This window comes from Leptopilina heterotoma, unplaced genomic scaffold (assembly GCF_015476425.1).
Source record: "Leptopilina heterotoma isolate Lh14 unplaced genomic scaffold, ASM1547642v1 Lhet_707, whole genome shotgun sequence".
Classification (NCBI taxonomy): Eukaryota; Metazoa; Arthropoda; class Insecta; order Hymenoptera; family Figitidae; genus Leptopilina; species Leptopilina heterotoma.
The window spans coordinates 172,009-244,097 of record NW_025111163.1 but is presented as its reverse complement, the minus strand read 5'-3'; the positions used below and the strand labels follow the sequence as shown (position 1 = coordinate 244,097).

The 72,089-nt window shown below is 33.4% G+C and overlaps 3 protein-coding genes across 3 annotated transcripts; all 3 read left to right on the top strand.

The window, feature by feature from the left end:
- Nucleotides 1-42,115: 42,115 nt before the first annotated feature.
- LOC122510592 (probable basic-leucine zipper transcription factor F) lies at nucleotides 42,116-43,546 on the top strand. The gene is made up of 2 exons (XM_043625362.1): nucleotides 42,116-42,650; nucleotides 43,008-43,546. Exons 1-2 carry the CDS (start codon nucleotides 42,116-42,118, stop codon nucleotides 43,544-43,546), a joined length of 1,074 nt encoding a protein of 357 aa, XP_043481297.1.
- A 13,986-nt stretch (nucleotides 43,547-57,532) lies between these two features.
- Nucleotides 57,533-57,934, top strand: LOC122510591. Its single transcript, XM_043625361.1, has one exon. It carries the CDS (start codon nucleotides 57,533-57,535, stop codon nucleotides 57,932-57,934), a length of 402 nt encoding a protein of 133 aa, XP_043481296.1.
- A 14-nt stretch (nucleotides 57,935-57,948) lies between these two features.
- LOC122510590 lies at nucleotides 57,949-59,475 on the top strand. The gene has a single exon (XM_043625360.1). It carries the CDS (start codon nucleotides 57,949-57,951, stop codon nucleotides 59,473-59,475), a length of 1,527 nt encoding a protein of 508 aa, XP_043481295.1.
- Nucleotides 59,476-72,089: the final 12,614 nt, after the last annotated feature.

Below are 72,089 nucleotides of genomic sequence, written 5' to 3'. Positions count from 1 at the left end.
TTAAATCTGACTTCTGATTCGCAATCAGCGACCCCGAAAACCTCCAAGTAACAATATTAACGCAAATTCAAGCAATTTTTTAAAATCTTGTCCGACATATTGGATGTTGTAAAAGTTTTTGCAAATCGTGCTTTGATAATTCACACTCGAAATAAAATTAAAGATTTCAGCATTATTGAAAAATAATGTTATCTAAAAGATAACAAACATTTTCTTCATAGAAGATACAAAAAAAATTAATGTAAAAAAACAAAAAAAAATTTAAAAATTTAAAAAACTAAAAAAAATTTAAAAAACAAAATAAAAATCACAAAAAACAAAACAAAAAAAAAGATTCTCTAACAAACGTTTACCTCCCCGCGGTGAAAATCGGGCAACATTACAAATATGACAAATATTTTAATGGTATAAGAACGTTTAATATTAAAATACTTGTCGGTCACAGTCGATCAACCATTTTGAACTTTGAAAACCTGTTGCCAGATTCGTAATCAATGACCCCAAAAATTCCCAAGTAACAAAATTTAAGCAAATCCGAAATTTTTTTAAAAAAGTTTTCCGCTATCAAAAATTTGCTATTTTTTATTTAAAAAATTTTAAATATATCTGACATCATATTCGTATTCAGCGACCCCAAAAACCCCCGAGTAACAATTTGCAGGTGATTTCAATTGTTTTAAATTTTTTTTAAATACTTTGTCCGCCATATTTGAACCGCCATTTTGAATTTTGAAAATTTGACATCATATTCGTATTCAGAGACTCCAAAAACCCCCGAGTAATAAATTTCAAGCAAATCCGACGAATTCTTAATGTTTTCATTCGCCATATTGGATCCTCTATTTTGAATTTTTAAAAACTAACATCGGATTCGTAATCAGCGACCCACAAAACCCGTAAGTAACAAGTTTAAAGCGATTTTAATGACTTTTAAAAATTTCGTACACTTTGTTATTATATTGTTTAAAAAAATAACTTTAGTTGCTATTTTTTGGTAGCCATTTTGAAAATTAAATTTCTCGATAGCCCTATCTTGTAGTCCAAACATTTTTGACACGATATTTATAACATTTAAAGGTATTCTCATGCGATTAACTATAAAAAAATTTTAAACTGAAAAAAAATCTGAAAAAATCGTGTTTTTTTAAACAAATGTCGTGAAATTTGTTTATTAAAAAAATTACAGTTTTTGGGCTACGCCATTCGAAAGAGCGATTCTTGAGACAAAAGAATTGTTTCTTGTCAATTTTTTTCAGTATCGTTTAAATTTTAAAATATGGCCTTAAATTTTGTATAAAAATTTTGTACTTCCCGTCCTTAATGGGTTAAAAAATTATTTACTAAACAAATAATTTTTTAAGGTCTAATCCGGTAATTGAAAGTTTCATGTCCCTAAACTATATATCACGTATACGTCCTTCAAGTGTAAGGCTCTAACGCTGTTCTTGAATTTTTCTATAACCCTTCTGAAAACAATTCATTTAGTTTAAAATTATGTAGTTCGGACCAAAACTTTTTAAAATTTATTTATTTTTTATTTCTGGCAGAAATAGATTCTTTGGAGAATGTAATTTAGTTTTTGGCTTTAATTTTATTATTAATTTTTATGTTTGATACAAGAAAGCTCTGAATTGACATAATAGTGTTTTGGGCATTATAATTTAAAAATAAAAAAATTATTTACTAAACAAATAATTTTTTAAGTTCCAATCCGGTAATTTAAGTTTCATGTCCCCAAACTATATATAACGTATACGTCCTTCAAGTGTTAGGCTCTAACGCTGTTCTTGAATTTTTCTATAACCCTTCTGAAAACAATTTATTTAGTTTAAAATTTTGCAATTCGGAACAAAACTTTTTAAAATTTATAATTTTTATTTCTGGCAGAAATGGATTTTTTTAGACAATGTAATTTTAGTTTTTGGCTATAATTTTATCATTAATTTTGATGCTTTATGCAAGAAAGCTATAAATTGACATAATGTTTTTTTGTGCATTATAGTTTATAAATTGACAAAATTGTTTACTAAACAAATAATTTTTTAATCTAAAATCCGGTAATTTAAGTTACATGTCCCCAAACTATATATCAAGTATACGTCTTTCAAGTGTTAGGCTCTAACGCTTTTTTTTAATTTTTCTTTAACCCTTCTGAAAACAATTCATTTAGTTTATAATTTTGTAGTTCGGACTAAAACTTTATAAAATTTATAATTTTTATTTCTGGCAGAAATTGATTTATTAGAGAATGTAATTTTCACTGTTGGCTTTATTTTTATCATTAATTTTGATGTTTGATGCAAGACAACTTTAAATTGACATTGTTACAAACCAGAAATAAATTTATTAATTAGGCTTTTGAGATGGCCCTTTATCTCGATTTGGGGAGGCACCAAGCTGCCAGAATGTTTTATTATTCTGTTTAATTTGTGGGGACGTTATCCTACTTTTAAAAGTTACCTTCTGATTCGTTAAATGCACTATTTTTAAGATGATTTGAATTTAGGGTTTAGTTAGGTAAGTAAAGAAATTGATTCTATGAATACATGATTTATTTTAGAATAGAAAAATACCTTTTTAATACAGAATGATTATAGTGTGTTACAAATAGAAAATGTATGTGTGTTAGAATATGTAAATTGAAACGATACTTATTTACTTACAAACTACCGGCGGAGCTATTCCTCTTTTGAATCACAAAGCATCCGTCGGGCGAAAATTCTTTTGTTCTTGTTTTTACCGAAAATCGCGACGTAAGATTCGCGCAATTTTCTTTCGTTTGCGAGATTGCACCTGTGGTGAGTGGACGCGGGCAATATCTATGCAACCGGCCGTCTCACGCAACTGTGTAAAACTCACTGCGGATCTACCGTTTACCGAATTAGTCCGGGCAATATCTATGCAACCGATAATTCGATAATTGGTTATGATCGCGCTCGTGGGCCACAGATATTTGAGACGGACGCGGGCAATATCTATGCAACCGGCCGGTTATAAATAACAAGATTTTAGAACTGATAATTAGATTAACAATTCCGAAATCTCTCCAAAATCAGCCCGCACTGGACTCCACCGGCTCAGAGAATTTGAAAATTTTAACGTCTGCCCTAATTCATGCAAATCGGGTTCAGGGTCGCCGACGGGCTTTTTGTCGCGAAATTTCTCTGTCCCAAACCACTTTCTAGGTTAGACCCAGGAGAGGTGTCTTCGAGAAGAAGCGAGAATTCGTACTGCCATGATTGAAATTTTGCGACAAGCCTCTAACCCTTACTTTTAGTGCAAAGTGGGGAAAGATTTAGAAGTAGGAGTAAGTCATGGGCCCATTGGTCTATGCATTTTTGCTGACGTTTTGGATCTCACGGTAGGTCCGTGAGAACGGAAACAGTCTGTTAACATGATACTTTTTTTAAATATTATTTAAAATAACTTAGAATTTAAATAATAATTATATTGTTTAATTAATAAAATTATTATTTATCTTAGTTATAATAGTGTATATAATCTATTTCTTGTAATTATATTGTTCCTACTTTTTATAGGTTGCTTGTATATGCATTTTACATATCGAGTAACATATATATATATATGCATATACATATAACTTAATGTCCTCCGGCATTTTGTTGTAACAACAATGTTTACAACAAAATGTTTAACTATTGTTAAATTGTTTCTGTGTGCATCTGACTTGATTCATAAATTCAAGTGTCATAAGGCATGCCGCCTTGTGGTTTACGTCAGCTGTAACGCACGTGCGTTTGTTTTGAAGCTGTAGTCTACAGCTTATGGGCCCCGAGGGGGGAGGAAAGTTCTACGCACAACCAGGCAGCGATTAGAGGCAAGCATAGCGCACTTGTATTGGTGTCCGTGGCATAAAAGCCGTCAAGGTATTAGTTCTGTAGCCGGGGAAACCAGTGAGTGTGCTGGTGTTCACAACCGGCCGCTACACAGTTGTGTGTTGCCGCCGACCACCCTCGCATACGCGCAACCTCACAATGCAATTTCTTAATGGATGTTTTAACAATTTAAAATTGCACTCATACCTTCGATCGTTAATATAATATTTAAGCTTAATTATTTAGACTTGAATACATATCTTGGCTGCAACATTGCGCTTTCTTTTTGATGTAGGATGTAGCATGTGAGCGGCATTTATTGCTCCTGTATGATTGATTATAACTAATCTTGTATTAATTATTTTAGTAGAAAGAGAAAAGAAGTAATAATTTCTTTTGTACGCATTTCTTAGTTAAAGGCATTCCTTGTAAGATATTTGACGTTATCAAGGTATCAAATATCCTCAAGCATGACGTTGCTGCGTCGCGACGTTCCTATATGCTTGGACTAAATTTAAAATTAATATTTATTCCACATGGTTGCCAAATAACCTTTTTAAAGAACTAGTATTCTAACAATCCACCGTGAAAATTCCAGTTTTCGTCCCCGAAAACCTTGATGCCTTGAACTTAGAAATGCACGTAGTAGGACGATGTATGTATTAACAAAATTTCATCAATATTTCGAAAATAATTATACAATTTTATATATAATATGAGTAAAGAAGTAATGGCTTCGGTAATAGCCTTAATTCTTTTAAATGATTATCACTATTGTCAAATTGTTAATTAAAACTTCGATTATATAACTAAGATTAGGGTACAACAATAATATTTTGGGTATCAAACCCGATTGCTCACTAAATACAAAATGGTTTCGTAAAAAGAATCTTAAATGCAAAACATAAAACAGTTTTCAAAATTTAATTTTAAATGCAAAGCAGAAAACATACATTTTGAAAGCTGTTTTACAAATAACATGCCTTATTTATTAAATTATTGTTATTGTATATAAAAAAATTTAATTGAACGCAAAAAAAAAAATTTTAAATTGGGAAATTTTCAAAGAAATAATTTCTAGAGAATTCTCGAGTAATTGAGACAACAACTTTTGTGTTCTTAATTTTCTACTATTGTACAAAATTTTTTTAAAAAAACGCACAATGACTTTTGGTAATTGCAGCTGAAATGTGAACCCCCAAAAAAAAATCCTGTAATATTTCATTCTACCATTGAAACAATTTTCCTTGTCGCAGCATAGGACATTTCCAAACCGTCTCAGTGATGCTTAGCCTAGTCGGGTACTCTCATATATATAATTTTTACATTGCGCCCGCACATCTTTAAGTAGTATGAACACAATTGAGAACCGTCAATTTAGTGACGTAATGTCAGTGTTAATGAGTAGTGGTCCAGTACCTCACCCTAGTGGTTTAGTGCTCTCCCGGTCTTCGCGACGAACAGTACAGTGAACAGTTCTTAGATCGCAAGTGTGGTGTACAATCCGAGTGTCCGTTAAATTTTTATATATATTTTTAAAAAAAAATGGCTTCGAGTAATGTTGAGTTGGAGTTTAACGAGGAACTAGACTCCTCTTCTTGTTCTTATTCCTGGTCCTCTGAGGATACGAACGAAGAAGCTATAGACCTGGTCAGAAGGGGAAGGGAGATTTGTAGTTTGGTTCCGGGTGACAAGAATGTCACCTTACGGGGTCACCTTCTGACGAGATTATTTAATGGTGGAAAAGCGGAATATCCCAAAACCCTTGCGGAAAGAATCCAACGATATTTTAAGAATAAAAACGATTTTCTACGACGTACTTCAGAAAGAGGGTGAGTAGAACCAAGGTTCCTTATTTATTTTTAAATCAGTCTTTGTTTGAAAGTCTTAAAAGAATTCAAGCATTTAAGTAAAACAATTTGCCAAATAATTGAATGCTTGTTGAAATCGAATTCTCATTAAGAATTTCGCCCCCCCCCCCAAAAAAAACTTTTAAACAATTAAATGCCCTTGATAAACACAAAAAGAACTACGCTTTTCGAGAAATTGTACGAAATTACATGATAAATCCCCTCCTTCCTTTTTGTATTTTTGTTAAAATTCCCTGATTTTTTTCCTAATTTCCCTTTAGATTCTTGGTTAAATTCGGACCGTGGGTAGAGGCTTCCTTCAGGAAAGATCCAGAGGACGCGTGGTATTTCAGCAAGAGTATACAAAACACCCTCGAGGATAAACCCTATTCCCGGTGTTGCTGGCATCAGGAGTACTCCTGGGTTGCGCTCGAACAGAAATATTATGTTCGCGGATTTTGGGCCACTGTGAGTAGTATGATTTTATGGGGTGTCATTTTTAAAGTTTCTTACTTCTCGAAACTATTAGTCAAAATTCTATAAAAGTTAAATCTAATTGGGATTATAGAATACCTTCTCTTTTTTTTTAGAAATTCTTTGAACACCCCTTGCTGGTCGAGAATCCGTCCCTGGAATTGATTGAGCGGAACACCCACCAACCTTCTCAAGTCAACGATAATTGGTTGGTATTTCTTTGCAATTAATTTTATAAGGACTCTGTCCCCTTTTTTTTTATTTCCTCCTTTTGTTACCCCCTTTTTTTGACTTAGGATGTTCTTAGCTTGTTCCAGTCATTGCCGAGTGTTCCGCCCTACCAAGGCTTCACTTCCTCAACAGGGACCCTTAAGTTAACATATGTGCAAAGATTTTACAAAACCGCGGAAGGCAAACGCCTGCAGACAGGATCTTGGCAATTGGTAAAGGCTACCCCTTTTTTTTGTTCTTTTTTTCTTTTCTTCCTTCTTTTTTTAGTCAATTTTATGTTTTGAATTAGTTTAGAATTAATTTGGAATTAATTTAAAATTACAATTAATTTACAATTAATTTACAAAATTCGTTTTCATCAAAAAAAAGGAAAATCTAATAGAAATTAATAAATTGAATATGTAGAAAAGTTGAGTTAAATGTGAAGAAAACTTTCTTTTTTTCGAACAAATTAAAAATTACTTTAGTGTGGATTTACTCGTTTATTAATTCACACGCACGATACGCGCTTTCCTTGCTATATATGGGTACTATTACTTATTAATTTGAATAATTAAAACCATTTAGAAATTATTATATACAAAAAAAACTAGCCATGCGTCATTGCATAATTCCAATTTCATTGCATAATTTCTGCATAATATTTAGGTTTTGATTGCATAAATTTTCTTTTAACCCCCTCCCCCTTTTTTAGATTTACAACGTAGAGTTACCCGAAATGTGGGAATCCGTCGGGCCCGAGGGGCATTTATTTGATGAGAATGACTGCGAGCCTCCTACGGAAGCGGTTCAGACAGCTGTTACGGAGGAAAGCGAGGAAGATTGGTTTTAAGAGTTTCTTCGTTTGCGAAATTATATATGAATATTCCTTTCTTTCTCCTTTTTTTTTAATCTTTCTATCTTTTCTTAACTTCGAACAAGGTTGTATACATTAAATGTAATTAATAGATCATTCTGAATAGCTTTTCCGTTTCAAAAAAAAATTGTTTGGATCCAACGAAAATTCGTTATAATTTCTATGTGTCCCGTTATACACATTACTTTGTTATAATTAATAAAATGCGGAATGGTTACAATTTTCAAGTTATCAATTTCCCTGCCAATTTACTGACATTAAAATTACTTTCCTTACATTTTCCAACTAAACTTTATTTCTGAATCAGTTGATTTTAATAATTTTCAAAACTCTTCTAGAATTCAATATTTCATTACCTAAATAGGGTAAGTGTGCCAATCACTGCAAATGCTCCAACTATTGTCACTTTGAATAAAAATAATGATTTATAATATTTATTATCAGTATACTTTTTGATAAAAGGATAAACTTAATTTATAATACAAATTAAATGATTACAATGAAAATAACCATATAAAGAATATTATAATAATTTTTATATTAATTTCAAATATGCAAGTCACAAAAATTGCTAATTTCACTTCAAGTTTTGTAGACATGCCGTATGCGCGTTTTGAAAAAGCACACATATATTTTAGTCCTTCGAAAAAAAAAATATTTATCGTTTTAGAAATAAATAATTTTTTCTAAATATCTATTAAAAACATAAAAATGCAGTATTTTAAACTTTTTTTTTTATTGTAACAACATTTTGGTCATGATTTTTCTTTTCCCCAATTACTGTCATATGCGAAATGTGTGTGACATAACCAAGCAAACTTGACGTAAGCGTCAATGCAATGGATCTCATGCAAAGTCAAATTTTTTGCTGTGCTTAGTTTAGTTTTAGTTTATAATTTTAGGAATAATAAAGAAACACAATTATATGTGAGACATTTCAGGAATATGATATTATTTTGGAAATTCCAGAAAACAATTAAAGTTTACCTTTAAAAGTTTTTAATATTTCTACCAATTGACACACGTTTAAACTTCTTGAGGAGTAGCAAAATAATATTAAAAAAAATATAATAAAATTATAATAAATTATTACAAAATTATAATAAAAAGATGTTTAAAAAAACCTTCAAGAGAGACAAAAGGAATTGCCAGAATAAAAATAATTTTAAACGTTATTTAAAGTATTCTAAAAATATATGTTCTAACTTCTTATCTATTTTTGATAATAATTTAATTTCAATAATAACTTCTTTTTAATAAAATGTGTTCAAATTCCTTAATTCTTATTAATTATAACAATTTAATTAAATTACAATTGAATTGCAATTATTCATATAGAACATTTATATTAATTTGGTCATTTGCAGTAATTGGGGCATTTATTGACAGTAAGTCACACAAACTGACAGTAACACCAGCAATGACAATTTTTAAAAATGCGAATTTTTTTTTAGGATAAATGTTTTTTTTTTTTTAAACTACATTTATTTTTATTAGACCTCAATATTGTTAGAAATACCAGTTTTATACCATTATTTTACTTAATATAAATGTTTAATATCTTTAAAGTCGATGCTGGATTAGAAGTGACAGTAATTGGCGACTCACCCTACAACCAAAATATTAAAATAAAAATATATGGAACAGGATTTCTCGAAAATTTTATTATTTAACGAAAGTAAGTATTCATAGAATTTTATTATTATTATTATTTTATTATTTTATTTTATTTATTTATTTTTTTTACATTCTCCCGAATTTCAGACAAAACAATTTTTACTATAAATCAAATTTACAGAGTTTAATATTTAATTATTTTTATTATTTCAACTGAAATGCATATTTTAAATTAGTTCTTTCTTTTAGACGAATGTTAATAATATATTTCTTTTTAGAATAATTGAATTTCTTGCTAGTAAACGATTTCAGTATAAGGGAATCAGATTTTTAACAGAAACATCATTATGACTTTTAGAAAGTTTTGTCGCCCGACGCTCGTTATTTAGCCATTAAGTCTACGAGATCTTAGGCTCGATAAGTTTTACGACCGTCGAGAGATTAGATGGCACGACGGACGAGCCCGACACCGACCTGACGTGACAATTGCTCTTTTCGTTGGACATACTGGTTTTAGTTTATGTTCGCCTTTTCCGAAGTAAAGTTGTTTGGAACCAATGCGTGAATGTGTCTAATCGAAGTTTCTACTTATTGTTGAAATATTTGAACGTGAAGTAGTGATAAATTTGAAACCGGAATAAATTCATATTATATACATATAATAATGTGTGCTACAGTTGGGCAGCAAGCGAAGGATTTCATTATATCTCACTCTTATAAATCAAGGTACACAAAATTCAATATTCTGATTTCTAATGTCAAAATTAAAATAATTAAAATTACAAAAATAAATATATATATATATATATATATATATATATGTTTTTTTATGCATGAAAATGTTACTCACTAGAATCTGCAAAGTAAAATTATCACATTTAGGAAAATTGGTTTCAAATAAAATTTCATTTGGTTTTTAAGTAAAACTTTATTTATGTTGAATAAAACCAATTAAACACAAACAACTAACCAACTTGTCTCTGAGACAATATACGTCGATGTAACTCAGAATAAAAAATATATATAATAAAATTCTTCTCCGAGAATTAATTATTTTCAAAAACTCCCAAAAAAAAATCGAATCATTCAGAGAAACAACAAAACTCTTCAAAGGTATTCAATTACTTTTATAACTAGTAAAATTCTTTGCAAAACTTCAATTATTTCTAATACAACTTTAATAACTGAACTAAATACAACCTTCATATAAGAATTCAATTTTAAAGAAAACCCTTAATAACATTTTTCGAAAGAATCCAATTCTTTTCTAAAGCTTTAATAAATCTTTAGAAACAATTCAATTGTTTTTATACATATTAAAATTCATCGCAAGAATTTAATTATCTCTCATAAATAATAAAATCTTCTCAGGAATTCAATTATTGACAAATTCGATTGTATTTAATAAATTAAAGAAACTTTTCAAAAGAATTCAATTACCCTCTAAAAATTTTTAATAAAATTCAAAATTAAATGTTTAATTTCAATTATTAAGAAAGACGATTATTGTGGAAACTTGAAAGAAATTGTTCATACAAAATTCAATTATTTTGAAAATTTTAAATTAGAATTATTAAAGAAACTCCATTATTTTAAAGAAACTAAAAGAAATTCGTCAAGAGAATTGAGTTATTTACAAATTTTTTATAAAATTCTCTATGAGAATTCAGGTTAGTGAAACATTTAATTGTTCAATAAGTTATCAATTTTTGTATTTAAGCAATTAAATTCTACTTGAATCTTTCAATAAAAATTAATTTAAAAATAAATATCAGTTAAAACCTTATAGATAATAATTGAATATTAAAATCATTATAGCATGAAAAATTTTTTTTCTTGAAATAATTGAAGTCTAAAAGGTTTAAAATTAAAATCTTTGAAAATTAAAATTTTAACTAACAATTTTCTGAGAAAAAAAAATTTTTCTTTTAAAAGGTGTAATTGAGTTTATTTTTAAACTTTTTGAAATGTTATTTTCTAATGTATATTCAATTGAAAAATGTTCAAATAATTCAAATTTCGTAAAATTGAATTGTAAACAAATGGATCCGAAAATTGTCAAAGAACCTTTTCGAAAATTATCAGAAGTAATTGTTTAACGAAGAATTTTAGTTGAAAATTATAGAAAATAATAATTGAATTGAAATGTTAAAAAAATAATTTTGAAGAAATTGCAGTAATAAAATTCTTATTATATAAAATAATGATTTTATCAATTTGCCATCTTTAATTATTATAAAACATGAATAAAGTGATTACTCCGAATCGAAGACTTGGAGTGTTCGATATCTTCATGATTTATAGTTATGAAAAATTTGATATATATATATTATATATTTGATATATATATATATTTTTACAAGATTTCTCGAAACAATCCAACTGCCCTCACAGACAACAAGTTACCGCAGAAACCCGACCATCCCCGTTACAATCTTAACCGAATTTTTTTAAAAAATGTTATTATTCTCAAATCCTGCTGATTAAAATTCCTCAATGTGATAATCAAACTTCAAGATACACTCAAACGTTCAGTAAACTATTTATTTTTAAGGAAGCTAAAACTACTCTAAACATAACCTAATATTTTAAGCAGCCAAGGTATACCTTTCACCATGGAATGCCACATATTCATACATGGGCGATTCTCCCGAAAAGGGACCTTTTATTTAATTTCCAAAAAAAATTAAAATATTATTTATTCATTTATTTCTTTTTTTTTATTAAATAAATAATTTAATTTTGAGGGTTAGATATTTCGAAACATTGATTAAAAATTAAAAACAACACAAGAAGCCCATCAAATATAAAAGCTTGGAGATGAATTGAAAATTTAATGAGGAAATTCTCGTTTTTTTTTAATTTTAAAAATATTGCAACTTTTATAAACAATATTTTAGTTTTAATCTTCAAATATTTTTACATAGATTACATATTACGTTTAAAACGTCCAAAAAAATATTGTTGTTATTGAGAAAACGAGGCTTCGGAGATGAGTTTTAAAAAAAAATTTTTTTTTTACTCGCATTAAAATACTATTTCAATTAATGATTTCAATAATTTTTTTTTTACATCGTATTGTAAACAAATATGAGTGAAAAGTAAACTTTAGATTCTGATCTTTAATTTGCTATATATTCTAAATATGTTGAAATTATTTAATTGAGATAACCTTTTTTTTACAAACACAAATGAGAAATATTAACATTTATATTCTCAATTTACATTATTTTATAGTTTAAAATAATAAAAAAACTTATCTTTGTGCTAATTTTAGATTTTACATTAGATTTTCTAAATTTAAATAATTTAGACTTTCTTATCATAGGGAGGGGAATTTAGTTTTGCAATAACTGTTGATTAATGTTCGCGTTTTTTTTTAATTAAAATAATCTTCATTATGGAATTTTTTACGTAAAATTCCTTAAAGGAATTTAGATATTTTTTAATAGAATGTAAGGAATTTGAACCATTTAACAGGTTATCAGTTAATTGTTTATAAAGATTCAATCATCCCGAAGCAATGCAATTGAAAATCTCAAAAATACCATATATATATATAAAACTCTAATTATTAAAAAAAATAACTTCCTTTTTTTTTGGCAAAATAATTTAGAGAACGGTATAAAATTGAAAGAGAAAAAAAAATAAAACAAAAAAAAATTTTACAACAATTAATAATAATTAAAAATTTTTATTAAAACAAAATTAGAAAACGCTTAACACATAATTCCCTTGCACCGCACGGCAACTGTTCAACAGGCGGCAGCTACCCGTGGTCGGCGGCGGCTGCCGACGAGCACTTCGCGCGCTCGGCAACGACACTACTTGAGAGAATTGTTGCTAATTTCCTTAAAATTGACACAATTTTTATTTGATAAGTGGTGCATTATTTTCTGGAGTCAGAACTACAACCTTTAGGTCTACTCCGACACGTTACGAATTTTGACCGGAAGTGCCCCAAAATTGGCTTCAAAGTGGGCCTTTCTGGAATTAGCATTTCTAGACACCCTAATAGCAAAATTTTGCTTTTCGCGACCTTGTTATCCCTTGTTAACTTAACCAAGATTATTTTAGAAAAGTAAAAAAAAATTTTTTTTTTTTTTAAATTTTTTTTTATAAAAAATTTTTTTTTTTTACTCAACATTTTATTTGTATTTAGGAAGAAAACATTTATTTTTGGAAAGAAGAAGGAAAATGAACGGCAGAGCAACTCGATCTCAACAACTACCCTTGGAAGCAGGATTGACCTATTCCGAACGCAAACGCACTACCGATGGACGGCCTGATATAAAAGGGTGATACGATCGGTTCCAATTGCTCAGATGTTATGAGGCCGGGGTGCAGATGTCCTTTCCTAGCCTCGTGAACTGCTTCTAACATAGTGGTAGTGGCCTGCATGTTGTGGTCGAGGCCCAATCTTAACGCCTTGGCGATGGCATATGTTAGATTTCTTCTTTCCATTTCGGCCTTCGATTTAGTGCTCCCTACGGCAATCAGGACTTGGAGTTGTTCCTGTAGTTCTTTCAGCAAGGATCTATGTTGTTGTACCTGGGAATGCAACGAATCGAGTTGTGATCTCACTACGTGGGTTTGTTTTCCCACCAGGTGTGACAAGTTGGCCTGGGCTTCGTTGAGATCTTGGATGGCAGCACTATACTTTTCTCCGTCATCGTAGGTCAAAACGCCGACGATTGGTCCTGCAATCTTTCCCAGGAATCCCAGTAGTGGGACTGAACGCCTTGCTCGTAGTTGGGTGGTCATCTTTGTTGGTAAGGTCTTTTTAGTATTTTCCAATTCTTCGATCTGGACTCGAAACTGTTTTTGAAGTTCTGAGGCCATTTCCCATTTATCTTCCTAGTCATAGTATTCGACTAATTCGTTGCACCATTCCTCGTCAGGGTTACACTGCTGTTTTAGTCGCTGCAGCCTGCTCCTTAGGTCGTCAAAGAATCGAGTCTGCTTGCCCACGTCCAGGAATACGGCAATCCTCCAGTTGCTGACGGACCTCCTGACTTCTCCGATATATTCGAAATATATCCCGCTGCTGGACTTGAAAGGAGTGATCTGGTAACGATCACTGGAGGTAGTCATCTCCACATCGTAGGAATAGGTCTGCTTCGCTGTCATCACTAAGGTTAGGAAGAGGCATGTCAAAGTTAGATAATTGGTCATCATCGCTTGTTCGTCAATCTAGAATCAGAAAGAACAAGTTAATATGGGTTTAGAATTAAGTCAGGAATTTCACAATTGGGCAATCCTGACCTTATCCCTATTTTTTGCGAACCTTCCACCGTTTTTGGTTTCGAGGATCACATTGTTATTCTGTGTGAATCCTACAAGGGTATACGGTCCTTCTGCTCGCTTATCAAACTTATTTGACCGGACTTCTTTAAAAACATACACCTTGTCGCCTATTTTGGCATTCAAAGGTCGTGCTTTACGATCGTAGATCTCTTTTGATCGTCCTTTTGATCGAACTAGATATTTAGCAGCTAAATTTTGCAGTTTGTTCATCCGGGTAATTAAGTCTTTTAGATAGGATCCATATGTTTCGACTTCGGCCCTTGAGGTAACGAACTGGGTGCTTTAGCCAAATGTCCAAACACGAGTTCGTATGGGGTAAAATTGGTTGCCTCATGAACGGACGTATTATAATTAAACATCGCAAACGGAAGCAAACGATCTCAATCGTCAAAATCCTTCGCGTAATGTTTAATATAATCCGTCAGTTCGATGTGACTTCTCTCAAGTGCCCCGTTCGTTTGTGGGCGGTAACCAGATGTCGTAAGTTGTGTATCACCAAATATCTTTTCCAACTTACGCATCAAAGTGCTAACAAAACTTGCTCCTCTATCCGTTAGAATGCAACGGGGTGCTCCAAACACTGAGAATAAGTTCGTAGCTACCGCGTGGGCAATTGTTTTTGTCTCTATATTCGGAATGGGGACCGCGATACAGTATTTAGAGAAATTATCCTGCATTGTGAGGATGTGCCGATTTCCGTTTGGGATAGTTCGCAATTTCCCGACGGTGTCTAGAGACACCTTGTCAAAAGGCATTGCCGGAGTGTCGGTAATTATCATCGGTTCTCTTGTACGGGCCCTAGCGAGTTTGTTTTCGAAACAACTCTTACATCCTCGAATAAATTGGGTAACGTCGTCACGCATCCGGGGCCAGTAGTATCTTTCCCTAATTCGTCGGTAGGTCTTGCCTATACCTTTGTGTCCACCTATCAAACTGGAATGAAATTCGGAGACGATTTCATCGCGTAATTCAACAGGGGGTACTTCAATTTTTCCGTGGCACAGGGTGATGGTTGCGTCGCCACCGCGGAAAATTCCTGCGACAAGTTCCGACATTTTATTTTGAGGGAGTGTATCTAGCAGGTCTCCGGAATTTGCCATTCGACAAGAAATTTGATTGTTAGATGCTAAGGCTTTTCTTAAATTTTTTAGTCCGATTATAACATCTTTCCAACAAATTTCATCAAAATTACGTCTTTTAACAATGATAGAAAAGACCTTGTATTTACCGTTCGGGGAAATGAAAATTTGTCCTTTGACGGGTCTGGTGTCCCTAATATCCTGTAAGTCAATATTTTCTGTGGCGACTAATAATTTCGAGATTGGATCGACTGGTTCACAATCTTCAGAAAGGAAGTGGGCATAGTTGTCTCGTCTGTACGTCAAAGGTTCTGTCTATTGATTTGTTACACCACCAAGGGGCTTGCTGTTGTTCGGTTTTAATTTTTGGGATTCACTATCACTATCACGATCACTTTCACTGGATGTCCCGGAAGATGATGGAGGATCAAAACATGATCAGCAGGTCGCCCTCGACGAGGAGGTTCCTTTGCAGCCGTCTTGGTGGGATTTAACTTAGGTTTAATAGGAGGACCCTTTGAACTGCTTGGTTGTCCCGAGCTGGTACTTGGTTCCGGATCCTTTGGACGTTTTAAGATTGTTTTTCTTGGTTCCGTTACCCCTTTTGGTGCCGTGGTAACGAAGGGTCGACGAGGAGGTTCCTTTCCTGAATGTTTTCGGTTGAACAACTTTTGCGTAGTCCCAAGGTTGGAGGAAGATCCAGGTCGTGATCTTGTTTGTGTTGGTTTGAGTTTTTCTTGTAAACTACCAAATCGTTGTCGGGCTGTTGACGCGCTGGCTTTTTCAGTTCCTTCGGACTTTCTTTCCTTATCCTTCGGGTTCACTCGTGCACTTTCTTTCGCTTCGCTAGTTGAGGAACGCGTTATAGGTAATGCCCGACATGTCTTTACCTTTTCGCTGGGCTCGTCATCACTGGATTCCGTTTTACGAGTGATTGCCCTTTTCCGAGATTTGGGCTTTTCGAGATCCGAGGAGAATGATTCTGACCAACTGGAATCTGAATTCGACCTGTTTTCTTCGTCAACAGGATTTGTTAATAACGCTTCAACAATCCTATTGATTTTTCCGGGCTTATATTCGAACTTATATTGATAATTCTGAAGACGAATTCTCCATCTTTGAATTCGTGGTCCCGGATTATCGATATAGGTCATCCAGTGTACCGGCTCAAAATCACAGGCTAGAACGAACTCGCGACCATATAAATAGGGTTTGAAATGTTCGGTCGCGTACAGTATGGCTAAGCACTCCTTTTCAGCTTTAAGGTAAGATTGTTTCGCATTGTTCAGCACCTTAGAGTAATATGCCACAGGCAAATCAATTCCGTCCATTGCTTGCGTTAGAATTGCGCCTACAGCGTGTTCTGAAGCGTCGCACGTTAATTTAAAGGTTTCTCTAAAGTTCGGATACTGCAGAATAGGTTCACGGCACAAATATCGTCTTAGATAACAAAAACTTTTCTTTTGGGGTTTTTCCAATTTCCACTCGGTGTCCTTCTTTAAGAGTTCAGTCAAAGGTTTAGCCCACTTCACGTAGTTTTCGATAAACCGTCTATAGTATCCAGAAAGACCAAGAAAACTTTTAATGTCCCTAGGGGTTTTTGGGAGAGGGAATTTTCGAATTGCAGTGATTTTATTTGGATTCGGCTTTATTTCTTCTTCACTAATTATATGTCCAAGATACGCGACTTCGGTTTTTAAGAACTAGCATTTATCTGGCTGAAGTTTCAAATTAGCATTCCTAAGTCGATTGAAAAGTCTACGTGCTCGTCTGTCGTGTTCTTCAAGAGTGTCAGAGTAAATTATAATGTCATCTAAGTACACAAACGCTTTATCATCGAGCATAGTACTTAAAACATTATTTAACAGTCGTTGGAATGTAGGCGGGGCGTTCTTTATGCCCATGGGCATCCGCTTGTACTCATAGTGACCATTGCGAGACGAAAAGGCAGTTTTGTGCCTATCGTCTGGGTGAGTTTCCACCTGATGGAAACCACTGGCAAGGTCAAAAACGGTGAAGTAGCGTGCGGTGCCCAACCGGTCGAATATTGAGGTTATGTTGGGCAGTGGGAAACCGTCTCCTATGATGTTTTCGTTTAGGACTCTGTAGTCTACCACAACACGCTACTTTTTCTCACCGGACGCGTCAAGTTTCTTTGGGACGATCAGTAGTGGCGAGTTGAATGGAGAATTAGAATGTCCTATAATTCCGCTATTAAACTGTTTCAATAACTGAACGTCAATTTGTTCAAGGGCCTCGACAGGGGATATTGTTTCTTGTGAATGACTTTATCGTCGATGGTCGGAATTCTATGCTGGATAAGGTGAGTGCACGATAGTAGTTCACCATTTAAATGAAATATGTCAGCATAGTCTTCCGCCCATCCTAATACGATTTTTCGCTCGTCTGGAGCCAAATGAGCCAAGTATAACGCATTCTTGACCTTGATGGCTCTCTCAGAATAGGTTTCTTGCGAATCGAATTGAGTGCCTTCTGCCTCAGAATCTGTAAATTCTTTACCGGGGAATTTACAGAAATCGAACGGGATTAACTCCTGAGGCTTAAGGGTTATGTCAATGTCATTTTCGGTAGTGTTGATTGCCATGGCGTGGCATACACCATCCTTATTTGTGACAATGGCCTCACCCAGGTAAAGTCCTTCTGGGGTTTCGATTCGGGGAAGATATCCTTCCTTTAACCCTGTGTTAATTATATCTATCGCGACTGGGGTTTTTGTGCGGGATTTGATGCGTAGGACTCGAGCAAACGGTTTGATTTCAGACCTTAAGGCTTTTTTAGACTCCAGTGATTCCTTATCAACAAAATTGATAGGGGTCACTGGGGAAGATATGGTCACAAGGGTGTTATGCCTAAAAGAAATTTGGGCTTGGACCTGTCGTAGATATGGTCTTCCAAGGATACCATGGGTCGAAATGGGAAAACAGTTTTTGACAACGTGAAATTCTACCGGAACATTATCGATAGTTAACTGAATGGTTCCCATTGTTCTAACAGCGTAATTAGTTATTCCTGTAATCTCAAGACACTTGTCTGGGACAAGTGTGAGCACGGGATTTAATGCACACATCTTCACGAGGTTAGTGTCCGACCCAGGATCTACGAGGAACCTTATTTTATCATGTCTGAATTCAGGGGCGTTTAATTGGACTACTGGGGAGTCCTCGGCCTCTGATTTTGCTCTAAAGATCCTATTGAGTGTTCCGCAAAGTGCACGTTCTTCGGACGCTGCGGAAGGGGACTCGCTGGTGCGTCCGGACGTCGAGTCTGCTGGTAGTTTAAATTACTAGCAGGTGCTGGAGACACAGCCCGTAGTGGGGTTGTACTAGTCCGATAGTTCTGAGTCGATCTAGGATATTGGTTGTGCATAGGCGTGAGATTAGGAGGAGCCTGGGGCATCATTTGCGGATATGCAAAAGGTGTTGGATATTGCGGGTTTTGAGGTGGGATCATGTGAGATGGTGTAGGATATGTGAAGGGAGGAGGATACTGGGGCATGATTGATCGATAGAAATTCCCAAGCTGCTCTGGGGTGAGGTGCAACATGTCAGAGGAAGTAGGCTTAGAGGAATGGTTGGCATGATTTGGCTCTCTGTCAGAGTCTGTTCTACGTCTCGTCGCAATGTTGGGTTTCTCAATTTGTCGCGAGTACGGGCTTGGTGATCTTGTCCGTTCCTCGATCTTGGATATATGATAAGATGACGAACGCGATCTTTCACTGTAGCTTTCGCGATCTTCAGCATGTTTCGCAAATTCTAGGGCTTCGTCCAAGTCACGTGGATTCCTAGCATCCACGAATTTCGATACTTCCGTGGAAAGCCCTCTTACGAACGAGTCTAGGGCGCATTCGCGAATGGGTTGCAAAATAATATTGAACTCCGTGAGTTCTACAGCGTTGTTACCCTCTCTAACTTCCCTAAACGTCCTATTATATTTCGGTTCTAGGGCATGACGGGCGCCTGCGATTAGGCCCTGCAAACGATCATAATAATCAATCGCAGTTTCCGTCTGTTTCTGCCTGAGGGTTATTATACTCTCGAAATACCATTGATATTTTTTATTCGGGGCAAATCGCTTCCTTAAATGATCAAGCAGCTCGTCTAATTGATCAAAATCTTTGTTTTTACAGCTGTCCCATGCTGCTCCCTGCAATCTACTTAAAACGGCCCTAAGAAATTCGGGTTCGGCGGTATCTGTAACGAAAATTCCTGCACGTTGTACGGCTTGCAGGAATTCTTTTAGCGAGGGGTTTCGACCGTCGAACAGAGGGATGTCACTTGCGCTTGTTCGTAAATTTAATCGATCTAAAGCGTTTGCCACGCTAACGTCAAGGTTCGCCGGAGGTTGCTGACCGTTAGGATTTAGGATCGACATGTTTATGCGAGGATATTTAAGGTGCATAAAAGTGTTATAAGTAGATATATATATATATAAAATTTTTTTTTATACCTACGATTTTTATATTTATACGAAAAGTGTGAGTGGTTATATGTATGTATTAAAAGTGACTGTGATTGTAACTTTTAAAAGAGCAGAAGATTCGCCACCGCAGAAAATTCCTGCAACTTGAGCCTTTTAGGAATTAGATTTTTTTATTAAGGATGCGGTTTCTGACCAAGAAATGTACTTTGCTGAATTCGGGATTAACTTCCGTAAAATCGACAATCAGTCTACCGTTTTCTTTTTTAACAACTTTAACTAAGGGTATAGAGAAAGGGGAACGGCCTGTAATTCTTGTATTTAGATCCATATTCTAAGGTTCCAAATTTAAATTTTGCGTTAGTTGTTCTAATTCGCTTAAGGATTTACAAAAGTCTAATTGCCTACGTTTTGCTTCTATGATTTGGGATTTCAGAAGTACGATCCTAGTTTTGAGTGACTCTATCTTAGTTTTCAATTCAGAATTTGATCTTCTCAAATTTCTACTTTCACGAAAATGGAATGCTAAGAATCTGTTTACGCGTTGTACGTGTTCTTCGGAATTATCAAAAAGTATATTCTTCCATTCAGGCGTCATTGCTAAAACCTAATCGATTTTTAAATTCTCAAGTTTCTTAGTTAAGAGGTCGATGATAGGTTTCATTTTTTTTACTCTTTCTTCGAGACCAGAAACTAGTAAGGATTGTGCGAAGTTAGCCTGTGTACACGCGGCTAGGGAACTATTAAGGAATGTTACCTGAGTCTCTAACTCGGACGCTTGTTTGGACAATCTCGAATTTTCTAAAACAAGAAAGCTATATCTTTCTTCGATCAACTCAACTCCCTCGATTAACTCGGACCATTGGTCCTGGGAGAACCCAGTAACAATTGCGCTCCTTCGAGGAAACATGAGTTATTAAAAAAAAAGGTTACATTTACTTTAAAATTTATTAAATTGAATTTCGTTAATTTATTTAGCCAATAATCATGACGTCGCTGTCGTAATCGAGTGTGCTGTCAGAGTCGCTGTCAGGTTGATGGACGTTCTGTCGGTGTACGGGGGCTAGTCTTACAAAATTTTCTTGCGCGCGGGCTATTTGGCGCTGTGCTAACGCCTCCTCGATATCGAGGTCTATTTCGATAATTTGAATTTGTGCTACTTGCACCGGAGGTGGTTGGACCGGCTCTGGTTGTCTAGGGGTAGGTGCAACCTTGCACGTAGGTCTGAACTTCGTTAAAGGTTTCGTGAGACTGTAATAGATTTCAGATTCTGGTGCCCTAGTCGTTCCTTGTTCGATCAAAATGCGTCGCTTACCGGCACGTTTTCCTCTTTTTGTTTTCTTTGGATCGGAAGACATTTAGGACGTCATTTTGGTTAATTTTATTTGGATTATACTATAATAGTACGATAAGATACAAGTTCAGCCAGAGAAGCTCTCCTAGGCGGGACGATTAGTACTCACAACGGCGCTTCCTAGTGTAAGGGAAAGAAGAAAATAAATTTTCTGCTTTCCGAATTCCAATTGGAACTCACCAGGATTCGACCAGAAGTTTTTCCAATCCTGCGGCCTTGTACCCACAAAACGGCGAGGTTGTTTGACTAGTCGTTAGGATTAGTCGAAACTAGTTCCAACGATTACGCTTTTAAAGCACTATTGATAATTAATTTTGATGGATACTTAGGAATTCGGGTGTAGTAGGTGGTTAACTTTTCTTTTAGGGATTATTTTAGAAAAAACCTAAATCGACGCAACTAGTTCGCCCAAGGATAGCCGGGGCGATTATCCAGGTATCTGAATAGAATGAGTCCACGACAAAGAAACAAACTTCTTGATCTTCAATGTGAAGATATACCACGCCTAAAATGTCTACGTAGGTGTCGTTAACACAGTCTGCAGTCGGGTATCCTAAAATGGGGCAGTCTAGTTTTAAAACGGTTTGACAAATGTAGTTATGTTTGTAGAAATTGTTTAGTGATACATTTACTACTTCGTTTTGTAAAAACTCGGAATTAATAACAATGACTCCGAAGTCATTAGAATTTTGTAGGATTGTCATACGAATGTAAAGTAAACTAACAATACACAAACAAAATTTAATTATTTAATTCGCATGGTTCTGGGGCTAACTTAACTTTCTTCTCTTGTTCTCGCGGGGCTTGCCTCAACGTTACCTTTTCATTGTTAAAATTCTCAATACGTCTAACCCTCAGTTGTAAGGTGGGGGTATCCGTAAGGTCAGCAGATTGTACTAACGTTAAGGAGAGCCTTTTCAAGTCGTGATTATTCACAACTGAACCCTTATGAAACGGGAATTTTGGATTAAATACTACGAAATAATGTAATTTCTTTGGAAATTTTCCTTCAAAACTCGGGTTGTTCTGGTGGGAAGTATTTTTTCGAGCAAGGAGACGTCCAGATGAAATTGTCTGAGGAATTTCAAGGTTTAAAAATTCCGCTGTTTTTTGGGAAGGGAAAAATTCTCCCCTTCGTTCTTCTTTTCGAACCCTTTTTGGTCTATCCTTCCCACGATTTCGTTTCCCTCTCTGACGAAAATTAGCGGGCATAACTATTCATTGTTAGGTTTTGATTGAGGTTTAGGGTAACCAAGCAAATTCTCTTAAAGCATTAGATACACTTTTCGAATGTAGAACAAGGCTACACAGATTAATTAATTGTGAAATTTCGGAGACTTGTCATCCAGTGGGCGAACCACGGAGACCTGTCGTCACGGACTAATAACAGAAAATCGAAACCAATATAATCATTTATTGATTCCCTTTTTGTAACCTTGCCAATTGAAAACTGTAATTCTTTTAGAGAAATTATAGAGAGGAAAATTTGTTATCAGTCGAAAATAGTGCTGGTTATTAGTTAAGGAATTTCGGCGCCATGTCATCCAATGAGCGAATCACGGAGACTTGTCATCACGGACTATCCAGAACTAATATAATATAATTATTTATAATAAATATATATTTTTGCACGTTTTCCTGATATTAAATTTGTGGGAAGTAAAAAGAATTATTGATGCTTAATAAGGAAAGACAGGCAAGATATAAGAGAGGAAACGAAGACCCCTGATTTGGCGATTTTTGTTAAAATGTTAAATTTTGAAAAATTTGAAAATTGGTGCCACTGGTAACAAATGTTACCAGGTAACGGGGCAGGGCGGTAACGCGTAGGAAAATCCTAACGCTGCCACCATCAGCTTGTTACAAACCAGAAATAAATTTATTAATTAGGTTTTTGAGATGGCCCTTTATCTCGATTTGGGGAGGCACCAAGCTGCCAGAATGTTTTATTATTCTGTTTAATTTGTGGGGACGTTATCCTACTTTTAAAAGTTACCTTCTGATTCGTTAAATGCACTATTTTTAAGATGATTTGAATTTAGGGTTTAGTTAGGTAAGTAAAGAAATTGATTCTATGAATACATGATTTATTTTAGAATAGAAAAATACCTTTTGAATACAGAATGATTATAGTGTGTTACAAATAGAAAATGTATGTGTGTTAGAATATGTATATTGAAACGATACTTATTTACTTACAAACTACCGGCGGAGCTATTCCTCTTTTGAATCACAAAGCATCCGTCGGGCGAAAATTCTTTTGTTCTTATTTTTACCGAAAATCGCGACGTAAGATTCGCGCAATTTTCTTTCGTTTGCGAGATTGCACCTGTGGTGAGTGGACGCGGGCAATATCTATGCAACCGGCCGTCTCACGCAACTGTGTAAAACTCACTGCGGATCTACCGTTTACCGAATTAGTCCGGGCAATATCTATGCAACCGATAATTCGATAATTGGTTATGATCGCGCTCGTGGGCCACAGATATTTGAGACGGACGCGGGCAATATCTATGCAACCGGCCGGTTATAAATAACAAGATTTTAGAACTGATAATTAGATTAACAATTCCGAAATCTCTCCATAATCAGCCCGCACTGGACTTCACCGGCTCAGAGAATTTAAAAATTTTAACGTCTGCCCTAATTCATGCAAATCGGGTTCCGGGTCGCGGACGGGCTTTTTGTCGCGAAATTTCTCTGTCTCAAAACACTTTCTAGGTTAGACCCAGGAGAGGTGTCTTCGAGAAGAAGCGAGAATTCGTACTGCCATGTTTGAAATTTTGCGACAAGCCTCTAACCCTTACCTTTAGTGCAAAGTGGGGAAAGATTTAGAAGTAGGAGTAAGTCATGGGCCCATTGGTCTATGCATTTTTGCTGACGTTTTGGATCTCACGGTAGGTCCGTAAGAACGGAAACAGTCTGTTAACATGATACTTTTTTAAAATATTATTTAAAATAACTTAGAATTTAAATAATAATTATATTGTTTAATTAATAAAATTATTATTTATCTTAGTTATAATAGTGTATATAATCTATTTATTGTAATTATATTGTCCCTACCTTTTATAGGTTGCTTGTATATGCATTTTACATATTGAGTAACATATATATATATATGCATATACATACAACCTAATGTCCTCCGGCATTTTGTTGTAACAACAATGTTTACAACAAAATGTTTAACTATTGTTAAATTGTTTCTGTGTGCATCTGACTTGATTCATAAATTCAAGTGTCATAAGGCATGCCGCCTTGTGGTTTACGTCAGCTGTAACGCACGTGCGTTTGTTTTGATGCTGTAGTCTACAGCTTATAAGCCCCGAGGGGGGAGGAAAGATCTACGCACAACCAGGCAGCGATTAGAGGCAAGCATAGCGCACTTGTATTGGTGTCCGTGGCATAAAAGCCGTCAAGGTATTAGTTCTGTAGCCGGGGAAACCAGTGAGTGTGCTGGTGTTCACAACCGGCCGCTACACAGTTGTGTGTTGCCGCCGACCACCCTCGCATACGCGCAACCTCACAATGCAATTTCTTAATGGATGTTTTAACAATTTAAAATTGCACTCATACCTTCGATCGTTAATATAATATTTAAGCTTAATTATTTAGACTTGAATACATATCTTGGCTGCAACATTGCGCTTTCTTTTTGATGTAGGATGTAGCATGTGAGCGGCATTTATTGCTCCTGTATGATTGATTATAACTAATCTTGTATTAATTATTTTAGTAGAAAGAGAAAAGAAGTAATAATTTCTTTTGTCTTTACAACTATTTTGTACGCATTTCTTAGTTAAAGGCATTCCTTGTAAGATATTTGACGTTATCAAGGTATCAAATATCCTCAAGCATAGCGTTGCTGCGTCGCGACGTTTCTATATGCTTGGACTAAATTTAAAATTAATATTTATTCCACATGGTTGCCAAATAACCTTTTTAAAGAACTTGTATTCTAACAGACATAATGGTGTTTTGGACATTATACTTTACAAATTAAAAAATTATTTACTAAACAAATAGTTTATTAAGCTCTAATCCGGTAATTTAGGTTTCATGTCACCAAACTATATATCACATCCTTTAAGTATTTGGCTTTAACGCTGTTCTTGAATTTTTCTATAACCCTTCTAAATACAATTTATTTAGTTTTAACTTTTGCAGTTCAAACCAAAACTTTTTAAAATTTATTTATTTTTTATTTCTGTCAGTAATAGATTTTTTATAGAATTTAATTTAAGTTTTTGGCTTTAATTTTATCATTAATTTTTATGTTTAACGCAAGAAAGCTCTAAATTGACATAATGGTGTTTTGGGCATTATAGTTTATAAATTAAAAAATTATTTACTAAACAAATAATTTTCTAAGCTCAGATCCGGTAATTTAAGTTTCATGTCTCCAAACTATATATTACGTATACGTCCTTCAAGTTGTAGGCTCTAACGCTGTTCTTTATTTCTCCTATAACCCTTCTGAAAACAGTTTATGTAGTTTAAACTTTTGCAGTTCAGACCAAAACTATTTAAAAATTAAAATTTTTTTTTCTGTCAGAAATTGATTTATTAAAGAATGTAATTTTCACTTCTAAGTATATTTTTATAATTAATTTTGATGTTTGATGCAAGAAAGCTCTAAATTAACATAATGGTGTTTTGGGCATTATAGTTTATAAATTAAAAAATTATTTACTAAACAAATAATTTTTTAAGCTCTAATCCAGTAATTTAATTTTCATGTCCCCGAACTATATTTTACGTATACGTCCTTCAAGTGTTAGGCTCTAACGCTTTTCTTGAATTTTTCTATAACCCTTCTGAAAACAATTCGTATAGATTAAAATTTTGTAGTTCGGACCAAAACTTTTTAAAATTTATAATTTTTATTTCTGGCAGAAATGGATTTTTTTTGGACAATGTAATTTTAGTTTTTGGCTATAATTTTATCATTAATTTTGATGTTTTATGCAAGAAAGCTATAAATTAACATAAATTTTTTTTTGGGCATTATAGTTTATAAATTAAAAAATTATTGACTAAACAAATAATTTTCTAAGCTCAGATCCGGTAATTTAAGTTTTATGTCCCCAAACTATATATCAAGTATACGTCCTTCAAGTGTTAGGCTCTAACGCTGCTCTTGAATTTTTCTATAACCCTTCTGAATACAATTTATTTAGTTTAAACTTTTGCAGTTCGGACTAAAACTTTTTAAAATTTATAATTTTTATTTCTGGCAGAAATGGATTTTTTAGAGAATGTAATTTTAGTTTTTGGCTTTAATTTTATCATTAACCCTTTAACGCCCAGTGGTACATACGCTGTACCACAAATGCATTAAAGTCATCATAACTTTGAAACTAATACATATTACTAAAAATTTTAAATTCTTAGCTCTAGTAAAACTCTTCCAGCAGATAATTAAAAAAAACAAAAGTAAAAAAATAATAATAAATAAATAAAATAATAATAAATAAAAAAAGTGTCAAGATACATTTTCTCCTATGACGGACGAAAAAATTTAAAAAAATTAATCAGATTCGTTTAAAACTTGTTACTCGGGAATTCTTGGGGTCGCTGATTACGAATATGAAGTTTAAATTGCAAAATTCAAAATGGCGGATCCAATATGGCGGACGAAAAAATAAAATATAATGGGATTTATATGAAACTTGTCACTCGGGGGTTCTTGGGGTCGCTGATTACGAATATGAAGTTAAAATTGCAAAATTCACAATGACGGATCCAATATGGCGGACGAAAAAATAAAAAATAATAGGATTTATATGAAACTTGTCACTCGGGGGTTTTTAGGGCCGCTGATTTCGAAGATAAAGTCAAAATTGCAAAATTCAAAATGTCGGTTACAATATAAAAGACAAAAAAATAACAAATTAATGGGATTGACATTAAATTTGATGCTTTGGGTTTTTGGGTCTTCTAAAGTTAAAATGTTAAGAATCATATTGGTGGATCTAATAGGGCGAATTATGTTTAATAAAAGTAAGAAATTTAATCCATTTGTGAAAGGAAACCTGGAAAGCTTGACTCGATCGAAAAAGAACAAATGAAAATCAGCTGGCCTATCAATAAAAACAATAGACAACCCTGAAGCGCATGACTTGAATGAAAATGAACAAATGATAGTCAGCTGGTAACAATATTCAAGTAAATCCTATTTAATTTTTAATTCTCGTCCGCCATATTGGATCCGCCATTTTGAATTTTGCAATTTTGACTTCATATTCGCAATCAGCAACTCCAAAAACCCCTGAGTAACAAGTTTCATATAAATCCCATTATTTTTTATTTTTTTATCCGCCATATTGGATATATAAAATATAATGCCCAAAAAAACATTATGTAAAATTTATAGCTTCCTTGTTCAAAACATCAAAATTAATGATAAAATTATAGCCAAAAACTAAAATTACATTCTCCAAAAAATCCATTTCTGCCAGAAATAAAAAATAAATAAATTTTAAAAAGTTTTCGTCCGAATTACAAAATTTTAAGCTAAATAAACTTTTTTCAGAAGGGTTATAGGAAAATTCAAGAACAGCGTTAGAGCCTAACACTTGAAGGACTTATACGTAATATATAGTTTGGGGAAATGAAACTTAAATTACCGTATTAGAGCTTAAAAAATTATTTGTTTAGTAAATAATTTTTTCAATTTAAAAACTATAATGCCCAAAACAGCACTATGTCAATTAACCCATTAATGCCCATGGGCACAGAATCGCAGATATCGAAAAAACAACAAGTGGGATCCTGGCATGGGGTCTAGTAATAATTTTTGACGTTAAAAATTTTTTTAATCAATTTGTTTTAAACAAACTAAGAAAAATTGATTTTCATAAAAAACTGATAGCGACATTCGATTCTACGCGAAAAACTACTACGAGAACATAGGTTGCAAAATTATTTGAAAATGACCTACTGTTATAAAAATGTTATAAACAATTAGCCTGCATATATACTCGTTCCAGACCATGGGCACAGAAACGCAAATATAAAAAAAACAACAAATGGGATCCTGGCATGGGGTCTAGTAATAATTTTTGACGTTAAAAATTTTGTTTAAAAAAATTTTTTAAACAATTTGTTATAATCAAATTTTCATAATTTGTTTATAAAAAATTGTTTAAAATAAATTTTCAAACAAAATTTTTTATTTTAAAAATTATTATTTGACCCCATGCCAGGATCCCACTTGTTGTTTTTTCGATATCTGCGTTTCGATGCCCATTGGCTGGAACGAGTATATATGCAGGCTAATTGTTTATAACATTTTTATAACAATAGGTCTTTTTCAAAAAATTTTGCAACATATGTTCTCATAGTAGTTTTCCGCGTAGAATCGAATGACGCTATCAGTTTTTTATGAAAATCAATTTTTCTTAATTTGTTTATAACAAATTGTTTTAAAAAAAATTTTTAAACAATATTTTTAACGTCAAAAATTATTATTAGACCCCATGCCAGGATCCCACTTGTTGTTTTTTCGATATCTGCGTTTCTGTTCCCATGGGCATTAATGGGTTGACGCGACGTACAAGTGCACCATCTTGAATTTTTAAATAAGGCCACCATGCAAATAAAAGTAGGGGTTCCAAGCTTTAACTTAAGCCCTTTTTTGATTATTTTTGTTGAAATTAAAAATGGACTGATAGGTGGTAAAATTTTACAAAGAATGCCCCATTTCCAAAAAAAAACAATAATTTAACTTACATACATATAGCCTGTCTGATTTGAAATGGAATCAACCATTTATATTTCATCATTATTATATTTCATCATTTATATCTCAATGTGTACACTACATTGGTTCAGCCATTTTAAATTTTGAAAATCTGACTTCAGATTCGTGATCTTCGACCCCAAAATCACCCGAGTAACGAGTTTCAAGCAAATTCAGTCAACTTTTAGATTTTATGTCCATCATATTGGATCCGCCATTTTAAATTTTGAAAATCTGACTTTAGATTCGTAATCAGAGACCCCAAAAACCCCCGAATATTAAGTTTCAAGCGAATACGATGACGTGTTATCTTTTTCTTTCGCAATATTGGATCCGCCATTTTGAATTTTGAAAATCTGACTTAGGATTCGTAACCAGCAACCTCAAAAACCCCAGAGTAACAAGTTTTAAGCGAATTCAACAACTTTTAAAAATTTCATCCATCCTGTGTTAAATTTTGAAAAAAAATTATTTTCAGGCGCCATTTTGAATATAAAAAACACAAAATTTTAAAACTCGAAGCATATTTTTAAACTAGAACTATTGAAATCGAAAAATCAATACTCTCTAAATCTGAAACAGCGATAAGTCAACAACTGATTCCAATTAGCGTATATATGGATATGTGATTGCAGAATTTTTAACAATTTTCTTCTAATATTAAGAGCTAGAAATAGAAGTTAAAAATTAGCACATTTGGTCGTTAAAGGGTTAAGGATGGATTCGTAAGTGTGCGCTTTAAGGGAGGGTTAAAATGTCGAATTTGATCAAAACTCGTCACTCGACGGTTTTTGGGGTCACTGATTACAAATTCGGTGTTAGTTCTTCAAAATTTAAAATTACAGTTTCAATATGACAGAATTTTTTAAAAATTATCCCAATTGACCTTAAACTGTTTTCTTCTGGGTTTTCAAGATCACTGATTACAAATCTTATGTTAGTTTTTTAAAATTCCAGATAGCGGATCCAATATCGCTGATGACTTTTATAAATAATCTTATTAACCTGAAACTTCTTACTTAGAGGTTTTCGGGATCGCTGATTTGGAAACTGACATTATATTTGTAATCAGCGAGCTTCAAAACCTACAAGAAAAAAGTTTTAGGTTAATTGGAACACCGAAAACTGACATCATATTCGTAATCAGCGACCTCAAGAACCCCTGAGTAGAGAGTTTTAGGTGAATCCAATTATTTTTTACAAAACTCGTCCGCCATATTGGATCCGACATTTAAAATTTTTAAAAACTAGCCTCATATTCGTAAACAGCGACCCCAAGAACTTCCAAGTAACGATTTTCAGGCCATTTCAGTGACTTTAAAAAGTTAGAGAACTATGTTTCGTATGTGAGACATTTCTTTAGTTTTAGCCGCCATATCAGCGTCCGACATTTTGATAAAAAATTAGTCGCTTCAGGGTTTTGTAGCTGAGGGTCCATGGACCCGATATTTTGAGCTTTTGAGAGTATCTACCTCCTTTCATCGGGTGAAAATACGTCTTAAATGAAATTCTTTCTCGAAACTTGTTTCGTCTTCAAATTATGTACTTTGTTGCAAAACATAAAGTAACATAATTTTCATTTTTATGGTCCTCCGGTTTAACGCATACTTTGTGTTACGTATGACTTCGTAACATTTTTATATTTTTAGTAAAAAACATATTGTATTTAAATGAACTCAATAAGCATTTATTCATGTCGATTTATGAGGTAACAATCACACTTTTAACACATGATGACACTTTGTAACACACATATAACAACATTCAGTAAGGAATTTTGTATTAAGATCTAAATAATGAAATGAAGATTGTGATACTTTATAATGTGCAAAACTGTGTCAAATATTCTTTAAGAGTAAGTAGAATTTACTTACGATAATTCTCAATGTAAAAAGTGGTTCATCCAAGCAACAGAACTTGGGTAATGACATTCAAACAAATCTGCAAGGTAGCAGATAATCATTAAGTAATAACTTAATAATAAGTAGGTCTTTCCCACCAAAATGTCGTTCAATAAAAAGAATTGACAAAGGGAAATCATGGCAGTTGCCCGTGAATCTTGGCGAAACAAAGTATGTTTGGCCATAGTAGCCGAAGTTAGGCAAAAGTTGCCTTTAAGTCTCACGAAGGGACTCCAGAGATTTTCATTGAGTGATTTAAAAAGAGTAATTGACATAGTATTTTTATATGTGAAAAATATTTAAAAAAAGTTAAAAAGATAATAAAATAAATCTTGATATAAGGTTCCAGACACTACAACTCAGTTAAAGTGAGTATACTGAATACGCAAACACAAAAAGAACACATACACAATTCATTATCATAAACGATTGTTTTCAATATAAAATAAAAGTTTGTCATTTAATATTATTTTATTGCTGATTTTACTTAAAAATTAGATTATCCTATTAATAATTTCATTCCTTTCCAAAATACGGTCTCTCACCCGATTGGTTGAAATGATAACCAAGAATGAAAAGGAATCCACTACCTTTAAATAAAATTATTTGTTTCCTTAGAGCATTGACGTTCACTACGGGGTGAAATAATTTAAATATTTAATATTTATTAAATAATAAATAAATTCATTCTTAAGAAATTGGTGGCAGCGGTGGGATTTCTTTTCTTTATTTTGGAGGATTAAAATTTAAAGATAAAAATTGAATATAACAAACTAACTTACACTTTACACAAATACTAATTAATAGATCTGATTTTTCTCAATGATGTTGAATTTTTATATGTGAAGACTAATATAATTATTGTTTTCAGGAAATTACAATAAATATAGTGCGAGTTTTAAAATTTAAAAATAGTAACCACCCTTGCGACGGCAAGCTCTGGTTCCTTTAATAAATCGGTTGATTTCTCTGATTTAACCTTGCCGGAAGTGTGTAGCCACTTGGGCAAGTGAAGGGATTAACATTTTAAAAAATAAATTTTATTACGGATTCGAACAATTTAAAATATCTTGTTTAGCGATACAAGAATTTAAAAATAAAATAAAGTGTTTGTCAACACATTTATTTCCTTACGTTTTTTATATGCAGAAATTGGAGGTAGCACAGAAGATATTTAATAAGTTAACGGAAAATGTAGTGTAGAAATTATTTAAAATAAAAACAATATTTTTAACGCGTTAATATTGTGGGAATAAAATATTAGAATTGCGCAAAATAAAGCTGCAGATTTATAAAATAGAGATTCGCGGAAAATAAAAATCCTTATTAATAAAATCAGATGTCTGTCTGTACATTGCTTAAAACTTCAAAATGTTAACATGATTAGTTATTATGGACATCAGAGATTCCAAAAATGTTCTTAAAAAATTTAATGTATGTATGTATGTATGTATGTATGTATGTTTGTCTGTCACAAAAACTTTGTACCCCAATCACACAAAAACATGTGAATCGATTTAAGTCCAACTTGGTAGGTTATTAGGTATTGACCCAAGGAAGGTTTATAAATTTACAGATTTAAAAAATATTAATTAGAACGGGAGATATTCAATTTTTTCAAAAAATTCAAAAAATCGAAAATTTCAAAATTTTTTATTTTTCATGGATTGCTTTTGAAGTTTATATACTTGAGTATGATATGTTATTTAGTCACATTATAGCATAACTTTGCAAAAAATAAAGTCCTATAACTAATATGTAATGTGACGTATGATTTTAACTAAATTTTATTTTAAGTCAAAAAGTTCTGCTTACGTCAGGCAAAATCCGACGCTTTCAACAAAAATAATAATTTGAAATTTAAGTTAATAAATTTCGCCGTCAGGCGCCAATTAATTTTTAAGCTAAATTAATAAACTACTCGACTCTTTAACCACAACCCGACAAACAACAACACCTCTGAGACGCTCTCAATCGTCAGAGGAAATTCTGCCTGAACAAGTTGGCAAGCAGAAATGCCAACGACGAGACACGACTGGCACAACACTGGCTCGATACTGACTCACCCAAAGACGCTTCTCAATCCCTCCTCTCTGTTGGCTTCTCGACAACTATTTTCTTCGGGGATAACTAGGGAATAATCCAAAGAAAACAACGTCACTAATTTTACACTCTTTATTAATCCCTTTTCTCGGCTCGACACTCTAATTCTTCGACACACTCAAATTTTGACACAACTATTCTCAACTCTATCTACACAACTCTTGCAACACGACTCTCTCATAGAACAAAACTCCTACATATCTCGCAGGGCACTGATTACAAAAATGTCGGCGAAAAACTACCGGCACCTGTTTCTCTCTTTTCTCAACACGTGCTCGGCTTCTTCGTCTCTTCTTCTCTCTCGTTCCGATAGCCCTTCTCTCTCTATCTCTTTCTAATAGGCAGCGGCTCTGCCCTCTACCACTTTCTCTCCTACTAACTAGCCGCGCGACACACATTCACCACTGATAGTGGGTCACACGGCAGTTTCGACTTTCTAAATTACCATACCAATTAACGATCACGGTTCAGGGATAATTCCGACAGATGACATGACGATTCCGAATTTCGACAAAATAAAGAACGACAATTCACATCGTCACAATCCCCTCCCCATGACCGGTACTACTCCCAGTAGGACCGTCATTACCAATGACTAACTACTGTCCGATGTCAATGGCTGGCTCGCTTCACACGGCTCACGAACTCGGCTCTCCTCTCTCTCTTTACGGCACACGGCTCACGGCTTTCGGCTCTCCTCTCTACCTCACTCGGCTCACGTCATTCGGCTCTCCTCTCTACGACACTCGGCTCTTCTCTCTACTATACTCGGCTCACGTAATTCGGCTCTCCTCTCTACTATACTCGGCTTACAAAACTCGGCTCTCCTCTCAATTTTTCTGACTACAATGCTTTCTAACATCTCTGATCTCAAAAAAAATTTTTTTTTTCTTTGGGTTGGGTCAGCTGTGACTCTCACAGCCTCTCCCCTCCCCTGGACTATAGGTACTGGGATCACATCCGTACCTTTAGTCCCACACTCGTTAGCATTGTCTTCATCTACACTTTGACAGAGTAAGCTCTTTTTACTCGATCGTTTCTGTCACACTTCTCACACAGTTCTCTTTCTCGGCTCTTCTTCTCCCGCTGTCGTGGCCCAAGTGTACAAGGCATCTCTATGCCTTCCAGGTACCGCTTTCCAAGATTGTCCGTATTGCCACACAATTTTGGCAGCTCAAAAAGTTTATTCCGGGTGTTTTGCACACTAGGCATGACTCCACTTGTGCTTGCCTCAGGGGGCATTGTTTGGCATAATGTCCCTGTTGTTGACATTGAAAACAGATCCTCCTGGGACAATCTCTGGCCCGATGTCCTGTGGACTGACACTGAAAACAAACTCCCATAAATTGCTTTGTCGCCGCCTGTGAACAATTTTGTTCTACATTTGGCAAACCAACTGGTTTGGCTCCTCCTGACACGATTCCTGCATACATGGCTGGGTATGCAATTTTCATTGTTCCTGGCAAGATTTGTGGTGGGGGTGAACTGACTACTTGGCTCTGCTCTGCTGATTTTTGGGCTATTGTCATAAGTGTCATGGCGTCTACAAATACACTTTCTGGCTTCTCTTTTATCTTGGCCTCGTTCGTCTCTTTACTCTCCTTGGTAGAGTGGTCACTACCACTCGACTCTGACTCCTCCTCTGACGTCACTGCTTCTGATCTCGCCATTTTCTTGAATCGGCTTTCCTTCACGGCTGCTGCAGGAAAACGCATCTTCTCTTTAGGTGGAGGGGGGGTATACCTCTCGTCTAGGTCTTTGGCTCTTTCAAAGTTCCGTAGAATTTTCTCCATCTGGCTGAGAGAATCAAAATATAGGCGGTCCAACTGTCGTCTATATTCCGGCGTAAGTCCTTTGTAGGCGATTTTGACTTGTTGTTTCTTGCCAAGGGGGCGCTTCATGTGCCCTAAGATTAACCTGAAGCAGGTCAAGTATGGAGATATTTTCTCTCCTTTCCCTTGTGTCCTGGCCCTCAGCTCATCAATCACGTCGTCGTCGTCGTCTACTGTCACCATATATTCATTCTTGAACGCCCTCTTGAATGATTTCCACGACCTTATCTCTTGGCGGAGACATCTGAACCAACTACTGGCACTTTTCTGCAAGATGATTGGCAGTGCTTGCAATATTTCTTGATCAGAAAAATCTGACCAAGCCTTACAGTCTTCCAAGCGCTCCAAGAATTCTTCGGCCCTGTCGTCATCACCAAAGAATTTTAAGTCCCAGTCCTTCAGTGCTCTAATCACTTTGGACCTTCGGCCGGACTTAATTTCTTTGTTTTTCCCCCTACTACTCTGGCATTGACTCATATCACTCTCAGATTCTGACTCACTCGTAGAGTCATCTAAGATTGATCTCCGGCTTTCCCACTCATTTCTCTTCGATCTATCGCCCCTCTTGTTCTCTCTTTGGCACTCTCTACTCACTCTATCACTAACACTGAATCTCTCGCTGTCACTACTTCCTTCATTGCTCTCGTCCTCTCTTCCTCTATTCAGTCTGGTTTCTCTCTCCTCTTTTCTCTGGCCTTCTTCTCTAATCTTACCCAATTTCCTAACATGATCTCTTTTTCTTCCCCCTCTACTACACACACTTCTTTCAGTCTCTTTTCTCACTGGCTCTCCATTTCGTGACACTCTTTGTTGAGTTACCTTGTCTTCATTCCCACTACTTCGGCTTGACTGGCTTCTAGAGGCGGGTGTGGGCCTCACTCTATCATTAGTATGATGTGAGTGTGAGGTCTCGGCTACTGGAGTTTTGGCATGTGGGGACACTATACGCGATTGTTGGTGGTGGGTCAATTGGTACCCATCCGCAATCTCGGCCCTACATTGGCTTTGCTGTAACTCCCACCCCCCTCCAGCATACTGGTGGTCTATTTTCTCGGCGCACTCCATGAGTCTTCTTATTTCTGGCGACAAACCCAAACGCGCGACTGAATCTCGAAGGCTCTGGACATTCGGAGCCATTGTGGCTGAGGTGATGGTGTGAGGCGATGTCATGACAGTGCTCGTTGTCATACTAAATTGAGCACTGGTAGTGGTGGGAGAAACTGTCGTCATACTGGCTGTTGACATGACTGGTGGTGGGGGTGTGTAATTTGGTGTGGACATAACGTTGGTCGGACTAGGTCTACTGTACGGTGTTCCAATTTCCGATTTACTTCCCCCACTCCCGAGAGTTTTCCTGTCACAAATACGCTCAAAATTCTGGCTCGCCCCACTGTCCGATTCCTCGTCATCTGCCGATGACATCTGACCACCTCTACGATAATTGACAAATGGAAATTTATCAATTTCTGGCTCTGGGAAGGCTTCGACGAGAAAGATTTTATCGGAATTTCCGAGATCATATCTGTCACTAAATGGCACGTCGCCACCGTCGATTTGGGCTAATCTCAGCTCGGCTCTTAACAATCTCTCTCTCAAAACTTGTGGCGAACCACTGATACACAATTGGTGTCGCAATAAGTTCGTCACAACTTGACCAATTTGCATGACTTTAATTGTTTCCCATGCTCGGCTTACGCATGGTACTTCAATTAATTCGCTCATGCGTCTCTTGTAGTCCTGCATGTCGCTAATTGCCTTTGCCATTTCAAAGAATCAAAAAAAAAAATTTCTAAGTTCGAATAATTTTAAATTTTTAGGGGGGTGCACAATTAGTATACACGGCCCTGTGCTGTCTTGAAAGCAACGACGTACCTACTCAAGGAGGGCCCCCTTTTAAAATTTTTCTTTTTCTGGCAGACTGGTGACTCGACTCTCCCTCTATCTCTTCTTCTCGTTCTCTCTATGTAGCCGCTATTACTACTACTGGGCCACTTTTCCTGGCGCGCGCAAGCTTTCTCTTGACTGTTGAAATTTTAAATATCCCGGCGCGTCGTTTCTCTCGACCGTCCGGCGCACTATTTGCAGTCACGTGACTAACTCGAATTTTATTTCCGGTCTAACATGTGCTCGGCATATAATTTTTCAGAAAATTTTTGATTTTGCACAAGTTTGTTGGGAATTTTTCTCGGAATTTTCTCACGAAACTGGCTTTCGACCAAAAAAAAAATTTTTTTATTGTTGAATTTTTAATTTTTATCACGGCAGGAAATTTTTTACAGTCTCAAAAAAAAGAAAATTTCAATTCTACAATTTTAAATGGCAAAGGCACTCTACACTTTTATTTTACGCAATTTCTGGCCGTAATTTACTCATAATTTATGAATAAATAAAATTTGGCATTGGCAAAATAATCAACAAACAATCTGTCAAATACAATTTAAATTTTGAATTTTCTGGCAATCTGGCAATGAAAAATATGAAAAATTCAAAATTCTGGCAAACAATACAAATTTCTGGCAATGGCAAGCAATAAAATTTGAATCTTCTGGCTATTGACAAATAAACTTTGGCTCTGGCTAAATTAAAGATTCAAATTTCTGGCACACTTGCACTACAATCTGGCTCACAATTAAATTTCAGTCGTGTCTCGGTTCGATCCTGGCCCCACGTTGGGCGCCAAATTTTGTGACGTATGATTTTAACTAAATTTTATTTTAAGTCAAAAAGTTCTGCTTACGTCAGGCAAAATCCGACGCTTTCAACAAAAATAATAATTTGAAATTTAAGTTAATAAATTTCGCCGTCAGGCGCCAATTAATTTTTAAGCTAAATTAATAAACTACTCGACTCTTTAACCACAACCCGACAAACAACAACACCTCTGAGACGCTCTCAATCGTCAGAGGAAATTCTGCCTGAACAAGTTGGCAAGCAGAAATGCCAACGACGAGACACGACTGGCACAACACTGGCTCGATACTGACTCACCCAAAGACGCTTCTCAATCCCTCCTCTCTGTTGGCTTCTCGACAACTATTTTCTTCGGGGATAACTAGGGAATAATCCAAAGAAAACAACGTCACTAATTTTACACTCTTTATTAATCCCTTTTCTCGGCTCGACACTCTAATTCTTCGACACACTCAAATTTTGACACAACTATTCTCAACTCTATCTACACAACTCTTGCAACACGACTCTCTCATAGAACAAAACTCCTACATATCTCGCAGGGCACTGATTACAAAAATGTCGGCGAAAAACTACCGGCACCTGTTTCTCTCTTTTCTCAACACGTGCTCGGCTTCTTCGTCTCTTCTTCTCTCTCGTTCCGATGGCCCTTCTCTCTCTATCTCTTTCTAATAGGCAGCGGCTCTGCCCTCTACCACTTTCTCTCCTACTAACTAGCCGCGCGACACACATTCACCACTGATAGTGGGTCACACGGCAGTTTCGACTTTCTAAATTACCATACCAATTAACGATCACGGTTCAGGGATAATTCCGACAGATGACATGACGATTTCGAATTTCGACAAAATAAAGAACGACAATTCACATCGTCACAGTAAGTATAAAAATGTTTTCAAAAAATCGAAAATTTCAAAATTTTACATTTTTTTATGGATTGCTTTTAAACTTTCTATATTTGAGTATTACATGTTATTTGGTCACATTTTAGCATAATTTTTCAAAAAATACTATTCTACAACTAAGATGTAAATATAAAAATATTTTCAAAAACTTGAAAAATGGAAAATTTCCAAATTTCACAATTTTTAATGGATAGCTTTTAAACTTTCTAAAAATGAATATTATATGTTATTTAGTCAGATTTTATCATAATTTTGCAAAAAATACTATCCTACAAGAAATATAAAAAAATTTTCAATATATCAAAAAATCGATACTAATTACTATATGAAGTATAATTCAGTAGTATTTTTGGAGTCTCTGATTAATATTTTGATGTCAAAATAGTGCAATTCAAAATTATTTATCAAATCAATCTAATATTTTCAAGAAGTTCAGAAATATTGAAAATGGAAATTTTTTATGATTAAAATGATTTCGCAGGATGTCAAGAATTGTAAGTCACCTGTGATACAATACAAGCATATTATGCCACTAGGCAAAAACTTACATGTTAAAACGTTTTTTCATTTTAACTCTAGATTTAACTTTAAGAGATGTTTTGAGCAATGTAAAGACAAAAGTTAACACGGTGTCTATTTTTGTTTAACAAAATTCCCTGCTTTGTCCAAACTTTTCACGGTTTATCTCTTTTTTGTCAAATTTAAATTTACTTGATTTTATCCATAAATAAATCTACAAATGGCTATAAAAATTTACTTATTTTATGAAAATACTGTTTCTTAAGTTCATATAAATATAGATTGTATTACTTGCTGTCGTACAGTTTTCTGTTTATACTAATACATTTAACTGGGTATCTACCAAACGGGAAAAACTGTAAAAAGCTGGAAATATGCCGAACCGGGAATTTTCCTATCAAATTAAGAAAAAGTTTTATTATATTAATTCGCTTTTAAAAAATTGCTTTTTACTTCAATTTTTATTGATGTATAATATTTATGAAAACAGACCCGAGTCAAAATTTAAGCCCTACTTTCAGCCTAAAATTTAGGTATTATGTTAGGTTTTAGCAGTCGTAACGTAGGGTCTACTTGCGATACAATTAGTTCCAATTAGACTCTACTATAACTCCAAAAACTGTATGGAAAATTTAATTTTTTTAATACATTAATTAAAGTACTACAAATTGATAAATATTGTTCTCTGCATTTGAATTGGTTAAAATAACTAATTTGATAACAAAAAGTCAATCACTGATTCAAATAGTAATATTTTCCTACTAAAATAGCTATAATGGTAACTAATTATTATTTTTTTCCGGTCAAATTAAATTCCCTAGCTATTTCCTGATTTTCCAGATTGGTAGAAACTTAAATGTATTGGTAGAAACTAAAACCCGTCGAAGACGGGTACGACAGCTAGTTAGATATAATTTAAGAACAATATTTTCACAGATACAAGGAGTTGTATCTAACTTATAATACTTTGGGTTAAAATAAAAACAGAGCCTCTATTTTTTCTAAGTTAGACTGTTATCTATAAGATTTCAAGTTTTTATTATAATACAAATTAACTGAAATAAATTTGGTCAGTATTAAGAACTTTAAGCAAGGTGTCGAAATATGAAACGGGGTTAGGTTACAGCACAAAGCCGAGCGTACGCGAGTAGTAAGCATCAATGAAATTTCGCAAGACCGAATATTGTATGTAGTATTTTCTTTAAAAGAGAAATATCAGCTTGATATTGTTTTGTAAGAATTATAAATCGAAATTATACATGAAAACGATTTTAAAGGTAGCCTTGAAAAATAAATTCCGAGTTAACAAAATAAGAGAATAAGAAGTGACAGATTTAAAAAAAACAATATTTATCTAAATAAATTAGACTATCGATTTAATGACATTAAGAAATATTATTAAAAGTAAAATTTTCTTTTAAATCTTTGTTTGTTCCTCATGAAATATTATTTAAAAAGAAAATAATATTATTTTATTTGGTTAAAAAAAACCTCCCTAAAATGACAGAAGTGTGATTCAATATATTTTTAATTTATTAAAGATTTATTGTACCATTCATACGCTCAACTTTTAAGTACGCTTAGAATTTATTTCTTTAAGCGAAAATAAAAGTTTTTGTAGCATTGAATATTCTGTAATTTTGTATTTGAATGAATCTGTTCAATATTATTTAAATATAAAATTTTAATTAATATTGAATTAAATCATACATCTCACAACGGACCACAGTCTCCCCGTTCCGTTGTTTAGCAGAGTTTGATGTTTATTATACAGTACCGTCCGAAATTGTCAGTCCACCCATTTTTAAAGGAATGAAAAAAATTCTTTAACGTAAAATTCATGAAAACTAAAATTTTTTTTGGTTTATATTTTGTAAGAGGATAAAATTTTGAAAAGAATACGACCTCACAGAAGTCATTTGCCCAAAATTTGTAGAAAATATTCTTAATAATCGTCATTTTCAATGTTTTACAAAAATTTGAATAACTTCTAAAATAATGAACGCTTTTTAATAATCTTAGGCTTATTTTAAAGGTCATTTTCTACGGAATAAGAATTACTTATAGGCATTAACCTGTAATTTTTTACTTGGAATAAGCATGACGTCAAAGTTGGACAAAAAAATTCAAAAAATTTGAAATAATATTATTAAAAGAAAAATAATTTTTGAAATTCAAACATATTTTTTTATTAACTTTTCTTTAAAAATCTTCACCATATCATGTTTTATATATGTTCTAGAATAGTTTTTAGTACAAAAAATTTATTTCAAATTTTTCTAATTTTTTTGTCCAACTTTGACGTCATGCTTATTCCAAATAAAAAATTACAGGTTAATGCCTATAAGTAATGCTTATTCCGTAGAAAACGACCTTTAAAATAAGCCTAAGATTATTAAAAAGCGTTCATTATTTTAGAAGTTATTCAAATTTTTGTAAAACATTGAAAATGACGATTTTTAAGAATATCTTCTACAAATTTTGGTCAAATAACTTCTGTGAGGTCTTATTCTTTTCAAAATTTTATTGTCTTTCAAAATATAAACCAAAAAAATTTTGAGTTTTCATAAATTTTATGTTAAAAAATTTTTTTCATTCCTTCAAAAATGGGTGGACTGACAATTTTGGCCGGTACTGTACCTATACCTATACCTATACCTATACCTATACCTATACCTATACCTATACCTATACCTATACCTATACCTATACCTATACCTATACCTATACCAGAATTTGGTTTATCTACCTCCCCAAAATTACGGAAGTGAGAATCAATACATTTTTAAATTTTATTTAAAAACATATTGTGCCATTCATAAGCTCAGCTTTTACGTACGCTTAGAATTTTATTTTTTTAAGCGAAACTAAAAGTTTTTGTAGCATTGAGTATTCTATAATTTTGTTTAAAACGAATCAATTCAATATTAATTAAACATAAAAGTCCAATTAATATTGAAATAAGTCATACATCTCACAACGGACCATAGTCTCCCCGTACCGTTGTTAGTAGAGTTTGACATTCGTTCCCATATGCCTAAACAAGAAGCATTTATTACGTTTAAACAAAAAGTTGTTCAAGTAGAAGAAGTTTAGAAGTAAAATTAAATTAAAAAAAAATATTGTAAATTGAGGGATTTTATATCAATATTAATAGAAGAAATATGTCACTAAGGAAGTGGATTAAATTAAATATTTACAATATAAAAGATACCTAAGAATGTCGTAATACGGTACGGCATTCATCTATTATATTTAAATTATATAGAATGAACAATGTCATTGTACTCAAAATTGTTACTTAGTGGTGACATAGAAAGATGGAAATCGGAAGGATGCAATTTTAAAATAAGGGATCGTAAATATGTTTACAAAAATGGAGAGTATGAAAAGCAACATCAAGACAACCATAACCTGGGAAAAGAGGATCATACATAGAAAGAAAGAAAATTGTTATGAACAATATTTTGATGATTTTAAAGAGCAGGCTGATTACGAGAATCAATATTATTGCCAAAATGAAAACAAACAATTTAATGAGTATGAACAAGTTACACCCAATAGTTACAAACAACCATGGAACCACCAACGGCGAAAAAGAAATCAACGACAGAGTCAACGATTCAATAGCAGAATCTATAGTAATAACGGTATCAACAACCAAAATATAAACATGAATTTCAGAAAAAATTATCAAACTATGACATCACAGGGATACGAAAAAGGAAATTTCTATAACAGCGATAGGAATTTTGAAGAGTATAACATCGATTCAAGAAATATACAATATAGATTTGCGGAAGAAGAACAAGAATTTAATGTCAGAAATGAATACAGAAGATACAACGATATACAAGATGATTATAGAATAGAGCGGCAGAAGGATTATGAATATAGAAGGAGTTTACACCGTAAGCCTTAAATATAAGCCTCCGCGCGCATAAACGGATATACCTCCAGGAGCATATATTTGCGCCTGCGCGAACACGTTGTCAAGGCAAACTCTTTCACAACACAGCTGCAGGCAAACACTTTGCGCAGACGCAAGTATATCCTCATGGAGGCATATCCGTTTATGCTCGCGGAGGCTTATATTTAAGGCTTACGGTGTAAACTCCTTCATACTAATTACGAAGAATCGTATATAAATTGGGAGGAACCATCTTTTAAAAATAATTATTTCGAAGTAAATAATTTTGTAGAAAATAGATCTAAATTTGAAAGAATACATGATTATGATTTCGTAACACCACCAATTCGTTTTAAAGATTCGTCCACAAACCAAAACTCTTTAGAGGATGAAAAACAATCTGATTATAATGTCTCACCCTCTGTAAATGAACCACAACTTGAAACAGAAAGCGAAAAATCAAGCGAAGAAGAACAAAACATTAGTATTATTAACATCAATAATAAAAAAAATCTGAAAGAAGAAAGAACTCAAGAGCAGTTACGCAGCAAAAATGAAGAAGGAAGAAAATTAGAAGAATTTAGGGATGCAACAATAAATCAAAATGCCAAACATCCAATAGAAATGTCACATAAAGACGAAAATCCTGCAAGGAATATGACAATTTCTTCTGTCACGAGTGTAAATCAAGAGATATTAGAAGAGGTCCAAACTTTAAACAGAAAATCTGACAACTTTGTATCAATAATTCAAGATTATTCTGAGGAAAAACGGCTACTAATAATAAATGAAGACAATGAGACAGAGAATGTACCAGATGGATTTACAATTGAAATGAAAAGTGATAAACTGGACACGGAAAGTAATAAAAAGATGACGACATTAAATGACATTTAATTCAATATATAACAAGGGAAAAAATAGGATATAAAATTAATAGTATAACAAATGAAACAAAAGACTAAAAATTTGTTAATACTTTTCTTGAAAGAAAAAGTTGATCCAAGAAAGAATAAGTAATAAGTCAAATACTAACATAGTACAAATTGCTATACTAATTTGGAATAATATTGCATAATCACTTGCTAACAAATAAAGTTTGTCCAAAGCACTAGAATATTAAAGAAACAAATTTTTTTATATAACAAGTTTTAAAATAATGGTTTTCTCTAAATACAGGAAACCTAAAAAAACACCTTTGCTAACAATAGGTACTCAGAAAAATTTAATTAAAAATAAATATATACCTGATTAAAATGTTTATTTTTCTACAATTATGTATAAAAATCAACAAAAAGTTATAATATTGTTTTAAACATTTGTATACAGTACCGTCCGAAATTGTCAGTCCGCCCATTTTTAAAAGAATGAAAAAAATTTTTTAACATAAAATTTATGAAAACTCAAATTTTTTTTGGTTTATATTTTGGAAGACGATAAAATTTTGAAAAGAATAAGACCTCACAAAAGTCATTTGGACAAAATTTGTAGAAGATATTCTTAAAAATCGTCATTTTCAATGTTTTACAAAAATTTCAATAACTTCTAAAATAATAAACTCTTTTTAATAATCTTAGGCTTATTTTAAAGGTCATTTTCTACGGAATAAGAATTACTTATAGGCATTAACCTGTAATTTTTTATTTGGAATCAGCATGACGTCAAAGTTGAACAAAAAAATTGGAAAAATTTGAAATAAATTTTTTGTACTAAAAACTATTCTAGAACATATATAAAACATGATATGGTGTAGATTTTTCAAAAAAATTTAATAAAAAAATATGTTTGAATTTCAAAAATTATTTTTCTTTTAAAAATATTATTCCAAATTTTTTGAATTTCTTTGTTCAACTTTGACGTCATGCTTATTCCAAATAAAAAATTACAGGTTAATGCCTATAAGTAATTCTTATTCCGTAGAAAATGACCTTTAAAATAAGCCTAAGATTATTAAAAAGCGTTCATTATTTTAGAAGTTATTGAAATTTTTGTAAAACATTGAAAATTACGATTTTTAAGAATATCTTTTACAAATTTTGGCCAAATGACTTCTGTAAGGTCTTATTCTTTTCAAAATTTTATCTTCTTTCAAAATATAAACCAAAAAAAATTTTAGTTTTCATGAATTTTATGTTAAAAAATTTTTTTCATTCTTTTAAAAATGGGTGGACTGACAATTTCGGACGGTACTGTATATGGTTTTTTTTATTAATATTAACAAAATTAACCAAAAGTTTATTCGAGATGAATTTCAAAATACCAATACTATACTATTCTATAAAAAATTAGTATATTATTAATTAAAATATTTTTTAAATATTATATTTCATTAATATGCTCTGATTAAATTATGCTAAATCGTAATTTTTAAATAATTCTATTTTTCTCATAACAGCTTAAAAATGGATTAAATAATATTAAAAGGATTGCTTTAAATTTTCAGCATAAATAAAACTATTGTATATTATCAATAACATAAATTAACAAGTTTAACAGTATTAATTTATAAACTTTAATATTAAATAAAATTATTTTTCTAAAAAAAAAATTTTTTTTATTTTTATTTTTTTTCTCGTTGAAAACTAAAAAAAAAATTTTTTGAATGCCATTTTGTGCTTGCATCTAATCAAAACGGAAAACTTACTAAAATAAAATTTTTTCTAAAGCAAATTTATTCAAAATAGCTAAGAAAACAAAACTTTTATTCTGCAAACAATAGATTTAAACAATTAAACTAAAACGTAAACGGTTTAATGTAAAAAAAACAATTTTAAAAATTTATTTTCTTATTTAACTAATTTTTTGTAGTATTTCTACAAAATCAAGTACATTTAAATTCTATAAAGACTTAAACATTAAAATAAAAATATATCTTGTCAAAATTTAAAAATCATTCTCTATGAAAAGCTAGTAATGAACGACAGCGCATGAAACAGAGGGAATGAAGTTTTTAAAAAAATGTAATAAAGAAACACTGTTAGACAATAACACAGGCACACAAAAAAATAAAAAAGTCAAAACCCAGAGGTTACACCCCCCTATCCCCATGTTTTTGGGGTCGCTGAAACCGAATATGACCATGAAAAATTTTTTTCATCGGCCATTTTCCCGCTACCACTCTCTCACATCTGCTCCCAGGGGTTGGAATTTCAGTTTAAAAAAAAGTGGAGTAGGGTGTCTATTCCTGTGTTTTTTAGGTCGCTAAAACCAAAAAAGACTACCAAAAACAAATTCTTCCCTCCCTTAACCCCCTACAACCCCCTGCAATAATTTTTGATAATTAATATTTAATTTTCAATTTCCCAAAAATCGTTTCGTTTTATTTAAAAAAAAGTATTGCAGGGGGTTGTAGGGGGTCGGGATGGAAAGGATTTGATTTTGGTAGTTTTTTTTTGGTTTCATCGACCCAAAAAACGTAGGGTTATACACCGTAATCGACTTTTTTTAAAAATGAAATTCCAACCCCCGGGAGCAGATGTAAGGGGGTGGTAGCGGGAAAATGGCCGATGACCCCAAAAACATGGGGATAGGGCGGTGTAACCTCTGGGTTTTGACTTTTTTATTTTTTTGTGTGCCTGTGTAATTCAACATTATTTCTTTAAATTTTTGCATTTTGTGGAATTAAAGGAACAAATTTTATTTCTTATGGAGGGGGAACGAGAAATCAAAAAACTTATTTTTTTCGAATACTACTGAACCAATTATAATGAAATTTTAAGAGGTTGTAAAAATAGATAAGACGACTTTAGTAAAAAAAAATCAAAAAAATTTTTTTTTTGAAATTTTCAAAAATATCACATACCACATAAAAATGTACCGGGTAGGGTTTTTGAGTTATTTACTGTGACACACACTGAAATCATGTCAGGCAAAACTTTTTAATTAAGTAGATCACATAAGAGACTGAAATGATAAAATACATAAAAATGTCACTTTAATAGAACCAAAAAATTTTTTTCTGAAAATTTCAAAATGAAATTTTTTAAAAAACAGATTTTTGGAATTTTTTGAAAAAAAATTTGAAACTTTTTTTATCTCTTTAATTGTCTTTTCAACATATACAAAGCTCATTAAAATGCATACAATAGTTTTAGAGAAAAATGCGTTTTTCGATTTTTTATCCCTCCATAAGCTCAAAAGACTCAAAACTTTGAGTTTAAAATTTCAAAAAGTTATTTTGTGGGTAGGAATGAATAGGAAAAATATATTTGGATCACTTTTTCCATACTTGTCCGGTTTTTGACATTTTACTCAAAAAGTATATTTTTTAAAAATTTGGGAAAAAAAGGTTAAAGGGGACATTATAAGGTACTTTTTACAACAAAAGATAAAGTGGTCACTTTAAAAAATTACCCTGAAAAAATTTTTTGAAAATTTCAAAAACAAATTTTTTTTTTTTTTTTTGACAAAAAAATTTTGATTTTTTTTAATAAAGTCGCCTTATCTATTTTTACAACCTCTTAAAATTTCATTAAAATTGGTTCAGTAGTATTCGAAAAAAATAAGTTTTTTGATTTCTCGTTCCCCCTCCATAACTCCCCCAAAAAAGCGAATTTTGAGTTGAAAATTGCAGAAAGTTATAGTCATATGGATAGTAATGTATGGGCCAAATTTGAGAAAAATAGATGCGGGGGCAATTTTTGCACACTTAACCCCCTAAGCCCCAGTTAATTGTATCTGAAATTTTTGTTATGAAACTTCAAAATATGATTCACGTTTCGGAAAATTTTCCGCCATCTTGGATGCGCCATTTTGAATTTTTTAAATTCTATAGTAGATTTATAATTAGAAACCTAAAAATGACTCGAAATAACAAATTTTTAAAGAATATGATGGATTTTTCAAAATTTAAGCTGTACATTGTACCCACTTGCGGTTTTTATTTTTTTCACTATCACGCACCTCAAAAAAGAATTGGGCAAAATTTTTTTCTTTAAATAGACACTTTGACGAGTAAATAGTACAAAAATGGCGGGTGTCGCTCTTAAAAAAATGAAAAACATTTTTTTTTGAAAAATTCAAAAAAAAAATTTTTTGGATTTTTTTAAAAAAAAAATTCAAAATTTTTTTTTTTAAACTGTTTTGTTGACATTTATAACATATTTAAATTTCATTAAAATCGGTTCAGTAGTTTTCGAGAAAAACGCATTTTTTGATTTTTCTTTCCCCCTCTATAACTCCCCCAAAAAAGCGAATTTTGAGTTCAAAATTTCAGAATGTTATCTTCAAGTGGGTAGGAATGTATGGATAAATTATGAATTAGATACATGCGGGGGCACTTTTTGCATACTTATCCGGCTATACCCTTTGCGAATATTTTGATTACGTTTTTAATATCAGAATTATTACTTACAAAATTTAGAAGGAAATAGTAACGGAATTTAGATTTCATTTTATTATGAAGGTACAAAAAAATATCCTAATGTTAGAAAAAAAAATAATTTTCTTTTGGTAAAACAACCTTATAAAATCACTACGAATTATAATTTTTCCTAACGAATAAGCAAATCTTGTAAAATAGCAACAAACATTGTAAGCAAAATATTTGTTGAGTTAAAAAAAATTATATTAGAATTAAATTTAAATATTGTAAAGTTAGGTTATTAAGTTTGTTCAAAGAATAATTTTCATATGTATTCTTCGTTTAAAATTAATAGAAATTGTGTATTTATATACGATTAAAAAAAAATTTTAACAGATGAAATTAAACGTTAACTAAAATTATAAAAACCATAAACATTGCCAATAAAATAAAAAAAAGGTCATTTATCTAGAAATAAAACAAAAGTTTCATTTGATAAAATACAATAAAATTAAATTCAAAAAAGGAAACATTTTTTTCTACGCTGCATGTCTAAAAAGTTAAAAATTTTAAATCTAAAAAATGTATTAAATACAAACAAACAATGTGCAAATCAATAACAAAACTTTCTACCGCTGTAAACTAATTCAAATAAAAGCAAACTAAGATACTTAAAAATCTTCCTAAAACAAAAAAAAAGAGGAAACGAGTTTTTTTTAAACAAAAAGTTTGCCTTTATTTAAAAGAATCATTTCCAATGTTAACATAAAACAACGAAAATATTTATATTGTAAAAAAAAGGCTGCCAAGGGACGTCAGCCTAATAAAAAGAGGGCAGTAACAACAATTTTGTTGTCATGTCCTATACATAAAAATTTTTCTCTGATCTTAATATAAAAAAAATCAATTAAATAAGCATCCACGGGTTTATTTTCTCGCATGTTATAAAATTAGCAAACTACAAAAAGCACTATCAAAATATCAATTATTGAAAATCACTGATATCAGAGAAAGATTTTTTTTAAAATAAAATACTTATCTTACAGACATTTATGTAAAAATTATATCAAGAACATATTATTTTGTTAAACTCAAAAGAGTTAAATACCATTACAAGAAAGAAGAATACATCGGGACCACGGCACAACCACACACAGTTCTCTTAGCAGCTGACAAGGGACGTCAGCCTAATAAAAGGGGGGCATTTGTTACGTATGACTTCGTAACATTTTTATATTTTTAGTAAAAAACATATTGTATTTAAATGAACTCAATAAGCATTTATTCATGTCGATTTATGAGGTAACAATCACACTTTTAACACATGATGACACTTTGTAACACACATATAACAACATTCAGTAAGGAATTTTGTATTAAGATCTAAATAATGAAATGAAGATTGTGATACTTTATAATGTGCAAAACTGTGTCAAATATTCTTTAAGAGTAAGTAGAATTTACTTACGATATTTCTCAATGTAAAAAGTGGTTCATCCAAGCAACAGAACTTGGGTAATGACATTCAAACAAATCTGCAAGGTAGCAGATAATCATTAAGTAATAACTTAATAATAAGTAGGTCTTTCCCACCAAAATGTCGTTCAATAAAAAGAATTGACAAAGGGAAATCATGGCAGTTGCCCGTGAATCTTGGCGAAACAAAGTATGTTTGGCCATAGTAGCCGAAGTTAGGCAAAAGTTGCCTTTAAGTCTCACGAAGGGACTCCAGAGATTTTCATTGAGTGATTTAAAAAGAGTAATTGACATAGTATTTTTATATGTGAAAAATATTTAAAAAAAGTTAAAAAGATAATAAAATAAATCTTGATATAAGGTTCCAGACACTACAACTCAGTTAAAGTGAGTATACTGAATACGCAAACACAAAAAGAACACATACACAATTCATTATCATAAACGATTGTTTTCAATATAAAATAAAAGTTTGTCATTTAATATTATTTTATTGCTGATTTTACTTAAAAATTAGATTATCCTATTAATAATTTCATTCCTTTCCAAAATACGGTCTCTCACCCGATTGGTTGAAATGATAACCAAGAATGAAAAGGAATCCACTACCTTTAAATAAAATTATTTGTTTCCTTAGAGCATTGACGTTCACCACGGGGTGAAATAATTTAAATATTTAATATTTATTAAATAATAAATAAATTCATTCTTAAGACTTTGTGTACATGGCTTTTGTAATTTTGTAAAGGAAAAGTATTTTTCTGTACTCAAAATATGCGCATTGTATATAAATATTGTGTTTTATATATCACATTTTACGATTATATGAAGTATTTTTGTGCCCAACATATATTTTGAGGTCTTATCCTTTGTAGTTATGTAATGAAAAATTTACTTGTTTCATCCTCAAATTATGTACTTTGTAGAAAAACATAAAGTAACATATTTTTCATTTTATATGGTCTTCCGGTTTAACGCATACTTTGTGGACATGGCCTTTGTAATTTTGTAAAAAGAAAAGTATTTTTCTGTACTCAAATTATGCGCATTCGATATAAATATTGTGTTTTATATATCACTTTTTACGATTATATGAAGGATTTTTGTGCCTCACATGTATTTTGAGAGAAAATTGTAATGAATATAATTTTTCTCATAAAATAGGTCAATATCACTCAAAAATTAATAAAATTTCCATTAAATAAAAAAATACGTTGATGTGATATTCAATTAAAATATATATTATTGCTATTGAAATAAAACTGCTTTTGTATTTTAGAAGCATTGTTATATAGTTAACTACACTTACACTGCAAAAAGAGGTGTCTTATTTTGAGACGTTTTTAGTGTCTTAGATACCAAAAACGTCTTAAACGTCTTAAATTAAGACGTTTTTGGTGTCTAAGACACTAAAAACGTCTCAAAATAAGACACCTCTTTTTGCAGTGAATAATTTCCTAATAAATAATATATTAACATTTTTTTAAAGTTTATGAAATAAATTCCGAATTCTGTACACATGTACTTTAAAATATTTTCATTTTCAACTGAAAATATAAAGTCGTGAAATATTTTTCCCTTTTGAAAAGGTTGTCACATCTGGTTTAAATTAAGATGACCAGCTAAGGGTTTCGCCTTGCGAAAGATCCTATTTTATGACTTTTCAAATACCGGTTTTTTAGGCTGAAAATTCGTGAAATTTTTCGAATAAAAGAAATATTTAGAAATGTCTCAGAAGTTTTCGTCAAAAGGTCCTTTTAGCGTCAGTTGCTGTACAGCCTTTGCCAAAGGAACTAGTTCCGGGCGTAAAAGTCTTCTTGTTATTAAAGTGTTTTGAATAAAAAATAAGTGTTTAAAATTTAATTCAAAATGAATATATGTAAAATGTTATATTTTTTAAATATAGTGAACAATAGTGAACAACAATAGTGAATTTTCTAATTAATTAATCGACTTGTGTGTATTATTAGTTATTTTGACGATTGTTAATTTTTTGGAATTACATTTAATTATAAGTGTGAGTTATAATTAATCTAATATAATATTTATGCTATTTCAACAATTTTTATATTGTTCCTCACAATTGTTTATTATGGTTTGTGAAAAAATATTTTGTATAACAGTTTTGTAATAAAAAATATTATCTGGAATAAAAAGAATCTCTATGCAGTACAATTATTTTTTTAAATCTTGAAAAAAATTTATTCTTAATTGTAAAATTTATAAAAAGGAAAAATTTTCAAATTATTAGGAAAATTTTCATTGGGACATACTTTCCAAAAAATTTTGGGGGAAATTTTAACAATTGATTGAAAAAGAAATTTTCCTAAGTGTTTGGGGAATATTTAGGAAATTTTTGGAAAAAAGTTTTACTAAAAATATGGAGAATATTCACAAAAATTTTATGAAAAAATTCTTCCCAAAAAGTCTTAGGTAATTTTCACCAAAAAATCTTAGGGAATATTCAACAATTTATTAGGGAAATTTTTTCTCCAAAACTTGTGGGGAATATTCACAAAAAGTATAGTGTCGAATGCGTCAACAGACTTTTTGGGAATTTTCCCCAAAAAATTTTTTATAGTGGGTCTTCCGGTTTAACGCATACATTGTGACTTGACTTTTGTAATTTTGAAAAAAGAAATTATTTTTCTCTATTCAAATTTTGCTCACCGTACATGAGAGAAAAAACCAATAGACGGCATACTTTGAGAACATAAGCCACATAGCATATTTTAGGGACGTCCCCAAACTATGCTATAGATCTATTAATTTTACGATTGTCTGGTCTTCAAACTATGCCTTCTATATATGAACAGCGTAAATGTCTAACGCATAGTTTGAAGACCAGTCCGTCGTAAACTTTTTACTAGATCTATAGCACAGTTTAGGGACGTCCTTAAAGTATGCTATGTGACTCATGTCCTCAAAGTATGTGGTCTTATGGTTTTTTCCCTCTAAATTGTTTATTTATAAATATCTATCAAAAAAGACTTTATGGGGGTGCTACTGGAGACTCTACGAAGCCATAGACGCTGAAAAATTCGGGTGTCCCAAAATATGCGTTGTACAAACATATATATATATATATATATATATATATATATAATTATTTTGTGAGAAATTATTATTGTGAAAAATTATTTTTTGTGAAAAAAAAATAATTGTGACGGATTATACGGTGAAATTTTCACTGGAAATCACCGGAAAACACGAACTCGGGCCGAATTAAGTAAGTTCGACAGTGATTCCGTGGGTATAAGTCCTAGAAAGGGTGTGACGTCACCCAACCAAGTTGGCAACGAGGGAGAAAAATTCTTACGAGGACACTTTTCCAGCTCAGCTGTTCAACTTTTCAACGTAAGCTGTCTACGGAAAATTCACCAAACCAGTAAGATAGTATTTACATTATAAGTATACGTTGCTATTAACTCCGTAAATAGTCTATATTGCGAAAATAAAAAAAAATAATAACAAAATTTAGGGAAATTTTATATTTAAAACAATTTTTTTACGCTGGCTTTTAAATCTTATCTTAGGCATTTATCCGGTTACGAATCCGCTAATAATCAGTGTCTACAACCAACCCAAATTAATCCCAATCCCTTTAATCTTTCAAACACAAAAATGACAACAGTCAATTTAGAGGCAATTGCTAATAGTCTTAAAGAAATTGTTTCTAAAGTAACAGTAATTGAGGAAAATCAAAATAGAATAAATTCAAGCCTCGCGATTCTTAACGACGAAAACATAAAACGCACAGAGGAAATAAAAATTTTAGCGCGACAAAACAACGCATTGCTAACCGAAGATGACGACACCGAGAATGAAAATAGTAATAAGGAAAATAGTCAAGAAAGAGAAAGTTTCGCGGACGATAGAAGAGACTCGTCGAACAGACATCGCAACGGGGTATCTCCAATACTTCAAACGAACGTTGTCCCTGTTAGTTTGCTACCTGCTAAAGATATTATCCGTACAGTTGAAACCCTCAATGGTAAAGACGATATAGGGGTACAAGATTTCATTCGTCGCGTTAAAAAAAGCAAAAGAAAGATGCAGTCAACCCGAATTGTTGTTAGATTTTATATTGACTGAAAAAATTACCGATGACGCTAAACGGGCAATTCGCTATGTTCCGATCAATTCTTTTGATGATTTATATATTGCCTTACAACAAAATATGAATCTCGGATTATCCGTAGAATTATGTCGCGCGAAATCAGACAACTGTCGACAGGGTAGTGATACCGTCCAAGGATATAATTTGCGATTTCGGCAAGCATTAAATGAATTGAATTATGCAATACAAGCCGAACACGCAAATGCTACAGCCCGTAGAATTGCTTTGCAATTAGAAGAGACATCTGCCATTAAAAAATATATCATGAACTTACGGGATGATATTACTTTTTTGATGTGGACGCTTAATCCGGACAGTATCGGTAAAGCTCAACAACAAGCTTTAGAAGTAGAAACCCGATTACGTGAAAAAGCTCGACTACGATCAGGCGCCGCGCCAAGACTGGTCCCGCGTGCGACACAACTCCCTACTACATCCAATCATTCTGCAAACCCAAGGCCTTTCTCTAATAGTGGAAATCCATCAAGTTCACATCGGCCTAGCGGGGCACAATGCAACTTTTGCAAAAAAAAGTGGTCATTTAGAGTGCCAATGTTATCAAAAAAGAAATCAACAGAATTTTCAATCAAACCCCCAATTAAAACGACCACCAAATCGAGTTCATTTCACGACCGAAACATCCGCAGCGGAGGAACAAATCGAAGAAACACAAACACCACAGGTAACGACGGAACATTCATCGATAGAATTACACGAATTTCCGGACGACTACAATCAGTGTCAGTACGACCAACAGAATTTGCTCGACCCTTGCGATTACTTGTGGACTCCGGTTCATCAATAAATTTGATAAAAAATTCTTTACTTCCTCCATTAATTATAAAAGAAGCCTGTAAAAATGAATTCCAAATGGGGAATTGGAAACAATTTTCCGAACTTAAAGTCGAGATTAATTATCTAAACGAAGCTCATACGTTTTACATCGTAAATGATGATTTCCTTCTTCCTGAAGATGGTATAATGGGATTGCCATTTATGCAAAGTTACAATTACAGCTTATCAAACGTTAACTTAAAGCTAAATCAGCAGAAACATCCACTAATCGATGACGGGTATATTATCTCGCCAAATCAAATCAAATTGATCAACATCCCTGTATTTGAAAAAAAAGGTGATGTTGTAAGTTTTGATAATCCACACATTCCTGATTCTATCTATTCAATAAGAGATCGAACGATCACTGTTCCCATTTGTAACAACTCTTCGCAATTTAAACACATTAATTCCAACGAATTTAAATACCAACCTATCAAATCAGCCATCCCTGACGAAGAAATTCATCTTATATCATGCAGCGACTTATCCAAACGGTTAAATCTTTTAAATGAAAATACTCGATTAGATCACATTGAAACAGATTTTAAAGATATAATTCAGAAAATTGTACACGCTTATCACGATATATTCAGACTGCCTGGAGACCCTTTACCAGGAACACGACTCGCAAGCCACAAAATAGTTCTAAAAGAAGATAAAATTATTAACAACCGGTCATATAAACCTCCAGAATGTCATAAAGTGGAACTTACAGATCAAGTTGAGGATTTCTTAAAGCAATTTATAATAAGACATTCAGATTCTCCTTATAATTCTCCAGTTTGGATAGTCTCTAAAAAAGCGGATGCATTAGGACAAAAGAAATGTCGAGTAGTCATAGATTTCTGAAAGATTAATGACATTACCGATCAGGATTTATATCCACTGCCGGTTATAGAGGATATTCTTGATACCCTTGGTAAAGCAAAGTTTTTCTCTGCCTTCGATCTTAGTGCTGAATTCCATCAGATTCCCATGGAAGAAAGTTCAAAAAAATTTACAGCTTTCTCTACTCCAGAAGGTCATTTCGAATTCGAACGCATGCCATTCGGATTAAAAAATGCACCTGCTACTTTCCAGAGGATGATTAACAATGCTTTGAACGGGTTAATCAACAAAATTTGCGTCGTATATCTAGATGACATTGTAGTTTTCGGATCTACCATAGAAGAACAACAAAAACTTAGTTACGCTGTTCGAAAGATTACGCCAAACTGGTCTGAAACTTCAGCCCGATAAATGTGAATATCTTCGACCAGAATTAGAGTATTTAGGTCACGTCATTACGGCTGAAGGCGTTAAACCGAATCCAAAAAAAATTACGGCTGTTACGGAATTCCCAAAACCCAAGAGCGTTACCAACATTAAATCATTTTTGGGACTTTCGGGGTATTATCGCAAATTTATAAAAGGATATTCCACAATCGCTAAACCTCTTACGGAACTGACGAAAAATACTAAGGAATTTATTTGGACTCAAAATTGTCAAGATTCATTTGATAAATTGAAAGATGCTCTCTGTAGTGCGCCGGTGTTAAGATATCCCGACTTCGAAAAGGAATTTGTACTTACGACTGACGCCTCCAATGTAGGGTTAGGAGCCATCCTGTCGCAGGACGGGCATCCTTGTTATTATATATCTCGTACCCTCAATGCACCTGAACTGAATTACACCACGACTGAAAAAGAGTTACTTGCAATAGTATGGGAAACAAAAAGGCTTAGACAATACCTATTAGGCAGGAAATTTAAAATCCTTACGGATAATCAAGCATTGAAATGGCTATTTAACGTAAAAGACCCTTCATCTAGATTGATGAGATGGAGACTAAAAATGGAAGAATATGACTATGAAGTTGAGTACAAGAAAGGTTCGGAGAATACCGCTGCTGATGCATTATCTAGAGTACAACCAATCCACGAGTTAAACGACGATGCAGACACTACAAACGCTGAATTTGATTTGGAATCAGAATTACCTGATATCGAAACCATTGAAACACCTCAAGAGCCTGATTTAAATACACCCGTACCTTCACCTCAAAATAACGAAACAATTCCAGGAGCGTTGTTGCAAATCCCATTAGAACTGCCTATTGAAGATAATACAGGTGACAATGACGAAGACCTTGTCCACTTAGCACCAACAACACCTGTCAATAATGAAATACTACAAGAATACTATAGGTGGTCTGAAAACAAGACAGACACACGTGAAGTAGAGAAACCTAATGCCAATGGAAAATTATGGAAAAGATTTACTAAGAGACCAACTAACGATTTGAATTGTATCACATTACCCCAATACTCTGACAAAAGTTGGCTTAAAATATTAATCGAAATCACGGAATGGTGTGTATCAAAAAAATTAAGTATTCTCCGCTTACATTTTGACGATCCAACTATCACTTCCATAGAACGCATAAAACTTAAGACGTTGATAGCATTCATTAGTTTTAAGTACCCACAATTAAAAATTCTCAGTTGTTATAATTCTACCACAGAGCTTACCTTAGAAGAACGAGAAAAATTAATCAATGAAAGTCATGGATCAATAATGTCTCAACATTTTGGAGAAAACAAATCAATTCAGAGGGCCAGAGAATTAGGAACATGGACCAACATGGAAGATAATATTATAGATTTCATAAAAAAATGCCACACCTGCCAAACCCACAAGCTAAACCGTATTAAACGACGCTCTGAAGCTATTATCCCTGACACGCCAACGACACCTAATGACAAAATCGCAATGGATATATTCGGTCCCCTGCCAATCACTTCTCAAGGCTACGAATACATATTATCTATTCAGGACATGTTAACTAAATACCTTGTACTCATTCCTTTAAAAAATACCCAATCCGAGACAATAATCGAGCAACTTTTTGATCATTTTATTTATATATTCGGATCACCCAAACACATTTTAACAGATCAAGGGCAGAATCTAGTATCAGAACTGGTGCAAAATTTTGAAAACTTATTCAGAATTCAACATGTCAAAACAACTGCGTTCCACCCTCAAAGTAACGGTGCTCTAGAAAGATCTCATGGTACCATTAAGGATTTGATAAGAACAGCGATGGCAGATCTACATACTGAATAGGACTCGACACTTAAATTTATCTGCATGGCCTATAATACTATGACTCACGAAGGCACCGGTTTCACTCCTTTTAAGCTCACATTCGGAAGAGACGCGAATGTTCCGTCAGCATTAGCTACAACACCTAGTTTAAAATATCCGGAATTAGTACGATTATGGCAAGAAAGACATGAAAGATATATTAGGAAAGCTCAAGAACAAATAATGAGGGCAAAAGAAAAATATAAACGAATTCAAGACGCTAAAATTGTTTTGCCCCAGCGTTTATTTGACACAGGTGATCTCGTAATGCTAGAAAACACGAAAGAAAACAAATTAAGCCCTGATTGGAAAGGTCCTGCTGTTGTTATAAAAGCTCTTCCCAAAAATAATTACGAAATATTATTTAACAATAGTCGATTCACTATTCATGCTGACAGGTTGAAAACATACAACTATTAAATTTCAGGTACAACATGTTTCTCATTTGGATATTTATAATAATTGAAGGGGTTCAAGGAAACGTCGTAACCAGGTCGTTAAAAGGCACCACCATCTATGCCGAAAATCTTGGAGTCACGAAAATGTATCACCAGACTTGGAGACTTATATTGGGGATAGACGTCTCTGGTATCAACGACCATTTTCAACAAATTCAAGAAAACTACGAAAGGAGTTTCAAAATGTGTAACCGTTGCTCAGAAGAACTAACATCGAAAGCATTGAATAATAGGATTGTTAGGTTAGAAGAGAGTAAATCGGTTCTGAACCAAATGCTTAGAGTTGGACGTAGAAAGAGAGGATTCTTAAACATCGTTGGTACCCTGTATAAAACTCTTTTTGGCACTTTAGACGAAACCGACTTAACTTTGATAAACCATGAATTTGATTCCATATATTCTGATAACAAAATTCTTGCTGACACACTTGGGAATGAAACAAGGATGATAAAATCTTGGCTAAGTTCAACATCTCATGATTTACAACTAATGAAAGATCACTCCATTAGTTCTGTCAGCGAATTAAATAATATTCTCAATGCTACTAATGCTAATCAGCAAAACCTCCTTATCTCCAATATTATTACTTTGTGCAGTATGGCTATAAGTGAATTGAGTGAAGAACTCAATCTTATTATCGATGCCATAAACGACGGTAAACATGGAATTGTCCACCCCCAAATATTGACGCCTTCCATACTCATACGGGAACTGAAACAGTTCGAAGATTCTTCCAATACTAAATATCCCATTCGTCTCATTACGCAAAATTATCAACACATCATCGACATCTCCGAGGTCTTAATTGTCATTACAAACAAAAGGCTTGTATATGTGTTACGAATACCAATCTTAGAATATGAAGATTTGCAAACACTTCACTTAATCCCCATTCCTATCCAACATGCAAATGGATTCATAGCTCCAATTCCTACCCATAAAATTATTTTAGTAAACACTGAAAAAAGCTTCTACATCCCTAGCGACATGTTTGCGCTACGACAATGTAAAGAAACCGACGATCTGAGAGTTTGTAAACGCGTTCAACCTTCTTATTTAATCAGCGAAGTACAAAGTTGCGAAACTAATATTCTTAAAAATCAGAATAAAGTTATCAACGACCACATGTGTCAATTCTCTGCTTTTCAGATTATTGAAGTAGTATATATACCATTGAAAGATCCTAACCAATTTATTATCATTCCACAAAAAGAATTAGAATTAAGCGCATTATGTAATTCACAATCTCAAACAATTGTAATAACAGAACCTTCTTTAGTTTATAGTAAAACTGATTGTATTCTACAAACTCCAAAATCTATATTAAAAATGCATCAATCCATGGAACGACGAACTGATATTATATATAAGAAAAACATGTCGTACACTATTGATCAGTCAGACTTTGAATTGTTAACTTCACAATTACCCGCTGTACAAGACTCACTTCACCACGAAAACTTAAAATTTCTACGACAAATTTTTTTGTACGACAAAACTTAGATTTAATGGAAAATTCACTACAAAAAATAAAAAATCGACGCAGAAATATAACGTGGATAGAAGAGGGAACAGATTTTATAACTTATTTAGGTTATACATTATTGTTAATTGTATTTTTGTTTACCATGTATAAGATAGGATTTTGCGAATTACTTAGCAAATTGATACCTAAAAATTTGTGTATAAAATTGTACTGTGTAAATTCTAACGTAAATGCCACGCCAGTAGTCCATTATGCTTCCGTTGCTTCCGCCCCTGAGCAAGTAACGACAAATGATCCAGTCATTGTCTCAAAGTCTGTTAGGTTGCGAACTTAGAGACTAAGTTCAATCTAAGACGGGAGGTGTGACGAGGCCCTACGATTTCCCTTTTAAGTACAAGGACAGATATCGCACAAGACGACTTTTCAATAGACAGGAAGCATTTCCCCCAAAAACCGGACTAGACTGCATTCCTTACGTAATACAAAAGACAACCATCCTGACTTTTCCCAAAAGGGACTAAAAGGACAGATTGATGCTGACTGGCATACGTGTAAGACGCATTTTCTCTCCGCTTTAAAATAAAAGTGTAAAATAACAAGTGTTTGTTTTATAATAAAAAATAAAGTATTAAATTAAAATACTAATTTATTATTTTCCCGTCACATGACTGTCGTTACTTTTTTTTGTAAAAGTGTTTACCATAATATTATAACAAGATCGTTCAAATAGATTAAAATTAACATTTTCGTCATAATATTTCATTTTGAAAACTGTCTTTCATTATTGGCTGAATCAGTAACACTTAGGCTTATTATTTGAGCTGACTAAACTCTTACCGGTAATACCTCTTTGTTTTCCTAACGTTTTTTTTAATTATAATTTTTTAATGAGCGACAGTGGTCATAGACTGATGGCAGTCTTAAAAAAAGTAGTTTTGACATTCATAAAAATATTGTTTCTGAATTCTTGATTCTTTCAAGAGAGATCGTTTTTTTGTGACTTATATAGTTTATTTGAACATTTCGTTTTGTTTAAGTTTCGAGTAATTTAAAATAATTACTATCACTTTAAAATCCAAAGAATTTTTGTAAACTGACAGTATTCGATTTGTTTTGGTCCAAAACAATAGAATTTTAAAAACAATTAATACTTTATTCGTTATTAAATTAAAAAAAGTTTCGTCCGTTTTTCATTATTTAAACCTTTTAAAACAAGAATTGTTTTTCTTCTCTTCTCGTTATTTTTTGTTTTTCTAATTAGAAATAAGTTTCTCACATCGATCAAAAAGAAAATTTATAGAATCTCATTTCGTATTATATTTAATTAATTATATTTGTTTTGGTTTGTGGCGACTTTCTTGAGATTCAAAATTTATTTTTAATATTAATAAAACACGTGGGTAGGACTCGAGAATGAAGCACACAATACGAGAAAAATTTCCACCAGTTGCCAGCAATGTTGAGACGGGCGGCTGAGCAAGCAGTTGCAAGTGAAGACGAACGAGGTTGATAACGGCACGCGGTATTTTTCTGTCGTCTGCTAGAGGAAGCATAGACGACACCTATATTTCAAACGCGGGAATAATTTGAAATAGTAATTAGTAAATTAAAGAGTTGACGAATAGAAACCACGTGTTAACTAAATAAATGGAGATTGATCGCGTAACGATTTAGTTCGTTACACTCCCTCCTTCTAAATCGCGGTTGCTACTTGTCATTCTCAAGTTCAACCAATTGTTTACCATCTGTTCGTCCGTAAAATAAAGAATGATTGTTATTAAATTTTATTAACATAAATCAATATTTAGAACTGAAATAAATATTTTTTTCTTTTTTTATAAGTTATTGTTATGACAACTTGCAACTGCTTTAGTGAGGATAAAAATAGCTATTTAGTAAATTATACGCACATATTCATCCATACATTTGCTTTTATTATCAAAATAATTGAGTTTTTATTACATATATGGAATGCTAATTGTATAAGCTAAATTTTATTAACTAAAGATTTGGAGAACACTTTTGGTTCAAAAAAAGAAAATTGTTATTATTATGTATTATTTTAGTAAACACTTTGGTTTAAAGAAAAGAAAATTATTTTCGTAAGGCGAACATAGTTATGATGAACGCGTAAATAAAAAATAATGTCTGTAACCATTTTGGTTTAATACTTGTGAAACAAAAAAAAATATATATATGTATATTTTTTGAGGTAGTTAATAACACGTGAGATATTGCGTCGGAGAATTGTAACGCTAACATGTCATCGAACAACGCGGTACCTAAAGATTCGGTGGGGGGCTGTTGTTTTCCTCGACAGCTTCTGGTGGTGCAGTTGCAGTTCCTTCTTCTTCGTTTGTGTCGGGCTGATTGCCAATAGCAAGAGGGACACTTTGGGAGGATACTGAGATTGCGTCATCTTCAGAAGAACTGCTTGGTGTCGATACAGCTTCCACTGTTGGTCCAGGTGATCTCATAGTACGAATTCCGGAGAGTCCAGGTTGTCGTACCGAGCAAATTACAGACGGTGCTGATGGTCGTACCTGGTTTGGTACAAATCGATTACGGTTGCGCTCAGCTTCGATTTCCGTAGCCACCTTTCTCCTGGTTGCAATAGCTTTTTCTACCAGTTGTTGACGGCAAAGTGAGCAGTAAGGATCTGGCATATTTCGTGGAGATCTGCACCTTTTGCACTTGAGATGCTCGGGCAAGCTTGGTTTTGCATTGGCGAAGTGCGGCCAGGGGCAATCACGTGTAGAAAAATCGGTGCAGGAGCACTCCTGGCAAAATTTTCCATTATATTCTTGTGGGCACGCAAATTGACAGTATCCCATTGCGCCGCAATTGAGACAGCCGGGAGGTGGTTTGGGTCTCAATGCCGGTTCACGCAGTTGAGCCTGAGCGTGGTAAACCTCGCTTAACTTCTGAGCAAAATATTCCTTATAACGTTTGCTCAGTTTAGCCAGTGGTTTAATTTTCTCGTGGTCTGCAAGTAAGCTGTCCTAGTCGTAGTTGAATGCTGTGAGCTCTCCTTGGAGTTCTTCAACCTTCTTCTGAGATTCTTGTAATTTTATTTGAGTAGCTTCCATTTTTTCATAAGTATTTTGGCGCTCTCTGGATTGTTCAAGAAGGGCTTGTACTAGTCCTTTATTGGAAGGGTTTTTACTAGTGGATGTTGACGCTAACAATTCATACTTCTTCTGAAGATCGTCCGCGTGCTGGAGAGCTTCCTTAAGCCGTGTATTGGTGGTCTCAAGGGAGGAGAGAATCCCCTCTAGCTCCTCTCTACGAAGAAGGACAAGTCCAGAAGTCTCTTCTAAGGGAGTTGGAATTGGGTCACCGGGGCTGATTCCAGTTGACGTCAGTTGGAAGCGTAGTATTCTGATTTCCGCAGTATTCGGAAGTGGTAACGCGTTATTCGATTCCATGACAGTATCTGAAAAATTTTTACACAATAGTACGCGATCGAAGATTTTTTCTAGCAACTTTTAAGTCATTGACATGATATTTGCCAATTTTTTTGCCATTTTGATCGCCGATAACGACTACCATGGGAGATAATTTTTCGATTATTACTGCTGGTCCTTTATAACGCGGTGCCAGTTTGGAGCTAAAAGCGCGAGCTGCATTGGACAAAGTATTGTTCGGATAGAACACGTAATCTCCGAGCTCAAAATTTATATTTTCTTGTTTTGTTTTATTATAAATTTTACTCTGTTTCTTGCTAGCTTTTGCCATCAATTATTCAACTTTTTCACGAAGTACGTTTACACGTTTTACGCGTTCTAACCAGTCAGGGGTATTCGTGTCAATTGTCGAATTTGTTTTTGTGTCATTTACTTGTTCACCAACGCGTCTTGGCTCACGAGCAAAGTTCAAATAAGCGGGGGAGACTCCTAGTGAGGTGTGTACCATAGTGTTATATGCGAATTGAATTTCTTCTAAAAACACGTCCCATTCGCGATGATTGTTACCAAGGAGGCTTGCAATCATTGTTTTTAGGTTACGGTTAACACGTTTAACCGGGTTTGATTGCGGATGATATACGGGTGTAGTTCGTTGGATAGATCCGATTTCTAATAAAAATTTCGAGATCGTACGGTTTACGAACTCCGTTCCGTTATCCGTAATAAACGTTTTCGGTGTTCCCCATTTATTTATTAATGTATTTAAGGATTTTACTATTTTAGGGCCATCGGCTTTCGATAGTGGAAAACATTCTAAGTAACGCGTGTATATATCTTCGCATACTAAAATGTATGATTTCCCTGTTTTTGACCGAGGTAATGGGCCTACAATGTCTAACGAAACAACATCCCAAGGTTCAGAAAATTTACGAGGATATATTAAACCTTGTTGTGGATAATTTTTTGACTTGCATTTTAATCAATTTTCGCACTCGTTAAAGTATCTTTTTACGTCCTCACGCATACCAGGCCAATAATAATGTCTAAGAATTAGCAAATGTGTTTTACCAATTCCAGGGTGCGCGGATTGAGGGGTATCGTAATATTTTTTAATAATAGGAATAATTTCCGTTTCGCGTAAAACCTTTTTCCATGCATTGTTATCACCTATGCATTCTTTAAGGTGATTTGGTTTGTAATAGTATAACGTGTTGTCGTTATCAAGTCTGTATTTGTTGTGACGCGTGGGATTGCTTTGAACACGTGTTACCATCTCATCGTACCATGACATATTACGAGTAAGTAGTAACTGTGAAGGGGGCGTGTCTTCTGAAAATTCTTCGTAGAGGCGTGACAAAGTGTCCGGCGCCTCGTTCATAGTACCTTTACGGTGCTCGATTTTCACGCGGTTCGCGGATAATTCTAAAGCCCAACGAGCGAGCCTGCCACGTGGGTCCTTGATACCTTGAAGCCAAATCAAACTCGAGTGGTCAGTTATGACAGTAAACTCGGTGGCTTCGAGATAACAACGAAGTTTCTTGATAGCAAAAATTACGGCCAAGCATTCCTTCTCAGTAGTGGTGTAGTTCAATTCTGCACCTCTAAGTGGTCTGCTCACGCACGTAATTAAGTATTCGCGATCTTCGCCCTTTTGTGTAAGGATCGCTCCAATCCCTGTGTCACTCGCGTCCGTGTATAAAAAGAAAGGTAAATTAGAGCGCGGTGCGTTTAAGGTTAGAGCATTTTTTAATGCGTTTTTAACTTCTTGATACGCGTTTTCATGTTCGTCTGTCCATTCCCATGGGACCTTGGGACTCGCTAATTTATTTAGCGGCCCTTGAACACGTGCGATATTGCGTAAGTGTCTGTGGTACCAATTCACGGATCCGTTAAATCGACGTAATTCTTTACGGTTTCGCGGGGTTGGACGCTCGAGAATCGGTTCTATGCGCTTTGGATTCGGTTTGAGACCATCTGTGTCGAGGAGAAGACCGAGGTACTCAACGGAAGATTTCGCGAAATGAGATTTTTCTCTATTTATCGACAAACCTGCATCTTGAAGGATTGTGAAAATAATGTCTAACAAGATATGATCTTCAAATGTCCTTGAGATGATTATCCAATCATCTAGATACGCGTGAACCTGATCTATATAACGTTCTGGAAAATTGTGTTTTCTGATATACTCTACGAATTTTTCTTTTAATCGGTCGGTTAAGGCTTGAAATGTGGCCGGCGCGTTTGTCAAACCGAAGGGCATTCGGACCCATTCAAATTGTCCCTTTCCCGGAATAGTGAAAGCTGTATATTCACGTGATTTGGGATCGATAGGAATGTGGTGGAAGGCGTCGGTGAGGTCTATTGTGCTAATGATATTAGCTTCTGATAACGCGTCTAGTATTGCATCCATACGTGGCAAAGGATAAGCCGACTTTTTCGTATTTTTATTTAATTTACGGTAGTCCATGCAGACTCTTGGCCTGCCGTCCTTACGGTATGTCAACACTACAGGGCTAGCAAAGCGACCGTTACTTCGTACTATAAATTTTTTTTCTAAATATTTGTCTACCTGAGTATCGATTATTTTATTAGCTTCCATACTACGTCGATATGGTTTAATTTTAAAAGGAGTCGGGTCTGTTAACTCGATAACGTGTGTAGTCAAATTTGTGACACCTGTTCCCGCGGTAAATTTAGACAATTTTTCGTCTAGAAATTCATTAAGAGTTTTTCTTTGATCTGTTGTCAATTCGATCAATTGAATTGAATTTAGGGAGTTACGCGAATTATTTACTGAACTCAAAGGGTTTTGTATTTTTGAACCTTTTATGGACCAATAACACCTAGTGGCGTAAATTATGACTTTCCACGTGGTTAAAAAATCCATACCTAAAATGATGGGGGTGGTAAGTCCATCAAGGACTGCAAACCAAACTTCACCATAACAGTCGTTTATTTGAATTTCGAATTTAACTGAGTAACGGGGCGTGGCCACGTGGTCGCGATGAGCGAGCTGTACGCCAGCGCGGGTTATCTCGTCATGAACGGGTTTACCTTTTAAAAATTGTTTTATTTTATCGAATGATTCTCCTGACATGAACGTGCGATCACTGCCGGTGTCGAGGAGAGCGGGGAATTTATTTTCACCTATCATTACCGTAGTTGAGATAATATGACGTTCTTGAGACGGTGAGGGCAATGCTGGCCCTTTGAACACTTTATTTTTGAATTTATTTTCTAACGCGAATAAGTGGTTTGGAAAATTATTCGAAGGCAATGACGATAGTGAGGAAATGCTTGAACTAGGTAATCGCGTAGGATTGGTGGGGGGAGGTTCCTCATCAGAGTCAGAGGCCGAGTATTCGGTTTCGGATTCCGAGTAGTGACAATTGTCATAGTCGCTTTCAGAATCGCTAGTGAAATTCCCGCCGGCATGCGCATTGTGTAGCGCTAATGCATTTCGGGGAAGACACGTGGATTCGTCAGCATTATTATAACAGGTGGTGGGATTTGTTTGTCTCCGTCAATAATCGATTTTGCAGGGTTTTGTTTACTTTCTATTTTGTAAAAAGGTTCGCCAGGGAGATTTATTCTCTCCTGGCGTCCTTCTCGTTTTTTTGGTTGCAATGATTTTGAGAATTATGGCCGAAATTTTCAGGATAATTACGGTTGGTATTCCCGTACCAAGACTGCATCGGGTGCGGCGGAGGTGCATTCGGCGGAAAATTTGGCTGAGATGCTTGCGCGTTACACTGACAGTTTGGTTGGCAATGTGGGGGAAAATTGGAACCGTGTTGATAATAATCATGATTGTTGTAACCGTGATTATTGTAATATCCGCGTTGATAACCGCGTCCGCGATTATTGCTGCCACTACGATGACCGTTACCACGACCGCTGTGCTTTTGTGATTTTTTATTGTTATCACTGTCTCTACGCGAAGACGATCGACGTCTTTCCCCCTCCTTCTGCGACGAAGCAGAGCTTGAGGAGTATGAAGATCGAGAAGAAGATCGGCGACGCGATTTGCTTTTATCGGGAGTTGGATTTTTTGATTTAGTATCGGGGGCTAATTTTGGATTCTCGGTTTTGGAATTTTCGCCATACAACTTTTGTTCAAGTTTGTTAAGTTGGCGTTTATAAATTTCGGTTTTATTCGAATCTTGTTTATTTTCGCTTTTATTTTGCTTTTTTGTATTTTTCGCTGCTTTTTGCTTCGTTTCGTTTTTTGTTTCTGTAGTGGGGGTGGTTGGTAAATTTTCAACGGTAGGGGGCGAAGTTGTTTCGACCGCGTTAAGTTGATTTTTACCACGTGTGTTACGAGATCTTTTCGAATCAATTTCTCTTAATTTTGTTGTTAATTGCATTGTTGCAATTTTTTTCTCATATTTCCGGATTTTGTCAATTAAACCGTCGTATGTTAAAAAACTATCGCGATCGAATTGTAAAATTAATTCGGAATGGAGCGCAGAGTAAATTTTATCCAACTGATTTTTTTCGGGGACTTTTTCTTGGAGTTTGTTGAAAAGAGATCCTATCCGAATGACGAATTCGATACCGGTTTCGGTTTCGAGTTGTACCGCGCGTTGTATTTTGTTTGTGATTCTTTGATCATCGTTAGAATCCCCGAATGTTTTCCTGAATTTTAATGAAAATTCTTCCCACGTTTGCCAGGTATTTCTAAATGTAGAAAACCATGTGTAGGCTGTGTCGGAAAACACTTGTGACATTGTCGCGAGTGCATCGTCAGGGTTGATAGCAGATACGTTTAATTTTCGTTCAAACTCATCGATAAATTCGTCCGCGTCTAATTTGTCAGGGAATTTTAAATCCCATGATTTTATAATTTTATGTAAGTTTGTGACGTGATTACGTGTTAGTTGTGTTGGTGATTCAACTTGTAGTGGGGGAATCACTGGTGGTTGAGGAATTAAAGGTTGGAGAAGATTTTGCGAAGGCGTTGGATTAAGGAAATTTGGTAGATCGGTGAATTTAAGAGTGCGATTTGGAAGAGGAGCTCTTATCGAAGGTGTCAAAAAGGATAGTGGGGGCACAGTTGTGTGTGGGGCCTTTGCCGTACTCTGTGATGTTTGAGTGGTGGTAAACGTGGTGGTTACCATGGCAGTAGTACACGTAGGGGGGAGCGACGTTGGTATGACAACGTGTTCGCCGCTGACGTCATACTCTCAGCGCGAGTCATGCCAAGGTGACTGCACTAGTTTTGCTTGCAACTGAGACACTTTTTGACTGAGGGCTTCTATCGCTTTTGATGTCTCTTTTCGCAATGCGTTTATTTCATGATGGTTTTCATCATGTAACGATTGCATTTGTTCGCGTGATTGTCTTAGGTGTTGAGTAAATGTGGTGTACATTTGCTCTTTAAACTCGCGATTTTGTTGTTGCAGATTCGCTGCGGTTAACTCGATTCGCGAAAAAAATGGTTTGAGTTGGGTTGATGTTATGGGTGTTTTTGGATTTTTAATTTTTCTTCCGCGTTTTGTGTTAAATGTTTTTGATATAGTGCGTAAATTTGGGAGGGCGCTACACATTTCGGAATTATTTTGATTTTGGTTCGTGTGTTCGGTTTGTTGGTCGCTTCATTGTTCATTTCGAACAGTTTCTATTTCAGGGGAGCTGTTGGGGTTTTCGATAAGTGGCGTTTGTTGTTGGTTCTGTTCTACAGGTTGTTGGGTACCGAATGGAGGTGTTCGCAACATTTTGTCTCTGTTTTGGAACGCGTTTGTTTGACTTCTCGTAGTTACCCTGTGGCGTCTTCTAGTCATTATTAATTCATTTTAGATTTTAGTACAATTATTAAGTTTTACATTAATCAATTTAATTATTTTCAATTCTTTTTTTTTTAAATAATTTTAACAATCAATCTGATTAGGTTCAATTCGATTATGAATCCAAAAAAAATTCAAATAATTATCTATGATTTTTAAGCTAACAAACAATGAAAGTAAAGAAAATAATTATCAATTTTCTTTGCTATTGTTTTTATAAGCGAAGTAATAATCAATTTATTTTTTCATACAAGCAAAGCAGACATTCAAGCATATTAAAAGCAATTAGCGTTTTAAATAATAAAAAGCATTTTTATGAATAATAATGAGAAACAAATGCGAGCAGTTTCATTTAAAGAATTTTTGTGACTGGTGAAAACTTTACTCTGTGAGTTTATTTTAACGCGTTATAATTAAGATTGGATTATTTATTAAGAAAAAAAAGGCAATCTTTTTCCTATAAATGGAAATTATTTTTAGCGTTAGAATAACAAAAAAAATGCGTTTTTCTCAAGGAAAATATCTGTATGGCGTGCTATTGAGAGACGCCATTGTGGAAAATTCCAGAGAAAATGCGGTTTGATATTTAATTTTTACTTAAAAAATTAATAAAGAACGTTGGGCGCCATAAATGTGGCGATTTTCTTGAGATTTAAAATTTATTTTTAATATTAATAAAACACGTGGGTAGGACTCGAGAATGAAGCACACAATACGAGAAAAATTTCTACCAGTTACCAGCAATGTTGAGACGGGCGGCTGAGCAAGCAGTTGCAAGTGAAGACGAACGAGGTTGATAACAATGGTGAACTTACCGGTGTTGATTCCACGTTGGATCACACGAATTCGAGTTCAGGTCAGCCATGTCTCAGAAGAATGCAATTTGGTGTTGTACACAATAAAACTTCAAAATAACACTTAATATAATATATTTTAAGAAAATGAAACTTGGTTATATACAATGGTTATAATTTCGTGTCACAGCACGACTTGAGTCGAAGACCTCGCAAATCTTTCTTGGTCTCTCTCGTCGTAGTTCGGCGGCACGCGGTATTTTTCTGTCGTCTGCTAGAGGAAGCATAGACGACACCTATATTTTAAACGCGGGAATAATTTGAAATAGTAATTAGTAAATTAAAGACTTGACGAATAGAAACCACGTGTTAACTAAATAAATGGAGATTGATCGCGTAACGATTTAGTTCGTTACAAGTTACACTCGTTAAATTTTATTTCGCATCGTTTGTTTAGTTTACTTAATGTTTCGTTTTTATCGTAAGTATAGAAAATTATCATACAATGAACTATACTTATTCCATTTGTCAGAATTTCTTGCAATTTAAGTTTGTTTTTTTATTTATTGTTAAAAAGAATTTTAAGGAAATAACTGTCGTATTTAAAATATGAAACAAATCTATCGTCTGTAATTTATCCGCCAACAACTCGTAAAAATACACATAAGGTTATAGATTAAATTAAAGTTTAATTATTTATTCGTTAACAATTAAATTAATTATTAAATTATAAAATAATTATAATTTATTGAAACCATTATTAATTATTAAATAATTAATACTATACTGTCGTTACGAATTCGCTAATAAAAATTTATTTTAAGTTTTTTTTGAAGCGAATTCATGGAAAGATCAGTTATTTGGTTTAAAGTTATTATTAGTAATTGTCGTATAATTTTTCGTTAACAATTTGTTTATTTATGTACTTTTTTTAAATTTATTTATTTTTTAAATTTCGTCTGAATTAAAGGAACAGTCATTATCTAAGAGTACTGAACAAATAGATTTATCTATAATATAAAGTCGCTTCAGCTATTCATCATCGTTCATTCGTTGCTGAATCTGTAGTTTTATTTTTGTTATGCATCGTCAAGGTCATATAAAAAAGGGGGTAAGATTCAGTCAATTTGAGTCAGCACTATCGTTTATATTTAAACTGTCATTTATGATTAAAAATTAACAAATATCCTTTCGTTATTGCCTGATTTACCGGCTATATCGTCTCTAATTGATCGTCAATACTGTCTTTCAACTTATCGTGATCAATATCGTTTTTATTAACAATACTTTAATTTTTTTTATAAATTTATATTGCATATCATTTAAATTATAAACATTCGTTTTTTTAATTTCCTTTCTTATTTACTGTCTTCATATTAACTTTCGTATTTACTATCTTCCTATTGTAAGACATTGTTTAATTTGTAAAAATTATTAATTATTATTATTATTTAATTAACAATCATCTCTACTGTCGTTATAACACATGTCGTTTTATAATTTATTGTTATAACCGTCTTTGACAGTGTTGTCTATGAATAACAGTCATTACTAATTGTCTCAGTTTCGTTCTGAGAGATCAAAATATCAATCATTTCGTTAATCAATTTTCTTCGTAGTTGCTGCTTCTAGGATCTCTACTTTCTTCTGGTGACACATTTACCAGACAAATTAAAAAGTTTATATAGAACAGTCATATAAATTTATGTTGCCGACAACCCCCTCGTACAGTCGTTAGATATTAATAAATCGTATACACAGTCGTTATTCGCATACTGTCGTAAACAATACCTTAAAATCAAATTGTTAATTATATTTCAAAATAAACATTCGTTGTTTGTCAAAAACTAGAAAAACTGTCATTAAATATTTTTCGTGCTTCAAAATTGTCTGCTCCTAAACCATTAAAACAGAACACATGCTAAAATGATTTGGAACTTATTCATTTTTCCAACCCTCTTTACTATCGATTGTTACGAAAAACAAACCTAGTTGTTTCAGTTTATTAGGAATGAACACAACTCCGTCCAAAAAGAAACAACCCAGAAAAACGGTTTCATGTGTCTTAAAATTTTATAAATGAAATATAAAGAGTTTATAATAACACATCGTCATTAAATACTGTCATTCTGAAGAAAACAAAACTTTTCGTTAAAAAATAACCTCTAGTTTGAATCTAGTCCTTCGTTCGTTGTAGCGTTTTATTTTTAACGACGTCAAATAATAAATTAAATAAATACTTAAATATTTATTTATAAAGTACTTTTTGATAAACTATATAGTTATAATAAAATTAATAGAATATAGAAACATACATTTATTAAAATGTATAGTCGTTAAATGTGTATTCCGTCACATTTTAATTCTTTTCTATACAAAAGAATTTTTAACACAGTCGAACAGTTGTAATATTTTCTAACTAAAACATCGTTTTGTATACATGTATATTATTTGATCTCAAAATTATTTGTGCACTATATTTTATGTTTAGAGATGTTGATGTATCGATACATTTTACATTTTCAAAAATTTTATTATAAATAATTAACTGGTTACTAAATTCTTAAACAGTCGTAAATGAATTATATTTATTATAGCATTAGTTAAATAGTTTAAAAATGGCCAAAATTAGAATTAAACAGAT

Excerpts from the sequence above, each read along its gene's own strand:
- LOC122510590 (XM_043625360.1), top strand. The coding sequence starts at position 57,949 with ATGTTTCTCATTTGGATATTTATAATAATTGAAGGGGTTCAAGGAAAC.
- LOC122510592 (XM_043625362.1), top strand. The coding sequence starts at position 42,116 with ATGGAGAGTATGAAAAGCAACATCAAGACAACCATAACCTGGGAAAAG. Across the intron at positions 42,651-43,007 it reads ATATAGAAGGAGTTTACACC|ATTCGTCCACAAACCAAAAC; the intron begins GTAAGCCTTAAA and ends TTCGTTTTAAAG.
- LOC122510591 (XM_043625361.1), top strand. The coding sequence starts at position 57,533 with ATGACTCACGAAGGCACCGGTTTCACTCCTTTTAAGCTCACATTCGGA.